Here is a 72,089-nt window from a genome sequence, read left to right on the forward strand (position 1 = left end):
CTGATCCTCTGACAGTGCAGTGTTCCATCAGTCCTGATCCTCAGATAGTGCCGTGTTCCATCAGTACTGATTATCTGACAGTGCAGTGTTCCATCAGTACTGATCCTCTAACAGAACAGTGCTGCATCAGTACTGATCCTCTGACAGTGCAGCGTTCCATCAGTACAGATCCTCTGACATTGCTGTGTTCCATCAGTACTGATCCTCTAACAGAACAGTGCTGCATAAGTACTGATCCTCTGACAGTGCAGTGTTCCATCAGTACTGATCATCTGACAGTGCAGTGTTCCATCAGTACTGATCCTCTAACAGTGCACTGTTCCATCAGTACTGATCCTCTAACAGTGCAGTGTTCCATCAGTACTGATCCTCTAACAGAACAGTGCTGCATAAGTACTGATCATCTGACAGCGCAGTGTTCCATCAGTACAGATCCTCTGACAGTGCAGTGTTCCATCAGTTCTGATCCTCTGACATTGCCGTGTTCCATCAGGACTGATCCTCTAACAGTGCAGTGCTACATCAGTACTGATCCTCTAACAGAACAGTGCTGCATAAGTACTGATCCTCTGACAGAGCAGTGTTCCATCAGTACTGATCCTCTGACAGTGCAGTGTTCCATCAGTACAGATCCTCTGACAGTGCAGTGCTACATCAGTACTGATCCACAACAGAACAGTGCTGCATAAGTACTGATCCTCTGACAGTGCAGTGTTCCATCAGTACTGATCCTCTGACAGTGCAGTGTTCCATCAGTACTGATCCTCTAACAGTGCAGTGGTACATCAGTACTGATCCTCTGAGAGTGCAGTGTTCCATCAGTACTGATCCTCAGAGAGTGCAGTGTTCCATCAGTACTGATCCTCTAACAGTGCAGTGTTCCATCAGTACTGATCCTCTGATAGTGCAGTTTTCCATCAGTACTGATCCTCTGAGAGTGCAGTGTTCCATCAGTACTGATCCTCTGACAGTGCAGTGTTCCATCAGTCCTGATCCTCTGAGAGAGCAGTGTTCCATCAGTACTGATTATCTGACATTGCTGTGTTCCATCAGTACTGATCCTCTGAGAGTGCAGTGTTCCATCAGTACTGATCCTCTGAGAGTGCAGTGTTCCATCAGTACTGATCCTCTGACATTGCTGTGTTCCATCAGTACTGATCCTCTGACAGTGCAGTGTTCCATCAGTACTGATCCTCTGAGAGTGCAGTGTTCCATCAGTACCGATCTTCTGATAGTGCAGTTTGACAACTGTACTGATCCTCTGACAGTGCATGTTTCATCAGTACTGATCCTCTGAGAGTGCAGTGTTCCATCAGTACTGATCCTCTGACAGTGCAGTTTTCCATCAGTACTGATCCTCTGAGAGTGCAGTGTTCCATCAGTACCGATCCTCTGACAGTGCAGTTTTACAACCGTACTGATCCTCTGACAGTGCAGTGTTCCATCAGTACTGATCCTCTGAGAGTGCAGTGTTCCATGAGTACCGATCCTCTGACAGTGCAGTTTTACAACCGTACTGATCCTCTGACAGTGCAGTGTTCCATCAGTACTGATCCTCTGAGAGTGCAGTGTTCCATCAGTAATGATCCTCTCAGTGCAGTGTTCCATCAGTACTGATCCTCTGTGAGTGCAGTGTTCCATCAGTACTGATCCTCGAACAGTGCAATGTTCCATCAGTACTGATCCTCTAACAGTGCAGTGTTCCATCAGTACTGATCCTCTGACAGTGCAGTGTTCCATCAGTACTGATCCTCTGTGAGTGCAGTGTTTCATCAGTACTGATCCTCTGAGAGTGCAGTGTTCCATCAGTACTGATCATCTGACAGTGCAGTGTTCCATCAGTACTGATCATCTAACAGTGCAGTGTTCCATCAGTACTGATCCTCTAACAGTGCAGTGTTCCATCAGTACTGATCCTCTAACAGTGCAGTGTTCCATCAGTACTGATCCTCTAACAGGGCAGTGTTCCATCAGTACTGATCCTCTAACAGAACAGTGCTGCATCAGTACTGATCCTCTAACAGAACAGTGCTGCATAAGTACTGATCCTCTGACAGTGCAGTGTTCCATCAGTACTGTTCCTCAGACAGTGCAGTGTTCCAACAGTACAGATCCTCTGACAGTGCAGTGCTACATCAGTACTGATCCACAACAGAACAGTGCTGCATAAGTACTGATCCTCTGACAGTGCAGTGTTCCATCAGTACTGATCCTCTGACAGTGCAGTGTTCCATCAGTACTGATCCTCTAACAGAACAGTGCTGCATAAGTACTGAACCTCTGACAGTGCAGTGTTTCATCAGTACAGATCCTCTGACAGTGCAGTGTTCCATCAGTACTGATCCTCTAACAGAACAGTGCTGCATAAGTACTGATCCTCTGACAGTGCAGTGTTCCATCAGTACTGATACTCTGACAGTGCAGTGTTCCATCAGTACAGATCCTCTGACAGTGCAGTGTTCCATCAGTACTGATCCTCTAACAGAACAGTTCTGCATAAGTACTGATCCTCTGACAGTGCAGTGTTCCATCAGTACTGATCCTCAGACAGTGCCGTGTTCCATCAGTACTGATTATATGACAGTGCAGTGTTCCATCAGTACTGATCCTCTGAGAGTGCAGTGTTCCATCAGTACCGATCCTCTGATAGTGCAGTTTGACAACTGTACTGATCCTCTGACAGTGCAGTGTTTCATCAGTACAGATCCTCAGACAGTGCCGTGTTCCATCAGCACTGATTATCTGACAGTGCAGTGTTCCATCAGTACTGATCCTCAGATAGTGCCGTCTTCCATCAGTACTGATTATCTGACAGTGCAGTGTTCCATCAGTACTGATCCTCTAACAGAACAGTGCTGCATCAGTACTGATCCTCTGACAGTGCAGTGTTCCATCAGTACAGATCCTCAGACAGTGCCGTGTTCCATCAGTACTAATCCTCTGACATTGCAGTGTTCCATCAGTCCTGATCCTCAGATAGTGCCGTGTTCCATCAGTACTGATTATCTGACAGTGCAGTGTTCCATCAGTACTGATCCTCTAACAGTGCACTGTTCCATCAGTACTGATCCTCTAGCAGTGCAGTGTTCCATCAGTACTGATCCTCTAACAGAACAGTGCTGCATAAGTACTGATCCTCTGATAGCGCAGTGTTCCATCAGTACAGATCCTCTGACAGTGCAGTGTTCCATCAGTTCTGATCCTCTGACATTGCCGTGTTCCATCAAGACTGATCCTCTAACAGTGCAGTGCTACATCAGTACTGATCCTCTAACAGAACAGTGCTGCATAAGTACTGATCCTCTGACAGTGCAGTGTTCCATCAGTACTGATCCTCTGACAGTGCAGTGTTCCATCAGTACAGATCCTCTGACAGTGCAGTGCTACATCAGTACTGATCCACAACAGAACAGTGCTGCATAAGTACTGATCCTCTGACAGTGCAGTGTTCCATCAGTACTGATCCTCTGACAGTGCAGTGTTCCATCAGTACTGATCCTCTAACAGTGCAGTGGTACATCAGTACTGATCCTCTGAGAGTGCAGTGTTCCATCAGTACTGATCCTCTGAGAGTGCAGTGTTCCATCAGTACTGATCCTCTAACAGTGCAGTGTTCCATCAGTACTGATCCTCTGATAGTGCAGTTTTCCATCAGTACTGATCCTCTGAGAGTGCAGTGTTCCATCAGTACTGATTATCTGACATTGCTGTGTTCCATCAGTACTGATCCTCTGAGAGTGCAGTGTTTCATCAGTACTGATCCTCTGAGAGTGCAGTGTTCCATCAGTACTGATCCTCTAACAGTGCAGTGGTACATCAGTACTGATCCTCTGACAGTGCAGTGTTCCATCAGTCCTGATCCTCTGAGAGAGCAGTGTTCCATCAGTACTGATTATCTGACATTGCTGTGTTCCATCAGTACTGATCCTCTGAGAGTGCAGTGTTTCATCAGTACTGATCCTCTGAGAGTGCAGTGTTCCATCAGTACTGATTCTCTGACATTGCTGTGTTCCATCAGTACTGATCCTCTGACAGTGCAGTGTTTCATCAGTACTGATCCTCTGAGAGTGCAGTGTTCCATCAGTACTGATCCTCTGACAGTGCAGTTTTCCATCAGTACTGATCCTCTGAGAGTGCAGTGTTCCATCAGTACCGATCCTCTGACAGTGCAGTTTTACAACCGTACTGATCCTCTGACAGTGCAGTGTTCCATCAGTACTGATCCTATGAGAGTGCAGTGTTCCATCAGTACCGATCCTCTGACAGTGCAGTTTTACAACCGTACTGATCCTCTGACAGTGCAGTGTTCCATCAGTACTGATCCTCTGAGAGTGCAGTGTTCCATCAGTAATGATCCTCTCAGTGCAGTGTTCCATCAGTACTGATCCTCTGACAGTGCAGTGCTCCATCAGTGCTGATCCTCTAACAGTGCAGTGTTCCATCAGTACTGATCCTCTGACAGTGCAGTGTTCCATCAGTACTGATCCTCTGTGAGTGCAGTGTTTAATCAGTACTGATCCTCTGAGAGTGCAGTGTTCCATCAGTACTGATCATCTGACAGTGCAGTGTTCCATCAGTACTGATCATCTAACAGTGCAGTGTTCCATCAGTACTGATCCTCTAACAGTGCAGTGTTCCATCAGTACTGATCCTCTAACAGTGCAGTGTTCCATCAGTACTGATCCTCTAACAGTGCAGTGTTCCATCAGTACTGATCCTCTAACAGAACAGTGCTGCATCAGTACTGATCCTCTAACAGAACAGTGCTGCATAAGTACTGATCCTCTGACAGTGCAGTGTTCCATCAGTACTGTTCCTCAGACAGTGCAGTGTTCCAACAGTACAGATCCTCTGACAGTGCAGTGCTACATCAGTACTGATCCACAACAGAACAGTGCTGCATAAGTACTGATCCTCTGACAGTGCAGTGTTCCATCAGTACTGATCCTCTCACAGTGCAGTGTTCCATCAGTACTGATCCTCTAACAGAACAGTGCTGCATAAGTACTGAACCTCTGACAGTGCAGTGTTTCATCAGTACAGATCCACTGACAGTGCAGTGTTCCATCAGTACTGATCCTCTAACAGAACAGTGCTGCATAAGTACTGATCCTCTGACAGTGCAGTGTTCCATCAGTACTGATCCTCTGACAGTGCAGTGTTCCATCAGTACAGATCCTCTGACAGTGCAGTGTTCCATCAGTACTGATCCTCTGACAGTGCAGTGTTCCATCAGTACTGATCCTCTGACAGTGCAGTGTTCCATCAGTACTGATCCTCTGACAGTGCAGTGTTCCATCAGTACTGATCCTCAGACAGTGCCGTGTTCCATCAGTACTGATCCTCTGACATTGCAGTGTTCCATCAGTACTGATCCTCAGACAGTGCCGTGTTCCATCAGTACTGATTATATGACAGTGCAGTGTTCCATCAGTACTGATCCTCTGACAGTGCAGTGTTTCATCAGTACTGATCCTCTGAGAGTGCAGTCTTCCATCAGTACTGATCCTCTGACAGTGCAGTTTTCCATCAGTACTGATCCTCTGAGAGTGCAGTGTTCCATCAGTACCGATCCTCTGACAGTGCAGTTTTACAACCGTACTGATCCTCTGACAGTGCAGTGTTCCATCAGTACTGATCCTCTGAGAGTGCAGTGTTCCATCAGTACCGATCCTCTGACAGTGCAGTTTTACAACCGTACTGATCCTCTGACAGTGCAGTGTTCCATCAGTACTGATCCTCTGAGAGTGCAGTGTTCCATCAGTAATGATCCTCTCAGTGCAGTGTTCCATCAGTACTGATCCTCTGTGAGTGCAGTGTTCCATCAGTACTGATCCTCGAACAGTGCAATGTTCCATCAGTACTGATCCTCTGACAGTGCAGTGCTCCATCAGTGCTGATCCTCTAACACTGCAGTGTTCCATCAGTACTGATCCTCTGACAGTGCAGTGTTCCATCAGGACTGATCCTCTGTGAGTGCAGAGTTTCATCAGTACTGATCCTCTGAGAGTGTAGTGTTCCATCAGTACTGATCATCTGACAGTGCAGTGTTCCATCAGTACTGATCATCGAACAGTGCAGTGTTCCATCAGTACTGATCCTCTAACAGTGCAGTGTTCCATCAGTACTGATCCTCTAACAGTGCAGTGTTCCATCAGTACTGATCCTCTAACAGTGCAGTGTTCAATCAGTACTGATCCTCTAACAGAACAGTGCTGCATAAGTACTGATCCTCTGACAGTGCTGTGTTCCATCAGTACTGATCCTCAGACAGTGCAGTGTTCCATCAGTACAGATCCTCTGACAGTGCAGTGCTACATCAGTACTGATCCACAACAGAACAGTGCTGCATAAGTACTGATCCTCTGACAGTGCATTGTTCCATCAGTACTGATCCTCTGACAGTGCAGTGTTCCATCAGTACTGATCCTCTGACAGTGCAGTGTCCCATCAGTACTGATCCTCTAACAGATCAGTTCTGCATAAGTACTGATCCTCTGACAGTGCAGTGTTCCATCAGTACTGATCCTCTGACAGTGCAGTGTTCCATCAGTACTGATCCTCAGACAGTGCCGTGTTCCATCAGTACTGATGCTCTGACATTGCAGTGTTCCATCAGTACTGATCCTCTGACAGTGCAGTGTTCCATCAGTACTGATCCTCTGACAGTGCCGTGTTCCATCAGTACTGATCCTCTGACATTGCAGTGTTCCATCAGTACTGATCCTCAGATAGTGCCGTGTTCCATCAGGACTGATTATATGACAGTGCAGTGTTCCATCAGTACTGATCCTCAGACAGTGCCGTGTTCCATCAGTACTGATCCTCTGACATTGCAGTGTTCCATCAGTACTGATCCTCAGATAGTGCCGTGTTCCATCAGTACTGATTATCTGACAGCGCAGTGTTCCATCAGTACAGATCCTCTGACAGTGCAGTGTTCCATCAGTCCTGATCCTCTGACATTGCAGTGTTCCGTCAGTACAGATCCTCAGATAGTGCCGTGTTCCATCAGTACTGATCCTCTAACAGAGCTGTGCTGCATAAGTACTGATCCTCTGACATTGCCGTGTTCCATCAGGACTGATCCTCTACCAGTGCAGTGCTACATCAGTACTGATCCTCTAACAGAACAGTGCAGCATAAGTACTGATCCTCTGACAGTGCAGTGTTCCATCTGTACAGATCCTCTGACAGTGCAGTGCTACATCAGTACTGATCCACAACAGAACAGTGCTGCATAAGTACTGATCCTCTGATAGTGCAGTGTTCCATCAGTACTGATCCTCTGACAGTGCAGTGTTCCATCAGTACTGATCCTCTAACAGTGCAGTGGTACATCAGTACTGATCCTCTGAGAGTGCAGTGTTCCATCAGTACTGATCCTCTGAGAGTGCAGTGTTACATCAGTACTGATCCTCTAACAGTGCAGTGTTCCTTCAGTACTGATCCTCTGATAGTGCAGTTTTCCATCAGTACTGAAACTCTGAGAGTGCAGTGTTCCATCAGTACTGATCCTCTGACAGTGCAGTGTTCCATCAGTCCTGATCCTCTGAGAGAGCAGTGTTCCATCAGTACTGATTACCTGACATTGCTGTGTTCCATCAGTACTGATCCTCTGAGAGTGCAGTGTTCCATCAGTACTGATCCTCTGAGAGTGCAGTGTTCCATCAGTACCGATCCTCTGACAGAGCAGTTTTACAACCGTACTGATCCTCTGACAGTGCAGTGTTCCATCAGTACTGATCCTCTGAGAGTGCAGTGTTCCATCAGTACCGATCCTCTGAGAGTGCAGTGTTCCATCAGTAATGAACCTCTCAGTGCAGTGTTCCATCAGTACTGATCCTCTGTGAGTGCAGTGTTCTATCAGTACTGATCCACGAACAGTGCAATGTTCCATCAGTACTGATCCTCTGACAGTGCAGTGCTCCATCAGTACTGATCCCCGAACAGTGCAATGTTCCATCAGTACTGATCCTCTAACAGTGCAGTGTTCCATCAGTACTGATCCTCTGACAGTGCAGTGTTCCATCAGTACTGATCCTCAGAGAGTGCAGTGTTCCATCAGTACTGATCCTCTAACAGTGCAGTGTTCCATCAGTACTGATCCTCTGATAGTGCAGTTTTCCATCAGTACTGATCCTCTGAGAGTGCAGTGTTCCATCAGTACAGATCCTCTGACAGTGCAGTGTTCCATCAGTCCTGATCCTCTGAGAGAGCAGTGTTCCATCAGTACTGATTATCTGACATTGCTGTGTTCCATCAGTACTGATCCTCTGAGAGTGCAGTGTTCCATCAGTACTGATCCTCTGAGAGTGCAGTGTTCCATCAGTACTGATCCTCTGACATTGCTGTGTTCCATCAGTACTGATCCTCTGACAGTGCAGTGTTCCATCAGTACTGATCCTCTGAGAGTGCAGTGTTCCATCAGTACCGATCTTCTGATAGTGCAGTTTGACAACTGTACTGATCCTCTGACAGTGCATGTTTCATCAGTACTGATCCTCTGAGAGTGCAGTGTTCCATCAGTACTGATCCTCTGACAGTGCAGTTTTCCATCAGTACTGATCCTCTGAGAGTGCAGTGTTCCATCAGTACCGATCCTCTGACAGTGCAGTTTTACAACCGTACTGATCCTCTGACAGTGCAGTGTTCCATCAGTACTGATCCTCTGAGAGTGCAGTGTTCCATCAGTACCGATCCTCTGACAGTGCAGTTTTACAACCGTACTGATCCTCTGACAGTGCAGTGTTCCATCAGTACTGATCCTCTGAGAGTGCAGTGTTCCATCAGTAATGATCCTCTCAGTGCAGTGTTCCATCAGTACTGATCCTCTGTGAGTGCAGTGTTCCATCAGTACTGATCCTCGAACAGTGCAATGTTCCATCAGTACTGATCCTCTAACAGTGCAGTGTTCCATCAGTACTGATCCTCTGACAGTGCAGTGTTCCATCAGTACTGATCCTCTGTGAGTGCAGTGTTTCATCAGTACTGATCCTCTGAGAGTGCAGTGTTCCATCAGTACTGATCATCTGACAGTGCAGTGTTCCATCAGTACTGATCATCTAACAGTGCAGTGTTCCATCAGTACTGATCCTCTAACAGTGCAGTGTTCCATCAGTACTGATCCTCTAACAGTGCAGTGTTCCATCAGTACTGATCCTCTAACAGTGCAGTGTTCCATCAGTACTGATCCTCTAACAGAACAGTGCTGCATCAGTACTGATCCTCTAACAGAACAGTGCTGCATAAGTACTGATCCTCTGACAGTGCAGTGTTCCATCAGTACTGTTCCTCAGACAGTGCAGTGTTCCAACAGTACAGATCCTCTGACAGTGCAGTGCTACATCAGTACTGATCCACAACAGAACAGTGCTGCATAAGTACTGATCCTCTGACAGTGCAGTGTTCCATCAGTACTGATCCTCTGACAGTGCAGTGTTCCATCAGTACTGATCCTCTAACAGAACAGTGCTGCATAAGTACTGAACCTCTGACAGTGCAGTGTTTCATCAGTACAGATCCTCTGACAGTGCAGTGTTCCATCAGTACTGATCCTCTAACAGAACAGTGCTGCATAAGTACTGATCCTCTGACAGTGCAGTGTTCCATCAGTACTGATACTCTGACAGTGCAGTGTTCCATCAGTACAGATCCTCTGACAGTGCAGTGTTCCATCAGTACTGATCCTCTAACAGAACAGTTCTGCATAAGTACTGATCCTCTGACAGTGCAGTGTTCCATCAGTACTGATCCTCTGACAGTGCAGTGTTCCATCAGTACTGATCCTCAGACAGTGCCGTGTTCCATCAGTACTGATTATATGACAGTGCAGTGTTCCATCAGTACTGATCCTCTGAGAGTGCAGTGTTCCATCAGTACCGATCCTCTGATAGTGCAGTTTGACAACTGTACTGATCCTCTGACAGTGCAGTGTTCCATCAGTACAGATCCTCAGACAGTGCCGTGTTCCATCAGTACTAATCCTCTGACATTGCAGTGTTCCATCAGTCCTGATCCTCAGATAGTGCCGTGTTCCATCAGTACTGATTATCTGACAGTGCAGTGTTCCATCAGTACTGATCCTCTAGCAGTGCAGTGTTCCATCAGTACTGATCCTCTAACAGAACAGTGCTGCATAAGTACTGATCCTCTGATAGCGCAGTGTTCCATCAGTACAGATCCTCTGACAGTGCAGTGTTCCATCAGTTCTGATCCTCTGACATTGCCGTGTTCCATCAAGACTGATCCTCTAACAGTGCAGTGCTACATCAGTACTGATCCTCTAACAGAACAGTGCTGCATAAGTACTGATCCTCTGACAGTGCAGTGTTCCATCAGTACTGATCCTCTGACAGTGCAGTGTTCCATCAGTACAGATCCTCTGACAGTGCAGTGCTACATCAGTACTGATCCACAACAGAACAGTGCTGCATAAGTACTGATCCTCTGACAGTGCAGTGTTCCATCAGTACTGATCCTCTGACAGTGCAGTGTTCCATCAGTACTGATCCTCTAACAGTGCAGTGGTACATCAGTACTGATCCTCTGAGAGTGCAGTGTTCCATCAGTACTGATCCTCTGAGAGTGCAGTGTTCCATCAGTACTGATCCTCTAACAGTGCAGTGTTCCATCAGTACTGATCCTCTGATAGTGCAGTTTTCCATCAGTACTGATCCTCTGAGAGTGCAGTGTTCCATCAGTACTGATTATCTGACATTGCTGTGTTCCATCAGTACTGATCCTCTGAGAGTGCAGTGTTTCATCAGTACTGATCCTCTGAGAGTGCAGTGTTCCATCAGTACTGATCCTCTAACAGTGCAGTGGTACATCAGTACTGATCCTCTGACAGTGCAGTGTTCCATCAGTCCTGATCCTCTGAGAGAGCAGTGTTCCATCAGTACTGATTATCTGACATTGCTGTGTTCCATCAGTACTGATCCTCTGAGAGTGCAGTGTTTCATCAGTACTGATCCTCTGAGAGTGCAGTGTTCCATCAGTACTGATTCTCTGACATTGCTGTGTTCCATCAGTACTGATCCTCTGACAGTGCAGTGTTTCATCAGTACTGATCCTCTGAGAGTGCAGTGTTCCATCAGTACTGATCCTCTGACAGTGCAGTTTTCCATCAGTACTGATCCTCTGAGAGTGCAGTGTTCCATCAGTACCGATCCTCTGACAGTGCAGTTTTACAACCGTACTGATCCTCTGACAGTGCAGTGTTCCATCAGTACTGATCCTATGAGAGTGCAGTGTTCCATCAGTACCGATCCTCTGACAGTGCAGTTTTACAACCGTACTGATCCTCTGACAGTGCAGTGTTCCATCAGTACTGATCCTCTGAGAGTGCAGTGTTCCATCAGTAATGATCCTCTCAGTGCAGTGTTCCATCAGTACTGATCCTCTGACAGTGCAGTGCTCCATCAGTGCTGATCCTCTAACAGTGCAGTGTTCCATCAGTACTGATCCTCTGACAGTGCAGTGTTCCATCAGTACTGATCCTCTGTGAGTGCAGTGTTTAATCAGTACTGATCCTCTGAGAGTGCAGTGTTCCATCAGTACTGATCATCTGACAGTGCAGTGTTCCATCAGTACTGATCATCTAACAGTGCAGTGTTCCATCAGTACTGATCCTCTAACAGTGCAGTGTTCCATCAGTACTGATCCTCTAACAGTGCAGTGTTCCATCAGTACTGATCCTCTAACAGTGCAGTGTTCCATCAGTACTGATCCTCTAACAGAACAGTGCTGCATCAGTACTGATCCTCTAACAGAACAGTGCTGCATAAGTACTGATCCTCTGACAGTGCAGTGTTCCATCAGTACTGTTCCTCAGACAGTGCAGTGTTCCAACAGTACAGATCCTCTGACAGTGCAGTGCTACATCAGTACTGATCCACAACAGAACAGTGCTGCATAAGTACTGATCCTCTGACAGTGCAGTGTTCCATCAGTACTGATCCTCTCACAGTGCAGTGTTCCATCAGTACTGATCCTCTAACAGAACAGTGCTGCATAAGTACTGAACCTCTGACAGTGCAGTGTTTCATCAGTACAGATCCTCTGACAGTGCAGTGTTCCATCAGTACTGATCCTCTAACAGAACAGTGCTGCATAAGTACTGATCCTCTGACAGTGCAGTGTTCCATCAGTACTGATCCTCTGACAGTGCAGTGTTCCATCAGTACAGATCCTCTGACAGTGCAGTGTTCCATCAGTACTGATCCTCTGACAGTGCAGTGTTCCATCAGTACTGATCCTCTGACAGTGCAGTGTTCCATCAGTCCTGATCCTCTGACAGTGCAGTGTTCCATCAGTACTGATCCTCAGACAGTGCCGTGTTCCATCAGTACTGATCCTCTGACATTGCAGTGTTCCATCAGTACTGATCCTCAGACAGTGCCGTGTTCCATCAGTACTGATTATATGACAGTGCAGTGTTCCATCAGTACTGATCCTCTGAGAGTGCAGTGTTCCATCAGTACCGATCCTCTGATAGTGCAGTTTGACAACTGTACTGATCCTCTGACAGTGCAGTGTTTCATCAGTACTGATCCTCTGAGAGTGCAGTCTTCCATCAGTACTGATCCTCTGACAGTGCAGTTTTCCATCAGTACTGATCCTCTGAGAGTGCAGTGTTCCATCAGTACCGATCCTCTGACAGTGCAGTTTTACAACCGTACTGATCCTCTGACAGTGCAGTGTTCCATCAGTACTGATCCTCTGAGAGTGCAGTGTTCCATCAGTACCGATCCTCTGACAGTGCAGTTTTACAACCGTACTGATCCTCTGACAGTGCAGTGTTCCATCAGTACTGATCCTCTGAGAGTGCAGTGTTCCATCAGTAATGATCCTCTCAGTGCAGTGTTCCATCAGTACTGATCCTCTGTGAGTGCAGTGTTCCATCAGTACTGATCCTCGAACAGTGCAATGTTCCATCAGTACTGATCCTCTGACAGTGCAGTGCTCCATCAGTGCTGATCCTCTAACACTGCAGTGTTCCATCAGTACTGATCCTCTGACAGTGCAGTGTTCCATCAGGACTGATCCTCTGTGAGTGCAGAGTTTCATCAGTACTGATCCTCTGAGAGTGCAGTGTTCCATCAGTACTGATCATCTGACAGTGCTGTGTTCCATCAGTACTGATCATCGAACAGTGCAGTGTTCCATCAGTACTGATCCTCTAACAGTGCAGTGTTCCATCAGTACTGATCCTCTAACAGTGCAGTGTTCCATCAGTACTGATCCTCTAACAGTGCAGTGTTCAATCAGTACTGATCCTCTAACAGAACAGTGCTGCATCAGTACTGATCCTCTAACAGAACAGTGCTGCATAAGTACTGATCCTCTGACAGTGCAGTGTTCCATCAGTACTGATCCTCAGACAGTGCAGTGTTCCATCAGTACAGATCCTCTGACAGTGCAGTGCTACATCAGTACTGATCCACAACAGAACAGTGCTGCATAAGTACTGATCCTCTGACAGTGCATTGTTCCATCAGTACTGATCCTCTGACAGTGCAGTGTTCCATCAGTACTGATCCTCTGACAGTGCAGTGTTCCATCAGTACTGATCCTCTAACAGATCAGTTCTGCATAAGTACTGATCCTCTGACAGTGCAGTGTTCCATCAGTACTGATCCTCTGACAGTGCAGTGTTCCATCAGTACTGATCCTCAGACAGTGCCGTGTTCCATCAGTACTGATGCTCTGACATTGCAGTGTTCCATCAGTACTGATCCTCTGACAGTGCAGTGTTCCATCAGTACTGATCCTCAGATAGTGCAGTGTTCCATCAGTACTGATCCTCAGACAGTGCCGTGTTCCATCAGTACTGATCCTCTGACATTGCAGTGTTCCATCAGTACTGATCCTCAGATAGTGCCGTGTTCCATCAGTACTGATTATCTGACAGTGCAGTGTTCCATCAGTACTGATCCTCTGACAGCGCAGTGTTCCATCAGTACAGATCCTCTGACAGTGCAGTGTTCCATCAGTCCTGATCCTCTGACATTGCAGTGTTCCGTCAGTACAGATCCTCAGATAGTGCCATGTTCCATCAGTACTGATCCTCTAACAGAGCTGTGCTGCATAAGTACTGATCCTCTGACATTGCCGTGTTCCATCAGGACTGATCCTCTAACAGTGCAGTGCTACATCAGTACTGATCCTCTAACAGAACAGTGCAGCATAAGTACTGATCCTCTGACAGTGCAGTGTTCCATCTGTACAGATCCTCTGACAGTGCAGTGCTACATCAGTACTGATCCACAACAGAACAGTGCTGCATAAGTACTGATCCTCTGATAGTGCAGTGTTCCATCAGTACTGATCCTCTGACAGTGCAGTGTTCCATCAGTACTGATCCTCTAACAGTGCAGTGGTACATCAGTACTGATCCTCTGAGAGTGCAGTGTTCCATCAGTACTGATCCTCTGAGAGTGCAGTGTTACATCAGTACTGATCCTCTAACAGTGCAGTGTTCCTTCAGTACTGATCCTCTGATAGTGCAGTTTTCCATCAGTACTGATCCTCTGAGAGTGCAGTGTTCCATCAGTACTGATCCTCTGACAGTGCAGTGTTCCATCAGTCCTGATCCTCTGAGAGAGCAGTGTTCCATCAGTACTGATTACCTGACATTGCTGTGTTCCATCAGTACTGATCCTCTGAGAGTGCAGTGTTCCATCAGTACTGATCCTCTGAGAGTGCAGTGTTCCATCAGTACTCATCCTCTGACAGAGCAGTTTTACAACCGTACTGATCCTCTGACAGTGCAGTGTTCCATCAGTACTGATCCTCTGAGAGTGCAGTGTTCCATCAGTACCGATCCTCTGAGAGTGCAGTGTTCCATCAGTAATGAACCTCTCAGTGCAGTGTTCCATCAGTACTGATCCTCTGTGAGTGCAGTGTTCCATCAGTACTGATCCACGAACAGTGCAATGTTCCATCAGTACTGATCCTCTGACAGTGCAGTGCTCCATCAGTACTGATCCTCGAACAATGCAATGTTCCATCAGTACTGATCCTCTAACAGTGCAGTGTTCCATCAGTACTGATCCTCTGACAGTGCAGTGTTCCATCAGTACTGATCCTCTGTGAGTGCAGTGTTTCATCAGTACTGATCCTCTGAGAGTGCAGTGTTCCATCAGTACTGATCATCTGACAGTGCAGTGTTCCATCAGTACTGATCATCTAACAGTGCAGTGTTCCATCAGTACTGATCCTCTAACAGTGCAGTGTTCCATCAGTACTGATCCTCTAACAGTGCAGTGTTCCATCAGTACTGATCCTCTAACAGTGCAGTGTTCCATCAGTACTGATCCTCTAACAGAACAGTGCTGCATCAGTACTGATCCTCTAACAGAACAGTGCTGCATAAGTACTGATCCTCTGACAGTGCAGTGTTCCATCAGTACTGTTCCTCAGACAGTGCAGTGTTCCAACAGTACAGATCCTCTGACAGTGCAGTGCTACATCAGTACTGATCCACAACAGAACAGTGCTGCATAAGTACTGATCCTCTGACAGTGCAGTGTTCCATCAGTACTGATCCTCTGACAGTGCAGTGTTCCATCAGTACTGATCCTCTAACAGAACAGTGCTGCATAAGTACTGAACCTCTGACAGTGCAGTGTTTCATCAGTACAGATCCTCTGACAGTGCAGTGTTCCATCAGTACTGATCCTCTAACAGAACAGTGCTGCATAAGTACTGATCCTCTGACAGTGCAGTGTTCCATCAGTACTGATACTCTGACAGTGCAGTGTTCCATCAGTACAGATCCTCTGACAGTGCAGTGTTCCATCAGTACTGATCCTCTAACAGAACAGTTCTGCATAAGTACTGATCCTCTGACAGTGCAGTGTTCCATCAGTACTGATCCTCTGACAGTGCAGTGTTCCATCAGTACTGATCCTCAGACAGTGCCGTGTTCCATCAGTACTGATTATATGACAGTGCAGTGTTCCATCAGTACTGATCCTCTGAGAGTGCAGTGTTCCATCAGTACCGATCCTCTGATAGTGCAGTTTGACAACTGTACTGATCCTCTGACAGTGCAGTGTTTCATCAGTACAGATCCTCAGACAGTGCCGTGTTCCATCAGTACTGATTATCTGACAGTGCAGTGTTCCATCAGTACTGATCCTCAGATAGTGCCGTGTTCCATCAGTACTGATTATCTGACAGTGCAGTGTTCCATCAGTACTGATCCTCTAACAGAACAGTGCTGCATCAGTACTGATCCTCTGACAGTGCAGTGTTCCATCAGTACAGATCCTCAGACAGTGCCGTGTTCCATCAGTACTAATCCTCTGACATTGCAGTGTTCCATCAGTCCTGATCCTCAGATAGTGCCGTGTTCCATCAGTACTGATTATCTGACAGTGCAGTGTTCCATCAGTACTGATCCTCTAACAGTGCACTGTTCCATCAGTACTGATCCTCTAGCAGTGCAGTGTTCCATCAGTACTGATCCTCTAACAGAACAGTGCTGCATAAGTACTGATCCTCTGATAGCGCAGTGTTCCATCAGTACAGATCCTCTGACAGTGCAGTGTTCCATCAGTTCTGATCCTCTGACATTGCCGTGTTCCATCAAGACTGATCCTCTAACAGTGCAGTGCTACATCAGTACTGATCCTTTAACAGAACAGTGCTGCATAAGTACTGATCCTCTGACAGTGCAGTGTTCCATCAGTACTGATCCTCTGACAGTGCAGTGTTCCATCAGTACAGATCCTCTGACAGTGCAGTGCTACATCAGTACTGATCCACAACAGAACAGTGCTGCATAAGTACTGATCCTCTGACAGTGCAGTGTTCCATCAGTACTGATCCTCTGACAGTGCAGTGTTCCATCAGTACTGATCCTCTAACAGTGCAGTGGTACATCAGTACTGATCCTCGGAGAGTGCAGTGTTCCATCAGTACTGATCCTCTGAGAGTGCAGTGTTCCATCAGTACTGATCCTCTAACAGTGCAGTGTTCCATCAGTACTGATCCTCTGATAGTGCAGTTTTCCATCAGTACTGATCCTCTGAGAGTGCAGTGTTCCATCAGTACTGATTATCTGACATTGCTGTGTTCCATCAGTACTGATCCTCTGAGAGTGCAGTGTTTCATCAGTACTGATCCTCTGAGAGTGCAGTGTTCCATCAGTACTGATCCTCTAACAGTGCAGTGGTACATCAGTACTGATCCTCTGACAGTGCAGTGTTCCATCAGTCCTGATCCTCTGAGAGTGCAGTGTTCCATCAGTACTGATTATCTGACATTGCTGTGTTCCATCAGTACTGATCCTCTGAGAGTGCAGTGTTTCATCAGTACTGATCCTCTGAGAGTGCAGTGTTCCATCAGTACTGATTCTCTGACATTGCTGTGTTCCATCAGTACTGATCCTCTGACAGTGCAGTGTTTCATCAGTACTGATCCTCTGAGAGTGCAGTGTTCCATCAGTACTGATCCTCTGACAGTGCAGTTTTCCATCAGTACTGATCCTCTGAGAGTGCAGTGTTCCATCAGTACCGATCCTCTGACAGTGCAGTTTTACAACCGTACTGATCCTCTGACAGTGCAGTGTTCCATCAGTACTGATCCTATGAGAGTGCAGTGTTCCATCAGTACCGATCCTCTGACAGTGCAGTTTTACAACCGTACTGATCCTCTGACAGTGCAGTGTTCCATCAGTACTGATCCTCTGAGAGTGCAGTGTTCCATCAGTAATGATCCTCTCAGTGCAGTGTTCCATCAGTACTGATCCTCTGACAGTGCAGTGTTCCATCAGTACTGATCATCTAACAGTGCAGTGTTCCATCAGTACTGATCCTCTAACAGTGCAGTGTTCCATCAGTACTGATCCTCTAACAGTGCAGTGTTCCATCAGTACTGATCCTCTAACAGTGCAGTGTTCCATCAGTACTGATCCTCTAACAGAACAGTGCTGCATCAGTACTGATCCTCTAACAGAACAGTGCTGCATAAGTACTGATCCTCTGACAGTGCAGTGTTCCATCAGTACTGTTCCTCAGACAGTGCAGTGTTCCAACAGTACAGATCCTCTGACAGTGCAGTGCTACATCAGTACTGATCCACAACAGAACAGTGCTGCATAAGTACTGATCCTCTGACAGTGCAGTGTTCCATCAGTACTGATCCTCTCACAGTGCAGTGTTCCATCAGTACTGATCCTCTAACAGAACAGTGCTGCATAAGTACTGATCCTCTGACAGTGCAGTGTTCCATCAGTACTGATCCTCTGACAGTGCAGTGTTCCATCAGTACAGATCCTCTGACAGTGCAGTGTTCCATCAGTACTGATCCTCTGACAGTGCAGTGTTCCATCAGTACTGATCCTCTGACAGTGCAGTGTTCCATCAGTACTGATCCTCTGACAGTGCAGTGTTCCATCAGTACTGATCCTCTGACAGTGCAGTGTTCCATCAGTACTGATCCTCAGACAGTGCCGTGTTCCATCAGTACTGATCCTCTGACATTGCAGTGTTCCATCAGTACTGATCCTCAGACAGTGCCGTGTTCCATCAGTACTGATTATATGACAGTGCAGTGTTCCATCAGTACTGATCCTCTGAGAGTGCAGTGTTCCATCAGTACCGATCCTCTGATAGTGCAGTTTGACAACTGTACTGATCCTCTGACAGTGCAGTGTTTCATCAGTACTGATCCTCTGAGAGTGCAGTCTTCCATCAGTACCGATCCTCTGACAGTGCAGTTTTACAACCGTACTGATCCTCTGACAGTGCAGTGTTCCATCAGTACTGATCCTCTGAGAGTGCAGTGTTCCATCAGTAATGATCCTCTCAGTGCAGTGTTCCATCAGTACTGATCCTCTGTGAGTGCAGTGTTCCATCAGTACTGATCCTCGAACAGTGCAATGTTCCATCAGTACTGATCCTCTGACAGTGCAGTGCTCCATCAGTGCTGATCCTCTAACACTGCAGTGTTCCATCAGTACTGATCCTCTGACAGTGCAGTGTTCCATCAGGACTGATCCTCTGTGAGTGCAGAGTTTCATCAGTACTGATCCTCTGAGAGTGCAGTGTTCCATCAGTACTGATCATCTGACAGTGCAGTGTTCCATCAGTACTGATCATCGAACAGTGCAGTGTTCCATCAGTACTGATCCTCTAACAGTGCAGTGTTCCATCAGTACTGATCCTCTAACAGTGCAGTGTTCCATCAGTACTGATCCTCTAACAGTGCAGTGTTCAATCAGTACTGATCCTCTAACAGAACAGTGCTGCATCAGTACTGATCCTCTAACAGAACAGTGCTGCATAAGTACTGATCCTCTGACAGTGCAGTGTTCCATCAGTACTGATCCTCAGACAGTGCAGTGTTCCATCAGTACAGATCCTCTGACAGTGCAGTGCTACATCAGTACTGATCCACAACAGAACAGTGCTGCATAAGTACTGATCCTCTGACAGTGCATTGTTCCATCAGTACTGATCCTCTGACAGTGCAGTGTTCCATCAGTACTGATCCTCTGACAGTGCAGTGTTCCATCAGTACTGATCCTCTAACAGATCAGTTCTGCATAAGTACTGATCCTCTGACAGTGCAGTGTTCCATCAGTACTGATCCTCTGACAGTGCAGTGTTCCATCAGTACTGATCCTCAGACAGTGCCGTGTTCCATCAGTACTGATGCTCTGACATTGCAGTGTTCCATCAGTACTGATCCTCTGACAGTGCAGTGTTCCATCAGTACTGATCCTCAGATAGTGCCGTGTTCCATCAGGACTGATTATATGACAGTGCAGTGTTCCATCAGTACTGATCCTCAGACAGTGCCGTGTTCCATCAGTGCTGATCCTCTGACATTGCAGTGTTCCATCAGTACTGATCCTCAGATAGTGCCGTGTTCCATCAGTACTGATTATCTGACAGCGCAGTGTTCCATCAGTACAGTTCCTCTGACAGTGCAGTGTTCCATCAGTCCTGATCCTCTGACATTGCAGTGTTCCGTCAGTACAGATCCTCAGATAGTGCCGTGTTCCATCAGTACTGATCCTCTAACAGAGCTGTGCTGCATAAGTACTGATCCTCTGACATTGCCGTGTTCCATCAGGACTGATCCTCTAACAGTGCAGTGCTACATCAGTACTGATCCTCTAACAGAACAGTGCAGCATAAGTACTGATCCTCTGACAGTGCAGTGTTCCATCTGTACAGATCCTCTGACAGTGCAGTGCTACATCAGTACTGATCCACAACAGAACAGTGCTGCATAAGTACTGATCCTCTGATAGTGCAGTGTTCCATCAGTACTGATCCTCTGACAGTGCAGTGTTCCATCAGTACTGATCCTCTAACAGTGCAGTGGTACATCAGTACTGATCCTCTGAGAGTGCAGTGTTCCATCAGTACTGATCCTCTGAGAGTGCAGTGTTACATCAGTACTGATCCTCTAACAGTGCAGTGTTCCTTCAGTACTGATCCTCTGATAGTGCAGTTTTCCATCAGTACTGATCCTCAGAGAGTGCAGTGTTCCATCAGTACTGATCCTCTGACAGTGCAGTGTTCCATCAGTCCTGATCCTCTGAGAGAGCAGTGTTCCATCAGTACTGATTACCTGACATTGCTGTGTTCCATCAGTACTGATCCTCTGAGAGTGCAGTGTTCCATCAGTACTGATCCTCTGAGAGTGCAGTGTTCCATCAGTACCGATCCTCTGACAGAGCAGTTTTACAACCGTACTGATCCTCTGACAGTGCAGTGTTCCATCAGTACTGATCCTCTGAGAGTGCAGTGTTCCATCAGTACCGATCCTCTGAGAGTGCAGTGTTCCATCAGTAATGAACCTCTCAGTGCAGTGTTCCATCAGTACTGATCCTCTGTGAGTGCAGTGTTCCATCAGTACTGATCCACGAACAGTGCAATGTTCCATCAGTACTGATCCTCTGACAGTGCAGTGCTCCATCAGTGCTGATCCTCTAACAGTACAGTGTTCCATCAGTACTGATCCTCTGAAAGTGCAGTGTTCCATCAGTACTGATCCTCTGTGAGTGCAGTGTTTCATCAGTACTGATCCTCTGAGAGTGCAGGGTTCCATCAGTACTGATCATCTGACAGTGCAGGGTTCCATCATTACTGATCATCTGACAGTGCAGTGTTCCATCAGTACTGATCATCTAACAGTGCAGTGTTCCATCAGTACTGATCCTCTAACAGTGCAGTGTTCCATCAGTACTGATCCTCTAACAGTGCAGTGTTCCATCAGTACTGATCCTCTAACAGTGTAGTGTTCCATCAGTACTGATCCTCAGACAGTGCAGTGTTCCATCAGTACAGATCCTCTGACAGTGCAGTGCTGCATCAGTACTGATCCACAACAGAACAGTGCTGCATAAGTACTGATCCCCTGACAGTGCAGTGTTCCATCAGTACTGATCCTCTGACAGTGCAGTGTTCCATCAGTACTGATCCTCTAACAGAACAGTGCTGCATCTGTACTGAACCTATGACAGTGCAGTGTTTCATCAGTACAGATCCTCTGACAGTGCAGTGTTCCATCAGTACTGATCCTCTAACAGAACAGTGCTGCATAAGTACTGATCCTCTGACAGTGCAGTGTTCCATCAGTACTGATCCTCTGACAGTGCAGTGTTCCATCAGTACTGATCCTCTAACAGCACAGTGTTCCATCAGTACTGATCCTCTGACAGTGCAGTGTTCCATCAGTACTGATCCTCTGACAGTGCAGTGTTCTATCAGTACTGATCCTCTCACAGTGCAGTGTTCTATCAGTACCAATCCTCTGACAGCGCAGTGTTCTATCAGTACTTATCCTCTGACAGTGCAGTGTTCCATCAGTACTGAACCTCTGACAGTGCAGTGTTCCTTCAGTACTGATCCTCCAACAGTGCAGTGTTCCATCAGTACTGATCCCCTAACAGTGCAGTGTTCCATCAGTACAGATCCTCTAACAGTGCAGTGTTCCATCAGTACTGATCCTCTGTTAGTGCAGTGTTTCATCAGTACTGATCCTCTGAGAGTGCAGTGTTCCATCAGTACTGAACATCTGACAGTGCAGTGTTCCATCAGTACTGATCATCTAACAGTGCCGTGTTCCATCAGTACTGATCATCTAACAGTGCAGTGTTCCATCAGTACTGATCCTCTAACAGTGCAGTGTTCCATCAGTACTGATCCTCTAACAGTGCAGTGTTCCATCAGTACTGATCCTCTAACAGTGCAGTGTTCCATCAGTACTGATCCTCTAACAGAACAGTGCTGCATCAGTACTGATCCTCTAACAGAACAGTGCTGCATAAGTACTGATCCTCTGACAGTGCAGTGTTCCATCAGTACTGATCCTCAGACAGTGCAGTGTTCCATCAGTACTGATCCTCTGACAGTGCAGTGTTCCATCAGTACTGCTCCTCTAACAGAACAGTGCTGCATAAGTACTGAACCTCTGACAGTGCAGTTTTCCATCAGTACAGATCCTCTGACAGTGCAGTGTTCCATCAGTACTGATCCTCTAACAGAACAGTGCTGCATAAGTACTGATCCTCTGACAGAGCAGTGTTCCATCAGTACTGATCCTCTGACAGTGCAGTGTTCCATCAGTACAGATCCTCTGACAGTGCAGTGTTCCATAAGTACTGATCCTCTAACAGAACAGTTCTGCATAAGTACTGATCCTCTGACAGTGCAGTGTTCCATCAGTACTGATCCTCAGACAGTGCCGTGTTCCATCAGTACTAATCCTCTGACATTGCAGTGTTCCATCAGTACTGATCCTCAGATAGTGCCGTGTTCCATCAGTACTGATTATCTGACAGTGCAGTGTTCCATCAGTACTGATCCTCTAACAGAACAGTGCTGCATCAGTACTGATCCTCTGACAGCGCAGTGTTCCATCAGTCCTGATCCTCTGACATTGCATTGTTCCATCAGTACTGATCCTCAGATAGTGCCGTGTTCCATCAGGACTGATCCTCTAACAGTGCAGTGCTACATCAGTACTGATCCTCTAACAGAACAGTGCAGGATAAGTACTGATCCTCTGACAGTGCAGTGCTGCATCAGTACTGATCCTCTGACAGTGCAGTGTTCCATCAGTACAGATCCTCAGACAGTGCCCTGTTCCATCAGTACTAATCCTCTGACATTGCAGTGTTCCATCAGTATTGATCCTCAGATAGTGCCGTGTTCCATCAGTACTGATTATCTGACAGTGCAGTGTTCCATCAGTACTGATCCTCTAACAGTGCCGTGTTCCATCAGTACTGATTATCTGACAGTGCAGTGTTCCATCAGTACTGATCCTCAGATAGTGCAGTGTTCCATCAGTACATATCCTCTGACAGTGCAGTGCTACATCAGTACTGATCCACAACAGAACAGTGCTGCATAAGTACTGATCCTCTGACAGTGCAGTGTTCCATCAGTCCTGATCCTCAGATAGTGCCGTGTTCCATCAGTACTGATTATCTGACAGTGCAGTGTTCCATCAGTACTGATCCTCTAACAGTGCAGTGTTCCATCAGTACTGATCCTCTAACAGTGCAGTGTTCCATCAGTACTGATCCTCTAACAGTGTAGTGTTCCATCAGTACTGATCCTCAGACAGTGCAGTGTTCCATCAGTACAGATCCTCTGACAGTGCAGTGCTACATCAGTACTGATCCACAACAGAACAGTGCTGCATAAGTACTGATCCCCTGACAGTGCAGTGTTCCATCAGTACTGATCCTCTGACAGTGCAGTGTTCCATCAGTACTGATCCTCTAACAGAACAGCGCTGCATCTGTACTGAACCTATGACAGTGCAGTGTTTCATCAGTACAGATCCTCTGACAGTGCAGTGTTCCATCAGTACTGATCCTCTAACAGAACAGTGCTGCATAAGTACTGATCCTCTGACAGTGCAGTGTTCCATCAGTACTGATCCTCTGACAGCGCAGTGTTCCATCAGTACTGATCCTCTGACAGTGCAGTGTTCCATCAGTACCGATCCTCTGACAGTGCAGTGTTCTATCAGTACTGATCCTCTCACAGTGCAGTGTTCTATCAGTACCAATCCTCTGACAGCGCAGTGTTCTATCAGTACTTATCCTCTGACAGTGCAGTGTTCCATCAGTACTGAACCTCTGACAGTGCAGTGTTCCTTCAGTACTGATCCTCCAACAGTGCAGTGTTCCATCAGTACTGATCCCCTAACAGTGCAGTGTTCCATCAGTACAGATCCTCTAACAGTGCAGTGTTCCATCAGTACTGATCCTCTGTGAGTGCAGTGTTTCATCAGTACTGATCCTCTGAGAGTGCAGTGTTCCATCAGTACTGAACATCTGACAGTGCAGTGTTCCATCAGTACTGATCATCTAACAGTGCCGTGTTCCATCAGTACTGATCATCTAACAGTGCAGTGTTCCATCAGTACTGATCCTCTAACAGTGCAGTGTTCCATCAGTACTGATCCTCTAACAGTGCAGTGTTCCATCAGTACTGATCCTCTAACAGTGCAGTGTTCCATCAGTACTGATCCTCTGACAGTGCAGTGTTCCATCAGTACAGATCCTCTGACAGAACAGTGCTGCATAAGTACTGATCCTCTGACAGTGCAGTGTTCCATCAGTACAGATCCTCTGACAGTGCAGTGTTCCATCAGTACTGATCCTCTAACAGAACAGTGCTGCATCAGTACTGATCCTCTAACAGAACAGTGCTGCATAAGTACTGATCCTCTGACGGTGCAGTGTTCCATCAGTACTGCTCCTCTAACAGAACAGTGCTGCATAAGTACTGAACCTCTGACAGTGCAGTGTTCCATCAGTACAGATCCTCTGACAGTGCAGTGTTCCATCAGTACTGATCCTCTAACAGAACAGTGCTGCATAAGTACTGATCCTCTGACAGAGCAGTGTTCCATCAGTACTGATCCTCTGACAGTGCAGTGTTCCATCAGTACAGATCCTCTGACAGTGCAGTGTTCCATAAGTACTGATCCTCTAACAGAACAGTTCTGCATAAGTACTGATCCTCTGACAGTGCAGTGTTCCATCAGTACTGATCCTCAGATAGTGCCGTGTTCCATCAGTACTGATTATCTGACAGTGCAGTGTTCCATCAGTACTGATCCTCTAACAGAACATTGCTGCATCAGTACTGATCCTCTGACAGCGCAGTGTTCCATCAGTCCTGATCCTCTGACATTGCAGTGTTCCATCAGTACTGATCCTCAGATAGTGCCGTGTTCCATCAGGACTGATCCTCTAACAGTGCAGTGCTACATCAGTACTGATCCTCTAACAGAACAGTGCAGGATAAGTACTGATCCTCTGACAGTGCAGTGCTGCATCAGTACTGATCCTCTGACAGTGCAGTGTTCCATCAGTACAGATCCTCAGACAGTGCCGTGTTCCATCAGTACTAATCCTCTGACATTGCAGTGTTCCATCAGTCCTGATCCTCAGATAGTGCCGTGTTCCATCAGTACTGATTATCTGACAGTGCAGTGTTCCATCAGTACTGATCCTCAGATAGTGCAGTGTTCCATCAGTACATATCCTCTGACAGTGCAGTGCTACATCAGTACTGATCCACAACAGAACAGTGCTGCATAAGTACTGATCCTCTGACAGTGCAGTGTTCCATCAGTCCTGATCCTCAGATAGTGCCGTGTTCCATCAGTACTGATTATCTGACAGTGCAGTGTTCCATCAGTACTGATCCTCTAACAGAACAGTGCTGCATCAGTACTGATCCTCTGACAGTGCAGTGTTCCATCAGTACAGATCCTCTGACAGTGCAGTGTTCCATCAGTACTGATCCTCTAACAGAACAGTGCTGCATAAGTACTGATCCTCTGACAGTGCAGTGTTCCATCAGTACTGATCATCTGACAGTGCAGTGTTCCATCAGTACTGATCCTCTAACAGTGCACTGTTCCATCAGTACTGATCCTCTAACAGTGCAGTGTTCCATCAGTACTGATCCTCTAACAGAACAGTGCTGCATAAGTACTGATCCTCTGACAGCGCAGTGTTCCATCAGTACAGATCCTCTGACAGTGCAGTGTTCCATCAGTTCTGATCCTCTGACATTGCCGTGTTCCATCAGGACTGATCCTCTAACAGTGCAGTGCTGCATCAGTACTGATCCTCTAACAGAACAGTGCTGCATAAGTACTGATCCTCTGACAGTGCAGTGTTCCATCAGTACTGATCCTCTGACAGTGCAGTGTTCCATCAGTACAGATCCTCTGACAGTGCAGTGCTACATCAGTACTGATCCACAACAGAACAGTGCTGCATAAGTACTGATCCTCTGACAGTGCAGTGTTCCATCAGTACTGATCCTCTGACAGTGCAGTGTTCTATCAGTACTGATCCTCTAACAGTGCAGTGGTACATCAGTACTGATCCTCTGAGAGTGCAGTGTTCCATCAGTACTGATCCTCTGAGAGTGCAGTGTTCCATCAGTACTGATCCTCTAACAGTGCAGTGTTCCATCAGTACTGATCCTCTGAGAGTGCAGTGTTCCATCAGTACTGATCCTCTGACAGTGCAGTGTTCCATCAGTCCTGATCCTCTGAGAGAGCAGTGTTCCATCAGTACTGATTATCTGACATTGCTGTGTTCCATCAGTACTGATCCTCTGAGAGTGCAGTGTTCCATCAGTACTGATCCTCTGAGAGTGCAGTGTTCCATCAGTACTGATCCTCTGACATTGCTGTGTTCCATCAGTACTGATCCTCTGACAGTGCAGTGTTCCATCAGTACTGATCCTCTGAGAGTGCAGTCTTCCATCAGTACCGATCCTCTGATAGTGCAGTTTGACAACTTTGCTGATCCTCTGACAGTGCAGTGTTTCATCAGTACTGATTATCTGACAGTGCAGTGTTCCATCAGTACTGATCCTCTAACAGAACAGTGCTGCATAAGTACTGATCCTCTGACAGTGCAGTGTTCCATCAGTACTGATCATCTGACAGTGCAGTGTTCCATCAGTACTGATCCTCTAACAGTGCACTGTTCCATCAGTACTGATCCTCTAACAGTGCAGTGTTCCATCAGTACTGATCCTCTAACAGAACAGTGCTGCATAAGTACTGATCCTCTGACAGCGCAGTGTTCCATCAGTACAGATCCTCTGACAGTGCAGTGTTCCATCAGTTCTGATCCTCTGACATTGCCGTTTTCCATCAGGACTGATCCTCTAACAGTGCAGTGCTACATCAGTACTGATCCTCTAACAGAACAGTGCTGCATAAGTACTGATCCTCTGACAGTGCAGTGTTCCATCAGTACTGATCCTCTGACAGTGCAGTGTTCCATCAGTACAGATCCTCTGACAGTGCAGTGCTACATCAGTACTGATCCACAACAGAACAGTGCTGCATAAGTACTGATCCTCTGACAGTGCAGTGTTCCATCAGTACTGATCCTCTGACAGTGCAGTGTTCCATCAGTACTGATCCTCTAACAGTGCAGTGGTACATCAGTACTGATCCTCTGAGAGTGCAGTGTTCCATCAGTACTGATCCTCTGAGAGTGCAGTGTTCCATCAGTACTGATCCTCTAACAGTGCAGTGTTCCATCAGTACTGATCCTCTGATAGTGCAGTTTTCCATCAGTACTGATCCTCTGAGAGTGCAGTGTTCCATCAGTACTGATCCTCTGACAGTGCAGTGTTCCATCAGTCCTGATCCTCTGAGAGAGCTGTGTTCCATCAGTACTGATTATCTGACATTGCTGTGTTCCATCAGTACTGATCCTCTGAGAGTGCAGTGTTCCATCAGTACTGATCCTCTGAGAGTGCAGTGTTCCATCAGTACTGATCCTCTGACATTGCTGTGTTCCATCAGTACTGATCCTCTGACAGTGCAGTGTTCCATCAGTACTGATCCTCTGAGAGTGCAGTGTTCCATCAGTACCGATCCTCTGATAGTGCAGTTTGACAACTGTACTGATCCTCTGACAGTGCAGTGTTTCATCAGTACTGATCCTCTGAGAGTGCAGTGTTCCATCAGTACTGATCCTCTGACAGTACAGTTTTCCATCAGTACTGATCCTCTCAGAGTGCAGTGTTCCATCAGTACCGATCCTCTGACAGTGCAGTTTTACAACCGTACTGATCCTCTGACAGTGCAGTGTTCCATCAGTACTGATCCTCTGAGAGTGCAGTGTTCCATCAGTACCGATCCTCTGACAGTGCAGTTTTACAACCGTACTGATCCTCTGACAGTGCAGTGTTCCATCAGTACTGATCCTCTGAGAGTGCAGTGTTCCATCAGTAATGATCCTCTCAGTGCAGTGTTCCATCAGCACTGATCCTCTGTGAGTGCAGGGTTCCATCAGTACTGATCCTCGAACAGTGCAATGTTCCTTCAGTACTGATCCTCTGACAGTGCAGTGCTCCATCAGTGCTGATCCTCTGACAGTGCAGTGTTCCATCAGTACTGATCCTCTGACAGTGCAGTGTTCCATCAGTACTGATCCTCTGTGAGTGCAGTGTTTCATCAGTACTGATCCTCTGAGAGTGCAGTGTTCCATCAGTACTGATCATCTGACAGTGCAGTGTTCCATCAGTACTGATCATCTGACAGTGCAGTGTTCCATCAGTGCTGATCCTCTAACAGTGCAGTGTTCCATCAGTTCTTTTGGGCCTCCTTATCTCGAGAGACAATGGATACGCGCCTGGAGGTGGTCAGTGGTTTGTGAAGCAGCGCCTGGAGTGGCTATAAAGGCCAATTCTGGAGTGACAGGCTCTTCCACAGGTGCTGCAGAGAAATTTGTTTGTTGGGGCTGTTGCACAGTTGGCTCTCCCCTTGCGCCTCTGTCTTTTTTCCTGCCAACTACTAAGTCTCTTCGACTCGCCACAATTTAGCCCTGTCTTTATGGCTGCCCGCCAGCTCTGGCGAATGCTGGCAACTGACTCCCACGACTTGTGATCAATGTCACACGATTTCATGTCGCGTTTGCAGACGTCTTTATAACGGAGACATGGACGGCCGGTGGGTCTGATACCAGTGGCGAGCTCGCTGTACAATGTGTCTTTGGGGATCCTGCCATCTTCCATGCGGCTCACATGGCCAAGCCATCTCAAGCGCCGCTGACTCAGTAGTGTGTATAAGCTGGGGATGTTGGCCGCTTCAAGGACTTCTGTGTTGGAGATATAGTCCTGCCACCTGATGCCAAGTATTCTCCGAAGGCAGCGAAGATGGAATGAATTGAGACGTCGCTCTTGGCTGGCATACGTTGTCCAGGCCTCGCTGCCGTAGAGCAAGGTACTGAGGACACAGGCCTGATACACTCGGACTTTTGTGTTCCGTGTCAGTGCGCCATTTTCCCACACTCTCTTGGCCAGTCTGAACATAGCAGTGGAAGCCTTACCCATGCGCTTGTTGATTTCTGCATCTAGAGACAGGTTACTGGTGATAGTTGAGCCTAGGTAGGTGAACTCTTGAACCACTTCCAGAGCGTGGTCGCCAATATTGATGGATGGAGCATTTCTGACATCCTGCCCCATGATGTTCGTTTTCTTGAGGCTGATGGTTAGGCCAAATTCATTGCAGGCAGACGCAAACCTGTCGATGAGACTCTGCAGGCATTCTTCAGTGTGAGATGTTAAAGCAGCATCGTCAGCAAAGAGGAGTTCTCTGATGAGGACTTTCCGTACTTTGGACTTCGCTCTTAGACGGGCAAGGTTGAACAACCTGCCCCCTGATCTTGTGTGGAGGAAAATTCCTTCTTCAGAGGATTTGAACGCATGTGAAAGCAGCAGGGAGAAGAAAATCCCAAAAAGTGTGGGTGCGAGAACACAGCCCTGTTTCACACCACTCAGGATAGGAAAGGGCTCTGATGAGGAGCCACCATGTTGAATTGTGCCTTTCATATTGTCATGGAATGAGGTGATGATACTTAGTAGCTTTGGTGGACATCCGATCTTTTCTAGTAGTCTGAAGAGACCACGTCTGCTGACGAGGTCAAAGGCTTTGGTGAGATCAATGAAAGCAATGTAGAGGGGCATCTGTTGTTCACGGCATTTCTCCTGTATCTGACGAAGGGAGAACAGCATGTCAATAGTCGATCTCTCTGCACGAAAGCCACACTGTGCCTCAGGGTAGACGCGCTCGGCCAGCTTCTGGAGCCTGCTCAGAGCGACTCGAGCAAAGACTTTCCCCACTATGCTGAGCAGGGAGATTCCACGGTAGTTGTTGCAGTCACCGCGGTCACCTTTGTTTTTATAGAGGGTGATGATGTTGGCATCGCGCATGTCCTGGGGTACTGCTCCCTCGTCCCAGCACAGGCATAGCAGTTCATGTAGTGCTGAGAGTATAGCAGGCTTGGCACTCTTGATTATTTCAGGGGTAATGCTGTCCTTCCCAGGGGCTTTTCCGCTGGCTAGGGAATCAATGGCATCACTGAGTTCCGATTTGGTTGGCTGTATGTCCAGCTCATCCATGACTGGTAGAGGCTGGGCTGCATTGAGGGCAGTCTCAGTGACAGCATTCTCCCTGGAGTACAGTTCTAGGTAGTGCTCAACCCAGCGGTCCATCTGTTTGCGTTGGTCAGTGATTATGTCCCCCGATTTAGATTTGAGGGGGGTGATCTTCTTGATGGTTGGCCCAAGAGCTCTCTTCATGCCATCATACATTCCTCTGATGTTTCCGGTGTCTGAGGCCAGCTGAATATGACTGCATAGGTGTTGCCAGTAGTCGTTTGCGCAACGCCTAGCTGTTCTTTGTGCAGTACTTCTGGCTGCTTTAAGTGCTGCGGATGTTAAATCGCTGGGGGCTTTCTTGTAGTTCAAAAGTGCAATGCGCTTAGCGGCTATGACAGGTTCCAGCTCTTCATTATGAGATTGAAACCAGTCTGCATTTCTCTTCGCACTTTTGCCGTAGGTGGTCAAAGCTGACTCATAGATGGCGTCTCTGATGTGGGCCCACTTGGTCTCAGCATCCCCTGTGGGAGTGTTTTGAAGGGCTGTTACAAGTGAATTTAGAAATTTTTGTAACAGCTGTGGGTGAGAAATTCTGCTCGTGTTGATGCGCGGGTGGCCCTTCTGCTTGGAATGATGCAACTTCTTTGGTCTGAGTCTAACCTTGCTGCACACCAGGGAGTGGTCGGTGTCGCAGTCCGCACTGTGGAAGCTGCGTGTGATTTGAACACTGTTTAAGGCGGCTCGCCTTGTGACAATGAGGTCTAGCTGGTGCCAACGACGTGATCTTGGGTGCCTCCATGAAACCTGGTGACAGGGTTTAGTGTGAAAGAACGAGTTGGTGATGCAGAGGTTATGATAGGTACACAACTCAAGCAGTCTCTGCCCGTTCTCATTCATCCTTCCAACGCCATAGCGCCCAAGGCAGGAGGGCCATGAGTCATGGTCGGCCCCAACCCTGGCATTAAAGTCCCCCAGCAGGAATAGGTGTTCGGTGTTGGGGATGCTGCTAATGATGTTATGGAGTTGTTCATAGAACTGGTCTTTAGCTTCAGGTGCGGAACAGAGTGTTGGAGCATAGATGCTGAGTAGGTGTACTGGACCAGAGGTGGTGAGCAGTCGGATGGACAGTATGCGTTCCGAGCCATTTGAGGGAGGCTCTATCATGCTGAGCAAGGAGTTTCTGATGGCGAAGCCCACTCCATGCTGTCTTGGTTCTTCAGGATCCCTGCCCTGCCAGAAGAAGGTGTAGTCTTGCTCTGCTAGAGAGCCACTCGCGGGGAGGCGAGTCTCCTGAAGTGCTGCAATGTCCACATTGAGTCTACTGAGCTCGTTGTTAATGATGGCGGTCTTCCGAGAATCGTTGATTTGTGTAAGGTCTTCCGACAGGCCAGGACACATAGTTCTGACGTTCCAGCTTGCAAAGCGAAGGGCTGGTACCTTCTTTCCTTTTTTCATGTTGTTTGGTGCGGTGTATCAGTCCACCTTTCGGGCAATGACCCTGAGCTCCAAGCACCCATTGAAGCAGGCAGACTGTGGCGGGACAGAACCTTATTGACCGGGGGCTGCCCGGTTTGAGGCGGGCGGTAGCTGTCCAGTGAGGTGCAATGACCTCTCCCACCGACAAAGGCAACCCGTGGCGCCCAGTTTCTACGCCAATTTATCTGGACTTATAACCCGTAACTGCTGCCTTCCGTGTTGTTTCAGTCGCTGTGAGGCAACTATGGAGTGACCTCTCCATGGCGCATGCCTGGTCAAATTTATGGAGGTTGAGAGTTGCCCAGTCGTCAAAACCCCCCTCTCGGCCTTTCTGGTGGGGTCCAAAGGAGTGCAGGACACGACGTTTGGCACCAGTATGGCTGCAGGAACTGCCGGAAACATGCCAAAGGTGACACATGACCGCCTACGGGGTTCCGCTCCGGATTTTCTGTTAGGGTTTACTCCCTTAGCCTTGGTCTCTCCCGAGACGCCCACAAGGCAGTGGGGTTGTTGGGGCCCCTACACAGGTGTAGGATGGTGCCGGTGGGAGGAGGGGATGCAAGGGGGAGGGGTAGAGGGAGGGGGTGGGGGGGGGTGCAGGAGAAGGGGGTGCGGGGTGAAGATGGTGCGAGGGGGGGGGGCGGGCTGGGACGGGGTTGTGAGGGGGTGAGCTGAGAGGGTGGAGCAGGGAAGGGGACGGGGGTGGGGGGGGGGGGTGGAAGGGGGGTAAAGGGGGGGGGAGGGGGGGTGGAATCTGGTGCAGGTAATAAGCCATTTCCTCAGTGCCCACCATCGACGTCCGGAAAGCTCATCCACGTCCTTCGGGAGGTGAAGCATCATTTGGCAGACTTAGAGGTGATTACACTTGTTAAGGGTTTTTTTTTTTTGCAGTGGTTTAAATAAAGGCATGCAGCATTGCCGACAGTGCGCTGCAGATGCTCTCCGAGCCATCTCCCGCGGGCGCTTTGAAGTTGCGGCCGGGGGGGCCGTTCGTGGATGTTTTGGGTGTTCGGGGCACCTTTTCACAGGACTTCTCTCGGGTCCCGCAGCTCCTTCTTCACCTCAATGGACTTACCGCATGCCGTGGCTGCAGACACTCTGGACTGTGAAGACAGCAGGATCGGAGATTGAAGTATCGGCAGCTGTTCTCGTCAGTTTCATCCGGATCAATTTCATTGAGAAAACAAAGAGCAGGTTTGGCTGGGGGAGGGCAGTGGGCCCAGGTAACATACACTAAACTAACTGTTAACTTTTAGATAGGGCTAAAATGAACTGATTTAAAGAGCCAGGGGAATTTAAACAGTTTAAGAGGGCAGATTGGGGGAGAAAACGTTAGGGATGGGAGCAGATGGCCATGGATAGAGTTGAACAGCAAGGGAGCTTCCTAGGGAGCTTCCAGCCCAGGAGCCATCAGTACTGATCCTCTAACAGTGCAGTGTTCCATCAGTACTGATCCTCTAACAGTGCAGTGTTCCTTCAGTACTGATCCTCTAACAGAACAGTGCTGCATCAGTACTGATCCTCTAACAGAACAGTGCTGCATAAGTACTGATCCTCTGACAGTGCAGTGTTCCATCAGTACTGTTCCTCAGACAGTTCAGTGTTCCAACAGTACAGATCCTCTGACAGTGCAGTGCTACATCAGTACTGATCCACAACAGAACAGTGCTGCATAAGTACTGATCCTCTGACAGTGCAGTGTTCCATCAGTACTGATCCTCTGACAGTGCAGTGTTCCATCAGTACTGATCCTCTAACAGAACAGTGCTGCATAAGTACTGAACCTCTGACAGTGCAGTGTTTCATCAGTACAGATCCTCTGACAGTGCAGTGTTCCATCAGTACTGATCCTCTAACAGAACAGTGCTGCATAAGTACTGATCCTCAGACAGTGCAGTGTTCCATCAGTACTGATCCTCTGACAGTGCAGTGTTCCATCAGTACAGATCCTCTGACAGTGCAGTGTTCCATCAGTACTGATCCTCTAACAGAACAGTGCTGCATCAGTACTGATCCTCTAACAGAACAGTGCTGCATAAGTACTGATCCTCTGACAGTGCAGTGTTCCATCAGTACTGATCCTCTAACAGAACAGTGCTGCATCAGTACTGATCCTCTAACAGAACAGTGCTGCATAAGTACTGATCCTCTGACAGTGCAGTGTTCCATCAGTACTGTTCCTCAGACAGTTCAGTGTTCCAACAGTACAGATCCTCTGGCAGTGCAGTGCTACATCAGTACTGATCCACAACAGAACAGTGCTGCATAAGTACTGATCCTCTGACAGTGCAGTGTTCCATCAGTACTGATCCTTTGACAGTGCAGTGTTCCATCAGTACTGATCCTCTAACAGAACAGTGCTGCATAAGTACTGAACCTCTGACAGTGCAGTGTTTCATCAGTACAGATCCTCTGACAGTGCAGTGTTCCATCAGTACTGATCCTCTAACAGAACAGTGCTGCATAAGTACTGATCCTCTGACAGTGCAGTGTTCCATCAGTACTGATCCTCTGACAGTGCAGTGTTCCATCAGTACAGATCCTCTGACAGTGCAGTGTTCCATCAGTACTGATCCTCTAACAGAACAGTTCTGCATAAGTACTGATCCTCTGAGAGTGCAGTGTTCCATCAGTACTGATCCTCTGACAGTGCCGTGTTCCATCAGTACTGATCCTCTGACATTGCAGTGTTCCATCAGTACTGATCCTCAGATAGTGCCGTGTTCCATCAGGACTGATTATATGACAGTGCAGTGTTCCATCAGTACTGATCCTCTGAGAGTGCAGTGTTCCATCAGTACCGATTATCTGATAGTGCAGTTTGACAACTGTACTGATCCTCTGACAGTGCAGTGTTTCATCAGTACTGATCCTCTGACATTGCAGTGTTCCATCAGTCCTGATCCTCAGATAGTGCCGTGTTCCATCAGTACTGATTATCTGACAGTGCAGTGTTCCATCAGTACTGATCCTCTAACAGAACAGTGCTGCATCAGTACTGATCCTCTGACAGTGAAGTGTTCCATCAGTACAGATCCTCAGACAGTGCCGTGTTCCATCAGTACTAATCCTCTGACAGTGCAGTGCTACATCAGTACTGATCCTCTAACAGAACAGTGCTGCATAAGTACTGATCCTCTGACAGTGCAGTGTTCCATCAGTACTGATCCTCTAACAGTGCACTGTTCCATCAGTACTGATCCTCTAACAGTGCAGTGTTCCATCAGTACTGATCGTCTAATAGAACAGTGCTGCATAAGTACTGATCCTCTGACAGCGCAGTGTTCCATCAGTACAGATCCTCTGACAGTGCAGTGTTCCATCAGTTCTGATCCTCTGACATTGCCGTGTTCCATCAGTACTGATCCTCTGAGAGTGCAGTGCTACATCAGTACTGATCCTCTAACAGAACAGTGCTGCATAAGTACTGATCCTCTGACAGTGCAGTGTTCCATCAGTACTGATCCTCTGACAGTGCAGTGTTCCATCAGTACAGATCCTCTGACAGTGCAGTGCTACATCAATACTGATCCTCTAACAGAACAGTGCTGCATAAGTACTGATCCTCTGACAGTGCAGTGTTCCATCAGTACTGATCCTCTGACAGTGCAGTGTTCCATCAGTACTGATCCTCTGACAGTGCAGTGTTCCATCAGTACTGATCCTCTGACAGTGCAGTGTTCCATCAGTACTGATCCTCTAACAGTGCAGTGGTACATCAGTACTGATCCTCTGAGAGTGCAGTGTTCCATCAGTACTGATCCTCTGAGAGTGCAGTGTTCCATCAGTACTGATCCTCTAACAGTGCAGTTTTCCATCAGTACTGATCCTCTGAGAGTGCAGTGTTCCATCAGTACTGATCCTCTGACAGTGCAGTGTTCCATCAGTCCTGATCCTCTGAGAGAGCAGTGTTACATCAGTACTGATTATCTGACATTGCTGTGTTCCATCAGTACTGATCCTCTGAGAGTGCAGTGTTCCATCAGTACTGATCCTCTGAGAGTGCAGTGTTCCATCAGTACTGATCCTCTGACATTGCTGTGTTCCATCAGTACTGATCCTCAGACAGTGCAGTGTTCCATCAGTACTGATCCTCTGACAGTGCAGTGTTCCATCAGTACAGATCCTCTGACAGTGCAGTGCTACATCAGTACTGATCCTCTAACAGAACAGTGCTGCATAAGTACTGATCCTCTGACAGTGCAGTGTTCCATCAGTACTGATCCTCTGACAGTGCAGTGTTCCATCAGTACTGATCCTCTGACAGTGCAGTGTTCCATCAGTACTGATCCTCTGACAGTGCAGTGTTCCATCAGTACAGATCCTCTAACAGTGCAGTGGTACATCAGTACTGATCCTCTGAGAGTGCAGTGTTCCATCAGTACTGATCCTCTGAGAGTGCAGTGTTCCATCAGTACTGATCCTCTAACAGTGCAGTGTTCCATCAGTACTGATCCTCTGATAGTGCAGTTTTCCATCAGTACTGATCCTCTGAGAGTGACTGTTCCATCAGTACGGATCCTCTGACAGTGCAGTGTTCCATCAGTCCTGATACTCTGAGAGAGCAGTGTTCCATCAGTACTGATTATCTGACATTGCTGTGTTCCATCAGTACTGATCCTCTGAGAGTGCAGTGTTCCATCAGTACTGATCCTCTGAGAGTGCAGTGTTCCATCAGTACTGATCCTCTGACATTGCTGTGTTCCATCAGTACTGATCCTCAGACAGTGCAGTGTTCCATCAGTACTGATCCTCTGAGAGTGCAGTGTTCCATCAGTACCGATCCTCTGATAGTGCAGTTTGACAACTGTACTGATCCTCTGACAGTGCAGTGTTCCATCAGTACTGATCCTCTGAGAGTGCAGTGTTCCATCAGTACCGATCCTCTGACAGTGCAGTTTTACAACCGTACTGATCCTCTGACAGTGCAGTGTTCCATCAGTACTGATCCTCTGAGAGTGCAGTGTTCCATCAGTACTGATCCTCTGTGAGTGCAGTGTTCCATCAGTACTGATCCTCGAACAGTGCAATGTTCCATCAGTACTGATCCTCTGCCAGTGCAGTGCTCCATCAGTGCTGATCCTCTAACAGTGCAGTGTTCCATCAGTACTGATCCTCTGACAGTGCAGTGTTCCATCAGTACAGATCCTCTGACAGTGCAGTGCTACATCAGTACTGATCCACAACAGAACAGTGCTGCATAAGTACTGATCCTCTGACAGTGCAGTGTTCCATCAGTACTGATCCTCTGACAGTGCAGTGTTCCAACAGTACAGATCCTCTGACAGTGCAGTGCGACATCAGTACTGATCCACAACAGAACAGTGCTGCATCAGTACTGAATCTCTAACAGAACAGTGCTGCATAAGTACTGATCCTCTGACAGTGCAGTGTTCCAACAGTACAGATCCTCTGACAGTGCAGTGCTACATCAGTACTGATCCACAACAGAACAGTGCTGCATAAGTACTGATCCTCTGACAGTGCAGTGTTCCATCAGTACTGATCCTCTGACAGTGCAGTGTTCCAACAGTACAGATCCTCTGACAGTGCAGTGCTACATCAGTACTGATCCACAACAGAACAGTGCTGCATAAGTACTGATCCTCTGACAGTGCAGTGTTCCATCAGTACTGATCCTCTGACAGTGCAGTGTTCCATCAGTACTGATCCTCTAACAGAACAGTGCTGCATAAGTACTGAACCTCTGACAGTGCAGTGTTTCATCAGTACAGATCCTCTGACAGTGCAGTGTTCCATCAGTACTGATCCTCTAACAGAACAGTGCTGCATAAGTACTGATCCTCTGACAGTGCAGTGTTCCATCAGTACTGATCCTCTGACAGTGCAGTGTTCCATCAGTACAGATCCTCTGACAGTGCAGTGTTCCATCAGTACTGATCCTCTAACAGAACAGTTCTGCATAAGTACTGATCCTCTGACAGTGCAGTGTTCCATCAGTACTGATCCTCTGACAGTGCAGTGTTCCATCAGTACTGATCCTCAGACAGTGCCGTGTTCCATCAGTACTGATCCTCTGACATTGCAGTGTTCCATCAGTACTGATCCTCAGATAGTGCCGTGTTCCATCAGGACTGATTATATGACAGTGCAGTGTTCCATCAGTACTGATCCTCTGAGAGTGCAGTGTTCCATCAGTACCGATCCTCTGATAGTGCAGTTTGACAACTGTACTGATCCTCTGACAGTGCAGTGTTTCATCAGTACTGATCCTCTGAGAGTGCAGTGTTCCATCAGTACTGATCCTCTGACAGTGCAGTTTTCCATCAGTATTGATCCTCTGAGAGTGCAGTGTTCCATCAGTACCGATCCTCTGACAGTGCAGTTTTACAACCGTACTGATCCTCTGACAGTGCAGTGTTCCATCAGTACTGATCCTCTGAGAGTGCAGTGTTCCATCAGTAATGATCCTCTCAGTGCAGTGTTCCATCAGTACTGATCCTCTGTGAGTGCAGTGTTCCATCAGTACTGTTCCACGAACAGTGCAATGTTCCATCAGTACTGATCCTCTGACAGTGCAGTGCTCCATCAGTGCTGATCCTCTAACAGTGCTGTGTTCCATCAGTACTGATCCTCTGACAGTGCAGTGTTCCATCAGTACTGATCCTCTGTGAGTGCAGTGTTTCATCAGTACTGATCCTCTGTGAGTGCAGTGTTCCATCAGTACTGATCCTCGAACAGTGCAATGTTCCATCAGTACTGATCCTCTGCCAGTGCAGTGCTCCATCAGTGCTGATCCTCTAACAGTGCAGTGTTCCATCAGTACTGATCCTCTGACAGTGCAGTGTTCCATCAGTACAGATCCTCTGACAGTGCAGTGCTACATCAGTACTGATCCACAACAGAACAGTGCTGCATAAGTACTGATCCTCTGACAGTGCAGTGTTCCATCAGTACTGATCCTCTGACAGTGCAGTGTTCCAACAGTACAGATCCTCTGACAGTGCAGTGCTACATCAGTACTGATCCACAACAGAACAGTGCTGCATCAGTACTGAATCTCTAACAGAACAGTGCTGCATAAGTACTGATCCTCTGACAGTGCAGTGTTCCAACAGTACAGATCCTCTGACAGTGCAGTGCTACATCAGTACTGATCCACAACAGAACAGTGCTGCATAAGTACTGATCCTCTGACAGTGCAGTGTTCCATCAGTACTGATCCTCTGACAGTGCAGTGTTCCAACAGTACAGATCCTCTGACAGTGCAGTGCTACATCAGTACTGATCCACAACAGAACAGTGCTGCATAAGTACTGATCCTCTGACAGTGCAGTGTTCCATCAGTACTGATCCTCTGACAGTGCAGTGTTCCATCAGTACTGATCCTCTAACAGAACAGTGCTGCATAAGTACTGAACCTCTGACAGTGCAGTGTTTCATCAGTACATATCCTCTGACAGTGCAGTGTTCCATCAGTACTGATCCTCTAACAGAACAGTGCTGCATAAGTACTGATCCTCTGACAGTGCAGTGTTCCATCAGTACTGATCCTCTGACAGTGCAGTGTTCCATCAGTACAGATCCTCTGACAGTGCAGTGTTCCATCAGTACTGATCCTCTAACAGAACAGTTCTGCATAAGTACTGATCCTCTGACAGTGCAGTGTTCCATCAGTACTGATCCTCTGACAGTGCAGTGTTCCATCAGTACTGATCCTCAGACAGTGCCGTGTTCCATCAGTACTGATCCTCTGACATTGCAGTGTTCCATCAGTACTGATCCTCAGATAGTGCCGTGTTCCATCAGGACTGATTATATGACAGTGCAGTGTTCCATCAGTACTGATCCTCTGAGAGTGCAGTGTTCCATCAGTACCGATCCTCTGATAGTGCAGTTTGACAACTGTACTGATCCTCTGACAGTGCAGTGTTTCATCAGTACTGATCCTCTGAGAGTGCAGTGTTCCATCAGTACTGATCCTCTGACAGTGCAGTTTTCCATCAGTATTGATCCTCTGAGAGTGCAGTGTTCCATCAGTACCGATCCTCTGACAGTGCAGTTTTACAACCGTACTGATCCTCTGACAGTGCAGTGTTCCATCAGTACTGATCCTCTGAGAGTGCAGTGTTCCATCAGTAATGATCCTCTCAGTGCAGTGTTCCATCAGTACTGATCCTCTGTGAGTGCAGTGTTCCATCAGTACTGTTCCACGAACAGTGCAATGTTCCATCAGTACTGATCCTCTGACAGTGCAGTGCTCCATCAGTGCTGATCCTCTAACAGTGCTGTGTTCCATCAGTACTGATCCTCTGACAGTGCAGTGTTCCATCAGTACTGATCCTCTGTGAGTGCAGTGTTTCATCAGTACTGATCCTCTGAGAGTGCAGTGTTCCATCAGTACTGATCATCTGACAGTGCAGTGTTCCATCAGTACTGATCCTCTGAGAGTGCAGTGTTCCATCAGTAATGATCCTCTCAGTGCAGTGTTCCATCAGTACTGATCCTCTGTGAGTGCAGTGTTCCATCAGTACTGATCCTCGAACAGTGCAATGTTCCATCAGTACTGATCCTCTGACAGTGCAGTGCTCCATCAGTGCTGATCCTCTAACAGTGCAGTGTTCCATCAGTACTGATCCTCTGACAGTGCAGTGTTCCATCAGTACAGATCCTCTGACAGTGCAGTGCTACATCAGTACTGATCCACAACAGAACAGTGCTGCATAAGTACTGATCCTCTGACAGTGCAGTGTTCCATCAGTACTGATCCTCTGACAGTGCAGTGTTCCAACAGTACAGATCCTCTGACAGTGCAGTGCTACATCAGTACTGATCCACAACAGAACAGTGCTGCATCCGTACTGAATCTCTAACAGAACAGTGCTGCATAAGTACTGATCCTCTGACAGTGCAGTGTTCCAACAGTACAGATCCTCTGACAGTGCAGTGCTACATCAGTACTGATCCACAACAGAACAGTGCTGCATAAGTACTGATCCTCTGACAGTGCAGTGTTCCATCAGTACTGATCCTCTGACAGTGCAGTGTTCCAACAGTACAGATCCTCTGACAGTGCAGTGCTACATCAGTACTGATCCACAACAGAACAGTGCTGCATAAGTACTGATCCTCTGACAGTGCAGTGTTCCATCAGTACTGATCCTCTGACAGTGCAGTGTTCCATCAGTACTGATCCTCTAACAGAACAGTGCTGCATAAGTACTGAACCTCTGACAGTGCAGTGTTTCATCAGTACAGATCCTCTGACAGTGCAGTGTTCCATCAGTACTGATCCTCTAACAGAACAGTGCTGCATAAGTACTGATCCTCTGACAGTGCAGTGTTCCATCAGTACTGATCCTCTGACAGTGCAGTGTTCCATCAGTACAGATCCTCTGACAGTGCAGTGTTCCATCAGTACTGATCCTCTAACAGAACAGTTCTGCATAAGTACTGATCCTCTGACAGTGCAGTGTTCCATCAGTACTGATCCTCTGACAGTGCAGTGTTCCATCAGTACTGATCCTCAGACAGTGCCGTGTTCCATCAGTACTGATCCTCTGACATTGCAGTGTTCCATCAGTACTGATCCTCAGATAGTGCCGTGTTCCATCAGGACTGATTATATGACAGTGCAGTGTTCCATCAGTACTGATCCTCTGAGAGTGCAGTGTTCCATCAGTACCGATCCTCTGATAGTGCAGTTTGACAACTGTACTGATCCTCTGACAGTGCAGTGTTTCATCAGTACTGATCCTCTGAGAGTGCAGTGTTCCATCAGTACTGATCCTCTGACAGTGCAGTTTTCCATCAGTATTGATCCTCTGAGAGTGCAGTGTTCCATCAGTACCGATCCTCTGACAGTGCAGTTTTACAACCGTACTGATCCTCTGACAGTGCAGTGTTCCATCAGTACTGATCCTCTGAGAGTGCAGTGTTCCATCAGTACCGATCCTCTGACAGTGCAGTTTTACAACCGTACTGATCCTCTGACAGTGCAGTGTTCCATCTGTACTGATCCTCTGAGAGTGCAGTGTTCCATCAGTAATGATCCTCTCAGAGCAGTGTTCCATCAGTACTGATCCTCTGTGAGTGCAGTGTTCCATCAGTACTGTTCCACGAACAGTGCAATGTTCCAACAGTACTGATCCTCTGACAGTGCAGTGCTCCATCAGTGCTGATCCTCTAACAGTGCTGTGTTCCATCAGTACTGATCCTCTGACAGTGCAGTGTTCCATCAGTACTGATCCTCTGTGAGTGCAGTGTTTCATCAGTACTGATCCTCTGAGAGTGCAGTGTTCCATCAGTACTGATCATCTGACAGTGCAGTGTTCCATCAGTACTGATCATCGAACAGTGCAGTGTTCCATCAGTACTGATCCTCTAACAGTGCAGTGTTCCATCAGTACTGATCCTCTAACAGTGCAGTGTTCCATCAGTACTGATCCTCTAACAGAACAGTGCTGCATCAGTACTGATCCTCTAACAGAACAGTGCCGCATAAGTACTGATCCTCTGACAGTGCAGTGTTCCATCAGTACTGATCCTCAGACAGTGCCGTGTTCCATCAGTACTGATTATCTGACAGTGCACTGTTCCATCAGTACTGATCCTTTAACAGTGCAGTGTTCCATCAGTACTGATCCTCTAACAGAACAGTGCTGCATAAGTACTGATCCTCTGACAGCGCAGTGTTCCATCAGTACAGATCCTCTGACAGTGCAGTGTTCCATCAGTCCTGATCCTCTGACATTGCAGTGTTCCGTCAGTACTGATCCTCAGATAGTGCCGTGTTCCATCAGTACTGATCCTCTAACAGAGCAGTGCTGCATAAGTACTGATCCTCTGACAGTGCAGTGTTCCATCAGTACTGATCCTCAGATAGTGCCGTGTTCCATCAGTTCTGATCCTCTAACAGAGCAGTGCTGCATAAGTACTGATCCTCTGACAGTGCAGTGTTCCATCAGTACTGATCCTCTGACAGTGCAGTGTTCCATCAGTACTGATCCTCTAACAGTGCAGTGGTACATCAGTACTGATCCTCTGAGAGTGCAGTGTTCCATCAGTACTGATCCTCTGAGAGTGCAGTGTTCCATCAGTACTGATCCTCTAACAGTGCAGTGTTCCATCAGTACTGATCCTCTGATAGTGCAGTTTTCCATCAGTACTGATCCTCTGAGAGTGCAGTGTTCCATCAGTACTGATCCTCTGAGAGAGCAGTGTTCCATCAGTCCTGATCCTCTGAGAGAGCAGTGTTCCATCAGTGCTGATCATCTGACATTGCTGTGTTCCATCAGTACTGATCCTCTGAGAGTGCAGTTTTCCATCAGTACTGATCCTCTGAGAGTGCAGAGTTCCATCAGTACTGATCCTCTGACATTGCTGTGTTCCATCAGTACTGATCCTCTGACAGTGCAGTGTTCCATCAGTACTGATCCTCTGAGAGTGCAGTGTTCCATCAGTACCGATCATCTGATAGTGCAGTTTGACAACTGTACTGATCCTCTGACAGTGCAGTGTTTCATCAGTACTGATCCTCTGAGAGTGCAGTGTTCCATCAGTACTGATCCTCTGACAGTGCAGTTTTCCATCAGTACTGATCCTCTGAGAGTGCAGTGTTCCATCAGTACCGATCCTCTGACAGTGCAGTTTTACAACCGTACTGATCCTCTGACAGTGCAGTGTTCCATCAGTACTGATCCTCTGAGAGTGCAGTGTTCCATCAGTACCGATCCTCTGACAGTGCAGTTTTACAACCGTACTGATCCTCTGACAGTGCAGTGTTCCATCAGTACTGGTCCTCTGAGAGTGCAGTGTTCCATCAGTAATGATCCTCTATCAGTGCAGTGTTCCATCAGTACTGATCATCTGACATTGCTGTGTTCCATCAGTACTGATCCTCTGAGAGAGCAGTTTTCCATCAGTACTGATTCTCTGACAGTGCAGTGTTCCATCAGTACTGATCCTCTGACATTGCTGTGTTCCATCAGTACTGATTATCTGACAGTGCACTGTTCCATCAGTACTGATCCTTTAACAGTGCAGTGTTCCATCAGTACTGATCCTCTAACAGAACAGTGCTGCATAAGTACTGATCCTCTGACAGCGCAGTGTTCCATCAGTACAGATCCTCTGACAGTGCAGTGTTCCATCAGTCCTGATCCTCAGACAGTGCCGTGTTCCATCAGTACTGATCCTCTGACATTGCAGTGTTCCATCAGTACTGATCCTCAGATAGTGCCGTGTTCCATCAGTACTGATTATCTGACAGTGCACTGTTCCATCAGTACTGATCCTTTAACAGCGCAGTGTTCCATCAGTACTGATCCTCTAACAGAACAGTGCTGCATAAGTACTGATCCTCTGACAGCGCAGTGTTCCATCAGTACAGATCCTCTGACAGTGCAGTGTTCCATCAGTCCTGATCCTCTGACATTGCAGTGTTCCGTCAGTACTGATCCTCAGATAGTGCCGTGTTCCATCAGTACTGATCCTCCAACAGAGCAGTGCTGCATAAGTACTGATACTCTGACAGTGCAGTGTTCCATCAGTCCTGATCCTCTGACATTGCAGTGTTCCGTCAGTACTGATCCTCAGATAGTGCCGTGTTCCATCAGTACTGATCCTCTAACAGAGCAGTGCTGCATAAGTACTGATCCTCTGACAGGGCAGTGTTCCATCAGTACTGATCCTCTGACAGTGCAGTGTTCCATCAGTACTGATCCTCTAACAGTGCAGTGGTACATCAGTACTGATCCTCTGAGAGTGCAGTGTTCCATCAGTACTGATCCTCTGAGAGTGCAGTGTTCCATCAGTACTGATCCTCTAACAGTGCAGTGTTCCATCAGTACTGATCCTCTGATAGTGCAGTTTTCCATCAGTACTGATCCTCTGAGAGTGCAGTGTTCCATCAGTACTGATCCTCTGAGAGAGCAGTGTTCCATCAGTCCTGATCCTCTGAGAGAGCAGTGTTCCATCAGTGCTGATCATCTGACATTGCTGTGTTCCATCAGTACTGATCCTCTGAGAGTGCAGTTTTCCATCAGTACTGATCCTCTGAGAGTGCAGTGTTCCATCAGTACTGATCCTCTGACATTGCTGTGTTCCATCAGTACTGATCCTCTGACAGTGCAGTGTTCCATCAGTACTGATCCTCTGAGAGTGCAGTGTTCCATCAGTACCGATCATCTGATAGTGCAGTTTGACAACTGTACTGATCCTCTGACAGTGCAGTGTTTCATCAGTACTGATCCTCTGAGAGTGCAGTGTTCCATCAGTACTGATCCTCTGACAGTGCAGTTTTCCATCAGTACTGATCCTCTGAGAGTGCAGTGTTCCATCAGTACCGATCCTCTGACAGTGCAGTTTTACAACCGTACTGATCCTCTGACAGTGCAGTGTTCCATCAGTACTGATCCTCTGAGAGTGCAGTGTTCCATCAGTACCGATCCTCTGACAGTGCAGTTTTACAACCGTACTGATCCTCTGACAGTGCAGTGTTCCATCAGTACTGGTCCTCTGAGAGTGCAGTGTTCCATCAGTAATGATCCTCTATCAGTGCAGTGTTCCATCAGTACTGATCATCTGACATTGCTGTGTTCCATCAGTACTGATCCTCTGAGAGAGCAGTTTTCCATCAGTACTGATCCTCTGACAGTGCAGTGTTCCATCAGTACTGATCCTCTGACATTGCTGTGTTCCATCAGTACTGATACTCTGACATTGCTGTGTTCCATCAGTACTGATCCGCTGAGAGTGTAGTGTTCCATCAGTACCGATGCTCTGACAGTGCAGTTTTACAACCGTACTGACTCTCTGACAGTGCAGTGTTCCATCAGTACAGATCCTCTGACAGTGCAGTTTTCCATCAGTACTGATCCTCTAACAGAACAGTGCTGCATAAGTACTGATCCTCTGACAGTGCAGTGTTCCATCAGTACTGATCCTCTGACAGTGCAGTGTTCCATCAGTACAGATCCTCTGACAGTGCAGTGTTCCATCAGTACTGATCCTCTAACAGAACAGTTCTGCATAAGTACTGATCCTCTGACAGTGCAGTGTTCCATCAGTACTGATCCTCTGACAGTGCAGTGTTCCATCAGTACTGATCCTCAGACAGTGCCGTGTTCCATCAGTACTGATCCTCTGACATTGCAGTGTTCCATCAGTACTGATCCTCAGATAGTGCCGTGTTCCATCAGTACTGATTATATGACAGTGCAGTGTTCCATCAGTACTGATCCTCAGACAGTGCCGTGTTCCATCAGTACTGATCCTCTGACATTGCAGTGTTCCATCAGTACTGATCCTCAGATAGCGCCGTGTTCCATCAGTACTGATTATCTGACAGTGCAGTGTTCCATCAATACTGATCCTCTAACAGAACAGTGCTGCATCAGTACTGATCGTCTGACAGTGCAGTGTTCCATCAGTACAGATCCTCTGACAGTGCAGTGTTCCATCAGTACTGATCCTCTAACAGTGCACTGTTCCATCAGTACTGATCCTCTAACAGTGCAGTGTTCCATCAGTACTGATCCTCTAACAGAACAGTGCTGCATAAGTACTGAACCTCTGACAGCGCAGTGTTCCATCAGGACTGATCCTCTAACAGTGCAGTGCTACATCAGTACTGATCCTCTAACAGAGCTGTGCTGCATATGTACTGATCCTCTGACAGTGCAGTGTTCCATCAGTACTGATCCTCTGACAGTGCAGTGTTCCATCAGTACAGATCCTCTGACAGTGCAGTGCTACATCAGTACTGATCCACAACAGAACAGTGCTGCATAAGTACTGATCCTCTGACAGTGCAGTGTTCCATCAGTACTGATCCTCTGACAGTGCAGTGTTCCATCAGTACTGATCCTCTAACAGTGCAGTGGTGCATCAGTACTGATCCTCTGAGAGTGTAGTGTTCCATCAGGACTGATCCTCTGAGAGTGCAGTGTTCCATGAGTACTGATCCTCTAACAGTGCAGTGTTCCATCAGTACTGATCCTCTGATAGTGCAGTTTTCCATCAGTACTGATCCTCTGAAAGTGCAGTGTTCCATCAGTACTGATCCTCTGAGAGAGCAGTGTTCCATCAGTCCTGATCATCTGAGAGAGCAGTGTTCCATCAGTACTGATCATCTGACATTGCTGTGTTCCATCAGTACTGATCCTCTGAGAGTGCAGTTTTCCATCAGTACTGATCCTCTGAGAGTGCAGTGTTCCATCAGTACCGATCCTCTGATAGCGCAGTTTGACAACTGTACTGATGCTCTGACAGAGCAGTGTTTCATCAGTACTGATCCTCTGAGAGAGCAGTGTTCCAACAGTCCTGATCCTCTGAGAGTGCAGTGTTCCATCAGTACTGACCCTCTGACAGTGCAGTGTTCCATCAGTACAGATCCTCTGAAAGTGCAGTGCTACATCAGTACTGATCGTCAACAGAACAGTGCTGCATAAGTACTGATCCTCTGACAGTGCAGTGTTCCATCAGTACTGATCCTCTGACAGTGCAGTGTTCCATCAGTACTGATCCTCAGACAGTGCAGTGTTCCATCAGTACCGATCCTCTGAGAGTGCAGTTTTCCATCAGTACTGATCCTCTAACAGTGCAGTGTTCCATCAGTACTGATCCTCTGATAGTGCAGTGTTCCATCAGTACTGATCCTCTGACAGTGCAGTGTTCCATCAGTCCTGATCCTCTGAGAGAGCAGTGTTCCATCAGTACTGATCATCTGACATTGCTGTGTTCCATCAGTACTGATCCTCTGAGAGTGCAGTTTTCCATCAGTACTGATCCTCTGAGAGTGCAGTGTTCCATCAGTACTTATCCTCTGACAGTGCAGTGTTCCATCAGTACTGATCCTCTGACAGTGCAGTGTTCCATCAGTACTGATCCTCTGAGAGTGCAGTGTTCCATCAGTACCGATCCTCTGATAGTGCAGTTTGACAACCGTACTGATCCTCTGACAGTGCAGTGTTTCATCAGTACTGATCCTCTGAGAGTGCAGTGTTCCATCAGTACTGATCCTCTGACAGTGCAGTTTTACATCAGTACTGATCCTCTGAGAGTGCAGTGTTCCATCAGTACCGATCCTCTGACAGTGCAGTTTTACAACCGTACTGATCCTCTGACAGTGCAGTGTTCCATCAGTAATGATCCTCTGAGAGTGCAGTGTTCCATCAGGACCGATCCTCTGACAGTGCAGTTTTACAACCGTACTGATCCTCTGACAGTGCAGTGTTCCATCAGTACTGATCCTCTGAGAGTGCAGTGTTCCATCAGTAATGATCCTCTATCAGTGCAGTGTTCCATCAGTACTGATCATCTGACAGTGCAGTGTTCTATCAGTACTGATCCTCTCACAGTGCAGTGTTCTATCAGTACTGATCCTCTGACAGTGCATTGTTCTATCAGTACTTATCCTCTGACAGTTCAGTGTTCCATCAGTACTTATCCTCTGACAGTTCAGTGTTCCATCAGTACTGAACCTCTGACAGTGCAGTGTTCCTTCAGTACTGATCCTCCAACAGTGCAGTGTTCCATCAGTACTGATCCTCCAACAGTGCAGTGTTCCATCAGTACTGATCCCCTAACAGTGCAGTATTCCATCAGTACTGATCCTCTGTGAGTGCAGTGTTTCATCCGTACTGATCCTCGAACAGTGCAGTGTTCCATCAGTACTGATCCTCGAACAGTGCAGTGTTCCATCAGTACTGATCCTCTGACAGTGCAGTGTTCCATCAGTCCTGATCCTCAGACAGTGCAGTGTTCCATCAGTACCGATCCTCTGATAGTGCAGTGTTCCATCAGTACTGATCCTCAGACAGTGCAGTGTTCCATCACTACTGATCCTCTGACAGTGCAGTGTTCCATCAGTACTGATCCTCTGACAGTGCAGTGTTCCATCAGTACAGATCCTCTGAAAGTGCAGTGCTACATCAGTACTGATCCTCAACAGAACAGTGCTGCATAAGTACTGATCCTCTGACAGTGCAGTGTTCCATCAGTCCAGATCCTCTGAGAGAGCAGTGTTCCATCAGTACTGATCATCTGACATTGCTGTGTTCCATCAGTACTGATCCTCTGAGAGTGCAGTTTTCCATCAGTACTGATCCTCTGAGAGTGCAGTGTTCCATCAGTACTGATCCTCTGACAGTGCAGTGTTCCATCAGTACTGATCCTCTGACAGTGCAGTGTTCCATCAGTACTGATCCTCTGACAGTGCAGTGTTCCATCAGTACTGATCCTCTGAGAGTGCAGTGTTCCATCAGTACCTTTCCTCTGATAGTGCAGTTTGACAACCGTACTGATCCTCTGACAGTGCAGTGTTTCATCAGTACTGATCCTCTGAGAGTGCAGTTTTATATCAGTACTGATCCTCTGAGAGTGCAGTGTTCCATCAGTACCGATCCTCTGACAGTGCAGTTTTACAACCGTACTGATCCTCTGACAGTGCAGTGTTCAATCAGTACTGATCCTCTGAGAGTGCAGTGTTCCATCAGGACCGATCCTCTGACAGTGCAGTTTTAGACCATAGTGATCCTCTGACAGTGCAGTGTTCCATCAGTACTGATCCTCTGAGAGTGCAGTGTTCCATCAGGACCGATCCTCTGACAGTGCAGTTTTAGACCATAGTGATCCTCTGACAGTGCAGTGTTCCATCAGTACTGATCCTCTGAGAGTGCAGTGTTCCATCAGGACCGATCCTCTGACAGTGCAGTTTTACAACCGTACAGATCCTCTGACAGTGCAGTGTTCCATCAGTACTGATCCTCTGAGAGAGCAGTGTTCCATCAGTACTGATCCTCTGACAGTGCAGTGTTCCATCAGTACTGATCCTCTGACAGTGCAGTGTTCCATCAGTACAGACCCTCTGACAGTGCAGTGTTCCATCAGTACTGATCCTCTAACAGAACAGTGCTGCATAAGTACTGATCCTCAGACAGTGCCGTGTTCCATCAGTACAGATCCTCTGACAGTGCAGTGTTCCATCAGTACTGATCCTCTAACAGAACAGTGCTGCATAAGTACTGATCCTCTGACAGTGCAGTGTTCCATCAGTACTGATCCTCTGATAGTGCCGTGTTCCTTCAGTACTGATTATCTGACAGTGCAGTGTTCCATCAGTACTGATCTGCTGACAGTGCAGTGTTGCATCAGGACTGATCATCTGACATTGTTGTGTTCCATCAGTACTGATCCTCTGATAGTGCCGTGTTCCTTCAGTACTGATTATCTGACAGTGCATTGTTCCATCAGTACTCATCTGCTGACAGTGCAGTGTTGCATCAGGACTGATCATCTGACATTGTTGTGTTCCATCAGTACTGATCCTCTGACAGTGCAGTGTTCCATCAGTACTGATCCTCTGATAGTGCCGTGTTCCTTCAGTACTGATTATCTGACAGTGCAGTGTTCCATCAGTACTGATCTTCTGACAGTGCAGTGTTCCATCGGTACTGATCATCTGACAGTGCAGTGTTCCATCAGTACTGATCCTCTAACAGTGCAGTGTTCCATCAGTACTGATCCTCTAACAGTGCAGTTTTCCTTCAGTACTGATCCTCTAACAGTGCAGTGTTCCATCAGTACTGATCCTCTAACAGTGCAGTGTTCCATCAGTACTGATCCTCTAACAGAACAGTGCTGCATAAGAACTGATCCTCTGACAGCGCAGTGTTCCATCAGTCCTGATCCTCTGACATTGCAGTGTTTCATCAGTACTGATCCTCTGAGAGTGCAGTTTTATATCAGTACTGATCCTCTGAGAGTGCAGTGTTCCATCAGTACCGATCCTCTGACAGTGCAGTTTTACAACCGTACTGATCCTCTGACAGTGCAGTGTTCAATCAGTACTGATCCTCTGAGAGTGCAGTGTTCCATCAGGACCGATCCTCTGACAGTGCAGTTTTAGACCATAGTGATCCTCTGACAGTGCAGTGTTCCATCAGTACTGATCCTCTGAGAGTGCAGTGTTCCATCAGGACCGATCCTCTGACAGTGCAGTTTTAGACCATAGTGATCCTCTGACAGTGCAGTGTTCCATCAGTACTGATCCTCTGAGAGTGCAGTGTTCCATCAGGACCGATCCTCTGACAGTGCAGTTTTACAACCGTACAGATCCTCTGACAGTGCAGTGTTCCATCAGTACTGATCCTCTGAGAGAGCAGTGTTCCATCAGTACTGATCCTCTGACAGTGCAGTGTTCCATCAGTACTGATCCTCTGACAGTGCAGTGTTCCATCAGTACAGACCCTCTGACAGTGCAGTGTTCCATCAGTACTGATCCTCTAACAGAACAGTGCTGCATAAGTACTGATCCTCAGACAGTGCCGTGTTCCATCAGTACAGATCCTCTGACAGTGCAGTGTTCCATCAGTACTGATCCTCTAACAGAACAGTGCTGCATAAGTACTGATCCTCTGACAGTGCAGTGTTCCATCAGTACTGATCCTCTGATAGTGCCGTGTTCCTTCAGTACTGATTATCTGACAGTGCAGTGTTCCATCAGTACTGATCTGCTGACAGTGCAGTGTTGCATCAGGACTGATCATCTGACATTGTTGTGTTCCATCAGTCCTGATCCTCTGATAGTGCCGTGTTCCTTCAGTACTGATTATCTGACAGTGCATTGTTCCATCAGTACTCATCTGCTGACAGTGCAGTGTTGCATCAGGACTGATCATCTGACATTGTTGTGTTCCATCAGTACTGATCCTCTGACAGTGCAGTGTTCCATCAGTACTGATCCTCTGATAGTGCCGTGTTCCTTCAGTACTGATTATCTGACAGTGCAGTGTTCCATCAGTACTGATCTTCTGACAGTGCAGTGTTCCATCGGTACTGATCATCTGACAGTGCAGTGTTCCATCAGTACTGATCCTCTAACAGTGCAGTGTTCCATCAGTACTGATCCTCTAACAGTGCAGTTTTCCTTCAGTACTGATCCTCTAACAGTGCAGTGTTCCATCAGTACTGATCCTCTAACAGTGCAGTGTTCCATCAGTACTGATCCTCTAACAGAACAGTGCTGCATAAGAACTGATCCTCTGACAGCGCAGTGTTCCATCAGTCCTGATCCTCTGACATTGCAGTGTTCCATCAGTACTGATCCTCAGATAGTGCCGTGTTCCATCAGGACTGATCCTCTAACAGTGCAGTGCTACATCAGTACTGATCCTCAAACAGAACAGTGCTGCATAAGTACTGATCCTCTGACAGTGCAGTGTTGCATCAGTACTGATCCTCTGACAGTGCAGTGTTCCATCAGTACAGATCCTCTGAAAGTGCAGTTCTACATCAGTACTGATCCTCAACAGAACAGTGCTGCATAAGTACTGATCCTCTGACAGTGCAGTGTTCCATCAGTACTGATCCTCTGACAGTGCAGTGTTCCATCAGTACCGATCCTCTGAGAGTGCAGTGTTCCATCAGTACTGATCCTCTAACAGTGCAGTGTTCCATCAGTACTGATCCTCTGATAGTGCAGTGTTCCATCAGTACTGATCCTCTGACAGTGCAGTGTTCCATCAGTCCTGATCCTCTGAGAGAGCAGTGTTCCATCAGTACTGATCATCTGACATTGCTGTGTTCCATCAGTACTGATCCTCTGAGAGTGCAGTTTTCCATCAGTACTGATCCTCTGAGAGTGCAGTGTTCCATCAGTACTGATCCTCTGACAGTGCAGTGTTCCATCAGTACTGATCCTCTGACAGTGCAGTGTTCCATCAGTACTGATCCTCTGAGAGTGCAGTGTTCCATCAGTACCGATCCTCTGATAGTGCAGTTTGACAACCGTACTGATCCTCTGACAGTGCAGTGTTTCATCAGTACTGATCCTCCAACAGTGCAGTGTTCCATCAGTACTGATCCCCTAACAGTGCAGTGTTCCATCAGTACTGATCCTCTGTGAGTGCAGTGTTTCATCAGTACTGATCCTCGAACAGTGCAGTGTTCCATCAGTACTGATCCTCTGACAGTGCAGTGTTCCATCAGTACTGATCCTCGAACAGTGCAGTGTTCCATCAGTACTGATCCTCGAACAGTGCAGTGTTCCATCAGTACTGATCCTCTGACAGTGCAGTGTTCCATCAGTACTGATACTCAGACAGTGCAGTGTTCCATCAGTACCGATCCTCTGATAGTGCAGTGTTCCATCAGTACTGATCCTCTGACAGTGCAGTGTTCCATCAGTACTGATCCTCTGACAGTGCAGTGTTCCATCAGTACTGATCCTCTGACAGTGCAGTGTTCCATCAGTACAGATCCTCTGAAAGTGCAGTGCTACATCAGTACTGATCCTCAACAGAACAGTGCTGCATAAGTACTGATCCTCTGACAGTGCAGTGTTCCATCAGTCCTGATCCTCTGAGAGAGCAGTGTTCCATCAGTACTGATCATCTGACATTGCTGTGTTCCATCAGTACTGATCCTCTGAGAGTGCAGTTTTCCATCAGTACTGATCCTCTGAGAGTGCAGTGTTCCATCAGTACTGATCCTCTGACAGTGCAGTGTTCCATCAGTACTGATCCTCTGACAGTGCAGTGTTCCATCAGTACTGATCCTCTGAGAGTGCAGTGTTTCATCAGTACCGATCCTCTGATAGTGCAGTTTGACAACCGTACTGATCCTCTGACAGTGCAGTGTTTCATCAGTACTGATCCTCTGAGAGTGCAGTGTTCCGTCAGGACTGATCGTCTGACAGTGCAGTTTTACATCAGTACTGATCCTCTGAGAGTGCAGTGTTCCATCAGGACCGATCCTCTGACAGTGCAGTTTTACAACCGTACTAATCCTCTGACAGTGCAGTGTTCCATCAGTACTGATCCTCTGAGAGAGCAGTGTTCCATCAGTATTGATCCTCTAACAGTACAGTTTTCCATCAGTACTGATCCTCTGACAGTGCAGTGTTCTATCAGTACTGATCCTCTCACAGTGCAGTGTTCGAGCAGTACTGATCCTCTCACAGTGCTGTGTTCCATCAGTACTGATGCTCTGACAGTGCAGTGTTCCATCAGTACTGATCCTCTCACAGTGCAGTGTTCTATCTGTACTGATCCTCTGACAGTGCATTGTTCTATCAGTACTTATCCTCTGACAGTTCAGTGTTCCATCAGTACTGAACCTCTGACAGTGCAGTGTTCCTTCAGTAATGATCCTCCAACAGTGCAGTGTTCCATCAGTACTGATCCTCCAACAGTGCAGTGTTCCATCAGTACTGATCCCCTAACAGTGCAGTGTTCCATCAGTACAGATCCTCTAACAGTGCAGTGTTCCATCAGTACTGATCCTCTGTGAGTGCAATGTTTCATCAGTACGGATCCTCGAACAGTGCAGTGTTCCATCAGTACTGATCCTCTGACAGTGCAGTGCTCCATCAGTGCTGATCCTCTAACAGTGCAGTGTTCCATCAGTACTGATCCTCTGACAGTGCAGTGTTCCATCAGTACAGATCCTCTGACAGTGCAGTGTTCCATCAGTACTGATCCTCTGACATTGCAGTGTTCCATCAGTACTGATGCTCAGATAGTGCCGTGTTCCATCAGTACTGATTATCTGACAGTGCAGTGCTCCATCAGTGCTGATCCTCTAACAGTGCAGTGCTGCATAAGTACTGATCCTCAGACAGTGCCGTGTTCCATCAGTACAGATCCTCTGACAGTGCAGTGTTCCATCAGTACTGATCCTCTAACAGAACAGTGCTGCATAAGTACTGATCCTCTGACAGTGCAGTGTTCCATCAGTACTGATCCTCTGATAGTGCCGTGTTCCTTCAGTACTGATTATCTGACAGTGCAGTGTTGCATCAGGACTGATCCTCTGAGAGTGCAGTGTTCCATCAGTACTGATCCTCTGATAGTGCCGTGTTCCTTCAGTACTGATTATCTGACAGTGCAGTGTTCCATCAGTACTCATCTGCTGACAGTGCAGTGTTGCATCAGGACTGATCATCTGACATTGTTGTGTTCCATCAGTACTGATCCTCTGACAGTGCAGTGTTCCATCAGTACTGATCCTCTGATAGTGCCGTGTTCCTTCAGTACTGATTATCTGACAGTGCAGTGTTCCATCAGTACTGATCTTCTGACAGTGCAGTGTTCCATCGGTACTGATCATCTGACAGTGCAGTGTTCCATCAGTCCTGATCCTCTGACATTGCAGTGTTCCATCAGTACTGATCCTCAGATAGTGCCGTGTTCCATCAGGACTGATCCTCTAACAGTGCAGTGCTACATCAGTACTGATCCTCTAACAGAACAGTGCTGCATAAGTACTGATCCTCTGACAGTGCAGTGTTCCATCAGTACTGATCCTCTGACAGTGCAGTGTTCCATCAGTACAGATCCTCTGAAAGTGCAGTTCTACATCAGTACTGATCCTCAACAGAACAGTGCTGCATAGGTACTGATCCGCTGACAGTGCAGTGTTCCATCAGTACCGATCCTCTGAGAGTGCAGTGTTCCATCAGTACTGATCCTCTAACAGTGCAGTGTTCCATCAGTACTGATCCGCTGATAGTGCAGTGTTCCATCAGTGCTGATCCTCTGACAGTGCAGTGTTCCATCAGTCCTGATCCTCTGAGAGAGCAGTGTTCCATCAGTACTGATCATCTGACATTGCTGTGTTCCATCAGTACTGATCCTCTGAGAGTGCAGTTTTCCATCAGTACTGATCCTCTGACCGTGCAGTGTTCCATCAGTACCGATCCTCTGATAGTGCAGTTTGACAACCGTACTGATCCTCTGACAGTGCAGTGTTTCATCAGTACTGATCCTCTGAGAGTGCAGTGTTCCATCAGTACTGATCCTCTGACAGTGCAGTTTTACATCAGTACTGATCCTCTGAGAGTGCAGTGTTCCATCAGTACCGATCCTCTGACAGTGCAGTTTTACAAACGTACTGATCCTCTGACAGTGCAGTGTTCCATCAGTACTGATCCTCTGAGAGTGCAGAGTTCCATCAGGACCGATCCTCTGACAGTGCAGTTTTACAACCGTACTGATCCTCTGACAGTGCAGTGTTCCATCAGTACTGATCCTCTGAGAGAGCAGTGTTCCATCAGTACTGATCCTCTAACAGTGCAGTGTTCTATCAGTACTGATCCTCTCACAGTGCAGTGTTCATTCAGTACTGATCCTCTGACAGTGCAGTGTTCTATCAGTGCTGATCCTCTCACAGTGCAGTGTTCTATCAGTACTGATCCTCTGACAGTGCATTGTTCTATCAGTACTTATCCTCAAACAGTTCAGTGTTCCATCAGTACTGAACCTATGACAGTGCAGTGTTCCTTCAGTAATGATCCTCCAACAGTGCAGTGTTCCATCAGTACTGATCCTCCAACAGTGCAGTGTTCCATCAGTACTGATCCCCTAACAGTGCAGTGTTCCATCAGTACAGATCCTCTAACAGTGCAGTGTTCCATCAGTACTGATCCTCTGTGAGTGCAGTGTTTCATCAGTACTGATCCTCTGACAGTGCAGTGCTCCATCAGTGCTGATCCTCTAACAGTGCAGTGTTCCATCAGTACAGATCCTCTGACAGTGCAGTGTTCCATCAGTACAGATCCTCTGACAGGGCAGTGTTCCATCAGTACTGATCCTCTAACAGAACAGTGCTGCATAAGTACTGATCCTCAGACAGTGCCGTGTTCCATCAGTACTGATCCTCTGACATTGCAGTGTTCCATCAGTACTGATCCTCAGATAGTGCCGTGTTCCATCAGTACTGATTATCTGACAGTGCAGTGCTCCATCAGTGCTGATCCTCTAACAGTGCAGTGTTCCATCAGTACTGAACCTCTGACAGTGCAGTGTTCCATCAGTACAGATCCTCTGACAGTGCAGTGTTCCATCAGTACTGATCCTCTAACAGAACAGTGCTGCATAAGTACTGATCCTCAGACAGTGCCGTGTTCCATCAGTACAGATCCTCTGACAGTGCAGTGTTCCATCAGTACTGATCCTCTAACAGAACAGTGCTGCATAAGTACCGATCCTCTGACAGTGCAGTGTTCCATCAGTACTGATCCTCTGATAGTGCCGTGTTCCTTCAGTACTGATTATCTGACAGTGCAGTGTTCCATCAGTACTGATCCTCTGATAGTGCCGTGTTCCTTCTGTACTGATTATCTGACAGTGCAGTGTTCCATCAGTACTCATCTGCTGACAGTGCAGTGTTGCATCAGGACTGATCATCTGACATTGTTGTGTTCCATCAGTACTGATCCTCTGACAGTGCAGTGTTCCATCAGTACTGATCCTCTGACAGTGCAGTGTTCCATCAGTACTGATCTTCTGACAGTGCAGTGTTCCATCGGTACTGATCATCTGACAGTGCAGTGTTCCATCAGTACTGATCATCTTACAGTGCAGTGTTCCATCAGTATTGATCCTCAGATAGTGCCGTGTTCCATCAGGACTGATCCTCTAACAGTGCAGTGCTACATCAGTACTGATCCTCTAACAGAACAGTGCTGGATAAGTACTGATCCTCTGACAGTGCTGTGCTCCATCAGTACTGATCCTCTGACAGTGCAGTGTTCCATCAGTACTGATCCTCAGACAGTGCAGTGTTCCATCAGTACCGATCTTCTGAGAGTGCAGTGTTCCATCAGTACTGATCCTCAGACAGTGCCGTGTTCCATCAGTACCGATCTTCTGAGAGTGCAGTGTTCCATCAGTACTGATCCTCTAACAGTGCAGTGTTCCATCAGTACTGATCCTCTGAGAGAGCAGTGTTCCATCAGTACTGATCATCTGACATTGCTGTGTTCCATCAGTACTGATCCTCTGAGAGTGCAGTTTTCCATCAGTACTGATCCTCTGAGAGTGCAGTGTTCCATCAGTACTGATCCTCTGACAGTGCAGTGTACCATCAGTACTGATCCTCTGACAGTGCAGTGTTCCATCAGTACTGATCCTCTGAGAGTGCAGTGTTCCATCAGTACCGATCATCTGATAGTGCAGTTTGACAACCGTACTGATCCTCTGACAGTGCAGTGTTTCATCAGTACAGATCCTCTGAGAGAGCAGTGTTCCATCAGTACTGATCCTCTAACAGTACAGTGTTCCATCAGTACTGATCCTCTGACAGTGCAGTGTTCTATCAGTACCGATCCTCTGACAGTGCAGTGTTCTATCAGTACTGATCCTCTCACAGTGCAGTGTTCCATCAGTACTGATCCTCTGACAGTGCAGTGTTCTATCAGTACTGATCCTCTCACAGTGCAGTGTTCTATCAGTACTGATCCTCTGACAGTGCATTGTTCTATCAGTACTTATCCTCCAACAGTGCAGTGTTCCATCAGTACTGATCCCCTAACAGTGCATTGTTCCATCAGTGCTGATCCTCTAACAGTGCTGTGTTCCATCAGTACTGATCCTCTGACAGTGCAATGTTCCATCAGTACAGATCCTCTGACAGTGCAGTGTTCCATCAGTACTGATCCTCTAACAGAACAGTGCTGCATAAGTACTGATCCTCAGACAGTGCCGTGTTCCATCAGTACTGATCCTCTGACATTGCAGTGTTCCATCAGTACTGATCCTCGAACAGTGCAGTGTTCCATCAGTACTGATCCTCTGACAGTGCAGTGCTCCATCAGTGCTGATCCTCTAACTGTGCAGTGTTCCATCAGTACTGATCCTCTGACAGTGCAGTGTTCCATCAGTACAGATCCTCTGACAGTGCAGTGTTCCATCAGTACTGATCCTCTAACAGAACAGTGCTGCATAAGTACTGATCCTCAGACAGTGCCGTGTTCCATCAGTACTGATCCTCTGACAGTGCAGTGTTCCATCAGTACTGATCCTCTAACAGAACAGTGCTGCATAAGTACTGATCCTCTGACAGTGCAGTGTTCCATCAGTACTGATCCTCTGATAGTGCCGTGTTCCTTCAGTACTGATTATCTGACAGTGCAGTGTTCCATCAGTACTGATCTGCTGACAGTGCAGTGTTGCATCAGGACTGATCATCTGACATTGTTGTGTTCCATCAGTACTGATCCTCTGAGAGTGCAGTGTTCCATCAGTACTGATCCTCTGATAGTGCCGTGTTCCTTCAGTACTGATTATCTGACATTGCAGTGTTCCATCAGTACTCATCTGCTGACAGTGCAGTGTTGCATCAGGACTGATCATCTGACATTGTTGTGTTCCATCAGTACTGATCCTCTGACAGTGCAGTGTTCCATCAGTACTGATCCTCTGATAGTGCCGTGTTCCTTCAGTACTGATTATCTGACAGTGCAGTGTTCCATCAGTACTGATCATCTGACAGTGCAGTGTTCCATCAGTACTGATCCTCTGATAGTGCCGTGTTCCTTCAGTACTGATCCTCTGATAGTGCCGTGTTCCTTCAGTACTGATCCTCTGATAGTGCCGTGTTCCTTCAGTACTGATTATCTGACAGTGCAGTGTTCCATCAGTACTGATTATCTGACAGTGCAGTGTTCCATCAGTACTCATCTGCTGACAGTGCAGTGTTGCATCAGGACTGATCATCTGACATTGTTGTGTTCCATCAGTACTGATCCTCTGACAGTGCAGTGTTCCATCAGTACTGATCCTCTGATAGTGCCGTGTTCCTTCAGTACTGATTATCTGACAGTGCAGTGTTCCATCAGTACTGATCATCTGACAGTGCAGTGTTCCATCAGTACTGATCCTCTAACAGTGCAGTGTTCCATCAGTACTGATCCTCTAACAGTGCAGTGTTCCATCAGTACTGATCCTCTAACAGTGCAGTGTTCCATCAGTACTGATCCTCTAACAGAACAGTGCTGCATAAGAACTGATCCTCTGACAGCGCAGTGTTCCATCAGTCCTGATCCTCTGACACTGCAGTGTTCCATCAGTACTGATCCTCAGATAGTGCCGTGTTCCATCAGAATGATCCTCTAACAGTGCAGTGCTACATCAGTACTGATCCTCTAACAGAACAGTGCTGCATAAGTACTGATCCTCTGACAGTGCAGTGTTCCATCAGTACTGATCCTCTGACAGTGCAGTGTTCCATCAGTACAGATCCTCTGAAAGTGCAGTTCTACATCAGTACTGATCCTCAACAGAACAGTGCTGCATAAGTACTGATCCTCTGACAGTGCAGTGTTCCATCAGTACTGATCCTCTGACAGTGCAGTGTTCCATCAGTACCGATCCTCTGAGAGTGCAGTGTTCCATCAGTACTGATCCTCTAACAGTGCAGTGTTCCATCAGTACTGATCCTCTGATAGTGCAGTGTTCCATCAGTACTGATCCTCTGACAGTGCAGTGTTCCATCAGTCCTGATCCTCTGAGAGAGCAGTGTTCCATCAGTACTGATCATCTGACATTGCTGTGTTCCATCAGTACTGATCCTCTGAGAGTGCAGTTTTCCATCAGTACTGATCCTCTGAGAGTGCAGTGTTCCATCAGTACTGATCCTCTGACAGTGTAGTGTTCCATCAGTACTGATCCTCTGACAGTGCAGTGTTCCATCAGTACTGATCCTCTGAGAGTGCAGTGTTCCATCAGTACCGATCCTCTGATAGTGCAGTTTTACAACCGTACTGATCCTCTGACAGTGCAGTGTTCCATCAGTACTGATCCTCTGAGAGGGCAGTGTTCCATCAGTACTGATCCTCTAACAGTACAGTGTTCCATCAGTACTGATCCTCTGACAGTGCAGTGTTCTATCAGTACTGATCCTCTCACAGTGCAGTGTTCTATCAGTACTGATCCTCTGACAGTGCAGTGTTCCATCAGTACTGATCCTCTGACAGTGCAGTGTTCTATCAGTACTGATCCTCTCACAGTGCAGTGTTCTATCAGTACTGATCCTCTGACAGTGCATTGTTCTATCAGTACTTATCCTCTGACAGTTCAGTGTTCCATCAGTACTGAACCTATGACAGTGCAGTGTTCCTTCAGTAATGATCCTCCAACAGTGCAGTGTTCCATCAGTACTGATCCTCCAACAGGGCAGTGTTCCATCAGTACTGATCCCCTAACAGTGCAGTGTTCCATCAGTACAGATCCTCTAACAGTGCAGTGTTCCATCAGTACTGATCCTCTGTGAGTGCAGTGTTTCATCAGTACTGATCCTCGAACAGTGCAGTGTTCCATCAGTACTGATCCTCTGACAGTGCAGTGCTCCATCAGTGCTGATCCTCTAACAGTGCAGTGTTCCATCAGTACTGATCCTCTGACAGTGCAGTGTTCCATCAGTACAGATCCTCTGACAGTGCAGTGTTCCATCAGTACTGATCCTCTAACAGAACAGTGCTGCATAAGTACTGATCCTCAGACAGTGCCGTGTTCCATCAGTACTGATCCTCTGACATTGCAGTGTTCCATCAGTACTGATCCTCAGATAGTGCCGTGTTCCATCAGTGCTGATTATCTGACAGTGCAGTGTTCCATCAGTACTGATCCTCTAACAGAACAGTGCTGCAGAAGTACTGATCCTCTGACAGTGCAGTGTTCCATCAGTACTGATCCTCTGATAGTGCCGTGTTCCTTCAGTACTGATTATCTGACAGTGCAGTGTTCCATCAGTACTGATCTGCTGACAGTGCAGTGTTGCATCAGGACTGATCATCTGACATTGTTGTGTTCCATCAGTACTGATCCTCTGACATTGCAGTGTTCCATCAGTACTCATCTTCTGACAGTGCAGTGTTCCATCGGTACTGATCATCTGACAGTGCAGTGTTCCATCAGTACTGATCATCTAACAGTGCAGTGTTCCATCAGTACTGATCCTCTAACAGTGCAGTGTTCCATCAGTACTGATCCTCTAACAGTGCAGTGTTCCATCAGTACTGATCCTCTAACAGTGCAGTGTTCCATCAGTACTGATCCTCTAACAGAACAGTGCTGCATAAGAACTGATCCTCTGACAGCGCAGTGTTCCATCAGTCCTGATCCTCTGACAGTGCAGTGTTCCATCAGTACAGATCCTCTCAAAGTGCAGTGCTACATCAGTACTGATCCTCAACAGAACAGTGCTGCATAAGTACTGATCCTCTGACAGTGCAGTGTTCCATCAGTACTGATCCTCAGACAGTGCAGTGTTCCATCAGTACTGATCCTCAGACAGTGCAGTGTTCCATCAGTACCGATCCTCTGAGAGTGCAGTGTTCCATCAGTACTGATCCTCTGAGAGTGCAGTGTTCCATCAGTACTGATCCTCTGATAGTGCAGTGTTCCATCAGTACTGATCCTCTGACAGTGCAGTGTTCCATCAGTCCTGAGCCTCTGAGAGAGCAGTGTTCCATCAGTACTGATCATCTGACATTGCTGTGTTCCATCAGTACTGATCCTCTGAGTGTGCAGTTTTCCATCAGTACTGATCCTCTGCGAGTGCAGTGTTTCATCAGTACTGATCCTCTGACAATGCAGTTTTACATCAGTACTGATCCTCTGAGAGTGCAGTGTTACATCAGTACCGATCCTCTGACAGTGCAGTTTTACAACCGTACTGATCCTCTGACAGTGCAGTGTTCCATCAGTACTGATCCTCTGAGAGTGCAGTGTTCCATTAGGACCGATCCTCTGACAGTGCAGTTTTACAACCGTACTGATCCTCTGACAGTGCAGTGTTCCATCAGTCCTGATCCTCTGAGAGAGCAGTGTTCCATCAGTACTGATCCTCAAACAGTACAGTGTTCCATCAGTACTGATCCTCTGACAGTGCAGTGTTCTATCAGTATTGATCCTCTCACAGTGCAGTGTTCTATCAGTACTGATCCTCTGACAGTGCAGTGTTCCATCAGTACTGATCCTCTGACAGTGCAGTGTTCTATCAGTACTGATCCTCTCACAGTGCAGTGTTCTATCTGTACTGATCCTCTGACAGTGCATTGTTCTATCAGTACTTATCCTCTGACAGTTCAGTGTTCCATCAGTACTGAACCTCTGACAGTGCAGTGTTCCATCAGTACTGATCCCCTAACAGTGCAGTGTTCCATCAGTACAGATCCTCTGTGAGTGCAGTGTTTCATCAGTACTGATCCTCGAACTGTGCAGTGTTCCATCAGTACTGATCCTCTGACAGTGCAGTGCTCCATCAGTGCTGATCCTCTAACAGTGCAGTGTTCCATCAGTACTGATCCTCTGACAGTGCAGTGTTCCAACAGTACAGATCCTCTGACAGTGCAGTGTTCCATCAGTACTGATCCTCTAACAGAACAGTGCTGCATAAGTACTGATCCTCAGACAGTGCCGTGTTCCATCAGTACAGATCCTCTGACAGTGCAGTGTTCCATCAGTACTGATCCTCTAACAGAACAGTGCTGCAGAAGTACTGATCCTCTGACAGTGCAGTGTTCCATCAGTACTGATCCTCTGATAGTGCCGTGTTCCTTCAGTACTGATTATCTGACAGTGCAGTGTTCCATCAGTACTGATCTGCTGACAGTGCAGTGTTGCATCAGGACTGATCATCTGACATTGTTGTGTTCCATCGGTACTGATCCTCTGACAGTGCAGTGTTCCATCAGTACTGATCCTCTGATAGTGCCGTGTTCCTTCAGTACTGATTATCTGACATTGCAGTGTTCCATCAGTACTGATCCTCTGAGAGTGCAGTGTTCCATCAGTACTGATCCTCTAACAGTGCAGTGTTCCATCAGCACTGATCCTCTAACAGCGCAGTGTTCCATCAGTACTGATTATCTGACAGTGCAGTGTTCCATCAGTACTGATCCTCTAACAGTGCAGTGGTCCATCAGTACTGATCCTCTGAGAGTGCAGTGTTCCATCAGAACTGATCCACTGACAGTGCAGTGTTGCATCAGGACTGATCCTCTGAGAATGCAGTGTTCCATCAGTACTGATCCTCTAACAGTGCAGTGGTCCATCAGTACTGATCCTCTAACAGTGCAGTGGTCCATCAGTACTGATCCTCTGAGAGTGCAGTGTTCCATCAGAACTGATCCTCTGAGAGTGCAGTGTTCCATCAGTACTGATCCTCTGAGAGTGCAGTGTTCCATCAGTACTGATCATCTAACAGTGCAGTGGTCCATCAGGACTGATCCTCTATCAGTGCGGTGTTCCATCAGTACTGATCCTCTAACAGTGCAGTGTTCCATCAGTACTGATCCTCTAACAGTGCAGTGTTCCATCAGTACTGATCCTCTATCAGTGCAGTGTTCCATCAGTACTGATCCTCTGAGAGTGCAGTGTTCCATCAGTACTGATCCTCTGAGAGTGCAGTGTTCCATCAGTACTGATCCTCTGACAGTGCAGTTTTCCATCAGTACTGATCCTCTGAGAGTGCAGTGTTCCATCAGTACTGAACCTCTGAGACTGCCGTGTTCCATCAGTAATGATCCTCTATCAGTGCAGTGTTCCATCAGTCCGACTCCTCTGAGAGAGCAGTGTTCCATCAGTAATGATCCTCTATCAGTGCAGTGTTCCATCAGTCCTGATCCTCTGAGATAGCAGTGTTCCATCAGTACTGATCATCTGACATTGATGTGTTCCATCAGTACTGATCCTCTGAGAGTGCAGTTTTCCATCAGTACTGATCCTCTGAGAGTGCAGTGTTCCATCAGTACTGATCCTCTGACATTGCTGTGTTCCATCAGTACTGATCATCCGAGAGTGCAGTGTTCCATCAGTACTGATCCTCTGAGAGTGCAGTGTTCCATCTGTACTGATCCTCTGACAGTGCAGTTTTCCAACCGTACTGATCCTCTGACAGTGCAGTGTTCCATCAGTAATGATCCTCTATCAGTGCAGTGTTCCATCAGTACTGATCATCTGACATTGCTGTGTTCCATCAGTGCTGATCCTCTGAGAGAGCAGAGTTCCATCAGTACTGATCATCTGCCATTGCTGTGTTCCATCAGTACTCCTCCTCTGAGAGTGCAGTGTTCCATCAGAACTGATCCGCTGACAGTGCAGTGTTGCATCAGGACTGATCCTCTGAGAGTGCAGTGTTCCATCAGTACTGATCCTCTAACAGTGCAGTGGTCCATCAGTACTGATCCTCTAACAGTGCAGTGTTCCATCATTACTGATCCTCTGACATTGCTGTGTTCCATCAGTACTGATCCTCTGAGAGTGCAGTGTTTCATCAGTACTGATCCTCTGACAGTGCAGATTTCCATCAGTACTGATCCTCTGAGAGTGCAGTGTTCCATCAGTACTGATCCTCTGACAGTGCAGTTTTCCAACAGTACTGATCCTCTGACAGTGCAGTGTTCCATCAGTACTGATCCTCTGAGAGTGCAGTGTTCCATCAGTACTGATCCTCTGAGAGTGCAGTGTTCCATCAGTACTCATCCTCTGAGAGTGCAGTGTTCCATCAGTACTCATCCTCTGAGAGTGCAGTGTTCCATCAGCACTGATCCTCTAAGATTGCAGTTTTCCATCAGTAATGATCCTCTATCAGTGCTGTGTTCCATCAGTACTGATCCTCTGAGAGAGCAGTGTTCCATCAGTACTGATCATCTGACATTGCTGAGTTCCATCATTACTCATCCTCTGAGAGTGCAGTGTTCCATCAGTACTGATCCTCTGACATTGCTGTGTTCCATCAGTACCGATCCTCTGAGAGAGCAGTGTTCCATCAGTACTGATCATCTGACATTGCTGTGTTCCATCAGTACTCATCCTCTGACAGTGCAGTGTTCCATCAGTACTGATCCACTAACAGTGCAGTGTTCCATCAGTACTCATCCTCTGAGAGAGCAGTGTTCCATCAGTACTCATCCTCTGAGAGAGCCGTGTTCCATCAGTACTCATCCTCTGACAGTGCAGTGCTCCATCAGTGCTGATCCTCTAACAGTGCAGTGTTCCATCAGTACTGATCCTCTGACAGTGCAGTGTTCCAACAGTACAGATCCTCTGACAGTGCAGTGTTCCATCAGTACTGATCCTCTAACAGAACAGTGCTGCATAAGTACTGATCCTCAGACAGTGCCGTGTTCCATCAGTACAGATCCTCTGACAGTGCAGTGTTCCATCAGTACTGATCCTCTAACAGAACAGTGCTGCAGAAGTACTGATCCTCTGACAGTGCAGTGTTCCATCAGTACTGATCCTCTGATAGTGCCGTGTTCCTTCAGTACTGATTATCTGACAGTGCAGTGTTCCATCAGTACTGATCTGCTGACAGTGCAGTGTTGCATCAGGACTGATCATCTGACATTGTTGTGTTCCATCAGTACTGATCCTCTGACATTGCAGTGTTCCATCAGTACTCATCTTCTGACAGTGCAGTGTTCCATCGGTACTGATCATCTGACAGTGCAGTGTTCCATCAGTACTGATCATCTAACAGTGCAGTGTTCCATCAGTACTGATCCTCTAACAGTGCAGTGTTCCATCAGTACTGATCCTCTAACAGTGCAGTGTTCCATCAGTACTGATCCTCTAACAGTGCAGTGTTCCATCAGTACTGATCCTCTAACAGAACAGTGCTGCATAAGAACTGATCCTCTGACAGCGCAGTGTTCCATCAGTCCTGATCCTCTGACAGTGCAGTGTTCCATCAGTACAGATCCTCTCAAAGTGCAGTGCTACATCAGTACTGATCCTCAACAGAACAGTGCTGCATAAGTACTGATCCTCTGACAGTGCAGTGTTCCATCAGTACTGATCCTCAGACAGTGCAGTGTTCCATCAGTACTGATCCTCAGACAGTGCAGTGTTCCATCAGTACCGATCCTCTGAGAGTGCAGTGTTCCATCAGTACTGATCCTCTGAGAGTGCAGTGTTCCATCAGTACTGATCCTCTGATAGTGCAGTGTTCCATCAGTACTGATCCTCTGACAGTGCAGTGTTCCATCAGTCCTGAGCCTCTGAGAGAGCAGTGTTCCATCAGTACTGATCATCTGACATTGCTGTGTTCCATCAGTACTGATCCTCTGAGAGTGCAGTTTTCCATCAGTACTGATCCTCTGCGAGTGCAGTGTTTCATCAGTACTGATCCTCTGAGAGTGCAGTGTTCCATCAGTACTGATCCTCTGACAGTGCAGTTTTACATCAGTACTGATCCTCTGAGAGTGCAGTGTTCCATCAGTACCGATCCTCTGACAGTGCAGTTTTACAACCGTACTGATCCTCTGACAGTGCAGTGTTCCATCAGTACTGATCCTCTGAGAGTGCAGTGTTCCATCAGGACCGATCCTCTGACAGTGCAGTTTTACAACCGTACTGATCCTCTGACAGTGCAGTGTTCCATCAGTCCTGATCCTCTGAGAGAGCAGTGTTCCATCAGTACTGATCCTCAAACAGTACAGTGTTCCATCAGTACTGATCCTCTGACAGTGCAGTGTTCTATCAGTATTGATCCTCTCACAGTGCAGTGTTCTATCAGTACTGATCCTCTGACAGTGCAGTGTTCCATCAGTACTGATCCTCTGACAGTGCAGTGTTCTATCAGTACTGATCCTCTCACAGTGCAGTGTTCTATCTGTACTGATCCTCTGACAGTGCATTGTTCTATCAGTACTTATCCTCTGACAGTTCAGTGTTCCATCAGTACTGAACCTCTGACAGTACAGTGTTCCATCAGTACTGATCCCCTAACAGTGCAGTGTTCCATCAGTACAGATCCTCTAACAGTGCAGTGTTCCATCAGTACTGATCCTCTGTGAGTTCAGTGTTTCATCAGTACTGATCCTCGAACAGTGCAGTGTTCCATCAGTACTGATCCTCTGACAGTGCAGTGCTCCATCAGTGCTGATCCTCTAACAGTGCAGTGTTCCATCAGTACTGATCCTCTGACAGTGCAGTGTTCCAACAGTACAGATCCTCTGACAGTGCAGTGTTCCATCAGTACTGATCCTCTAACAGAACAGTGCTGCATAAGTACTGATCCTCAGACAGTGCCGTGTTCCATCAGTACAGATCCTCTGACAGTGCAGTGTTCCATCAGTACTGATCCTCTAACAGAACAGTGCTGCAGAAGTACTGATCCTCTGACAGTGCAGTGTTCCATCAGTACTGATCCTCTGATAGTGCCGTGTTCCTTCAGTACTGATTATCTGACAGTGCAGTGTTCCATCAGTACTGATCTGCTGACAGTGCAGTGTTGCATCAGGACTGATCATCTGACATTGTTGTGTTCCATCAGTACTGATCCTCTGACAGTGCAGTGTTCCATCAGTACTGATCCTCTGACAGTGCAGTGCCGTGTTCCTTCAGTACTGATTATCTGACATTGCAGTGTTCCATCAGTACTGATCCGCTGACAGTGCAGTGTTGCATCAGGACTGATCCTCTGAGAGTGCAGTGTTCCATCAGTACTGATCCTCTAACAGTGCAGTGTTCCATCAGCACTGATCCTCTAACAGCGCAGTGTTCCATCAGTACTGATTATCTGACAGTGCAGTGTTCCATCAGTACTGATCCTCTAACAGTGCAGTGGTCCATCAGTACTGATCCTCTGAGAGTGCAGTGTTCCATCAGAACTGATCCGCTGACAGTGCAGTGTTGCATCAGGACTGATCCTCTGAGAATGCAGTGTTCCATCAGTACTGATCCTCTAACAGTGCAGTGGTCCATCAGTACTGATCCTCTAACAGTGCAGTGGTCCATCAGTACTGATCCTCTGAGAGTGCAGTGTTCCATCAGAACTGATCCTCTGAGAGTGCAGTGTTCCATCAGTACTGATCCTCTGAGAGTGCAGTGTTCCATCAGTACTGATCATCTAACAGTGCAGTGGTCCATCAGGACTGATCCTCTATCAGTGCGGTGTTCCATCAGTACTGATCCTCTAACAGTGCAGTGTTCCATCAGTACTGATCCTCTAACAGTGCAGTGTTCCATCAGTACTGATCCTCTATCAGTGCAGTGTTCCATCAGTACTGATCCTCTGAGAGTGCAGTGTTCCATCAGTACTGATCCTCTGAGAGTGCAGTGTTCCATCAGTACTGATCCTCTGACAGTGCAGTTTTCCATCAGTACTGATCCTCTGAGAGTGCAGTGTTCCATCAGTACTGAACCTCTGAGACTGCCGTGTTCCATCAGTAATGATCCTCTATCAGTGCAGTGTTCCATCAGTCCGAGTCCTCTGAGAGAGCAGTGTTCCATCAGTAATGATCCTCTATCAGTGCAGTGTTCCATCAGTACTGATCCTCTGAGATAGCAGTGTTCCATCAGTACTGATCATCTGACATTGATGTGTTCCATCAGTACTGATCCTCTGAGAGTGCAGTTTTCCATCAGTACTGATCCTCTGAGAGTGCAGTGTTCCATCAGTACTGATCCTCTGACATTGCTGTGTTCCATCAGTACTGATCATCCGAGAGTGCAGTGTTCCATCAGTACTGATCCTCTGAGAGTGCAGTGTTCCATCTGTACTGATCCTCTGACAGTGCAGTTTTCCAACCGTACTGATCCTCTGACAGTGCAGTGTTCCATCAGTAATGATCCTCTATCAGTGCAGTGTTCCATCAGTACTGATCATCTGACATTGCTGTGTTCCATCAGTGCTGATCCTCTGAGAGAGCAGAGTTCCATCAGTACTGATCATCTGCCATTGCTGTGTTCCATCAGTACTCCTCCTCTGAGAGTGCAGTGTTCCATCAGAACTGATCCGCTGACAGTGCAGTGTTGCATCAGGACTGATCCTCTGAGAGTGCAGTGTTCCATCAGTACTGATCCTCTAACAGTGCAGTGGTCCATCAGTACTGATCCTCTAACAGTGCAGTGTTCCATCATTACTGATCCTCTGACATTGCTGTGTTCCATCAGTACTGATCCTCTGAGAGTGCAGTGTTTCATCAGTACTGATCCTCTGACAGTGCAGATTTCCATCAGTACTGATCCTCTGAGAGTGCAGTGTTCCATCAGTACTGATCCTCTGACAGTGCAGTTTTCCAACAGTACTGATCCTCTGACAGTGCAGTGTTCCATCAGTACTGATCCTCTGAGAGTGCAGTGTTCCATCAGTACTGATCCTCTGAGAGTGCAGTGTTCCATCAGTACTCATCCTCTGAGAGTGCAGTGTTCCATCAGTACTCATCCTCTGAGAGTGCAGTGTTCCATCAGCACTGATCCTCTAAGATTGCAGTTTTCCATCAGTAATGATCCTCTATCAGTGCTGTGTTCCATCAGTACTGATCCTCTGAGAGAGCAGTGTTCCATCAGTACTGATCATCTGACATTGCTGAGTTCCATCATTACTCATCCTCTGAGAGTGCAGTGTTCCATCAGTACTGATCCTCTGACATTGCTGTGTTCCATCAGTACCGATCCTCTGAGAGAGCAGTGTTCCATCAGTACTGATCATCTGACATTGCTGTGTTCCATCAGTACTCATCCTCTGACAGTGCAGTGTTCCATCAGTACTCATCCTCTGAGAGAGCAGTGTTCCATCAGTACTCATCCTCTGAGAGAGCCGTGTTCCATCAGTACTCATCCTCTGAGAGTGCAGTGTTCCATCAGGACTGATCCTCTGACATTGTTGTGTTCCATCAGTACTGATCCTCTAACAGTGCAGTGTTCCATCAGTACTGATCGTCGAACAGTGCTTTGCTCCATCAGTACTGATCCTCTGAGAGTGCAGTGTTCCATCGGTACTGATCCTCTGAGAGTGCAGTGCTCCATCAGTAATGATCCTCTAACAGTGCAGTGGTCCATCAGTACTGATCATCTAACAGTGCATTGCTCCATCAGTACTGATCCTCTGAGAGTGCAGTGTTCCATCAGTACTGTTCCTCTAACCGTGCAGTCTTCCATCAGGACTGATGCTCTGCCATCGCAGTTTTCCATCAGTACTGATCATCTAACAGTGCAATGTTCCATCAGGACTGATCCTCTGCCATCGCAGATATCCATCAGCACTGATCCTCTGACAGTGCAGTGTTCCATCAGTACTGATCATCTGACAGTGCAGTGTTCCATCAGTACTGATCCTCTAACAGTACAGTGTTCCATCAGTACTGATCATCTGACAGTGCAGTGTTCCATCAGTACTGATCATCTAACAGTGCAGTGTTTCATCAGAACTGATCCTCTAACAGTGCAGTGTTCCATCAGTACTGATCCTCTAACAGTGCAGTGTTCCATCAGTACTGATCCTCTAACAGAACAGTGCTGCATAAGAACTGATCCTCTGATAGTGCAGTGTTCCATCAGTACAGATCCTCTGACATTGCAGTGTTCCATCAGTCCTGATCCTCTAACATTGCAGTGTTCCATCAGTACTGATCCTCAGATAGTGCCGTGTTCCATCAGGACTGATCCTCTAACAGTGCAGTGCTACATCAGTACTGATCCTCAACAGAACAGTGCTGCATAAGTACTGATCCTCTGACAGTGCAGTGTTCCATCAGTACTGATCCTCTGACAGTGCAGTGTTCCATCAGTACTGATCCTCAGACAGTGCAGTGTTCCATCAGTACTGATCCTCTGAGAGTGCAGTGTTCCATCAGTACTGATCCTCTAACAGTGCAGTGTTCCATCAGTACTGATCCTCTGAGAGAGCAGTGTTCCATCAGTACTGATCATCTGACATTGCTGTGTTCCATCAGTACTGATCCACTGAGAGTGCAGTTTTCCATCAGTACTGATCCTCTGAGAGTGCAGTGTTCCATCAGTACTGATCCTCTGACAGTGCAGTGTTCCATCAGTACTGATCCTCTGACAGTGCAGTGTTCCATCAGTACTGATCCTCTGACAGTGCAGTGTTCCATCAGTACTGATCCTCTGAGAGTGCAGTGTTCCATCAGTACCGATCCTCTGACAGTGCAGTGTTCCATCAGTACTGATCCTCTGAGAGTGCAGTGTTCCATCAGGACCGATCCTCTGACAGTGCAGTTTTACAACCGTACTGATCCTCTGACAGTGCAGTGTTCCATCAGTACTGATCCTCTGAGAGTGCAGTGTTCCATCAGTAATGATCCTCTATCAGTGCAGTGTTCCATCAGTACTGATCATCTGACATTGCTGTGTTCCATCAGTACTGATCCTCTGAGAGAGCAGTGTTCCATCAGTACTGATCCTCTAACAGTACAGTGTTCCATCAGTACTGATCCTCTGACAGTGCAGTGTTCTATCAGTACTGATCATCTGACAGTGCAGTGTTCCATCAGTACTGATCATCTAACAGTGCAGTGTTTCATCAGTACTGATCCTCTAACAGTGCAGTGTTCCATCAGTACTGATCCTCTAACAGTGCAGTGTTCCATCAGTACTGATCCTCTAACAGAACAGTGCTGCATAAGAACTGATCCTCTGATAGTGCAGTGTTCCATCAGTACAGATCCTCTGACATTGCAGTGTTCCATCAGTCCTGATC

The sequence above is a fragment of the Heterodontus francisci genome, chromosome 5, assembly GCF_036365525.1.
Source record: "Heterodontus francisci isolate sHetFra1 chromosome 5, sHetFra1.hap1, whole genome shotgun sequence".
Classification (NCBI taxonomy): Eukaryota; Metazoa; Chordata; class Chondrichthyes; order Heterodontiformes; family Heterodontidae; genus Heterodontus; species Heterodontus francisci.